The sequence below is a fragment of the Panicum hallii genome, chromosome 3, assembly GCF_002211085.1.
Source record: "Panicum hallii strain FIL2 chromosome 3, PHallii_v3.1, whole genome shotgun sequence".
In the NCBI taxonomy this organism is placed as follows: Eukaryota; Viridiplantae; Streptophyta; class Magnoliopsida; order Poales; family Poaceae; genus Panicum; species Panicum hallii.
Genome location: NC_038044.1, coordinates 41,942,709 through 42,014,797, shown reverse-complemented (window position 1 = coordinate 42,014,797; position 72,089 = coordinate 41,942,709). Strand labels below are relative to the sequence as shown.

Genomic DNA, 72,089 nt, shown 5'->3' with positions numbered 1-72,089 from the left:
GTGTAAAAAGTGTATGCTTGCTATGGTGTATGTGTGTAGTACAAAGGAATAGGGGTATAATTGTAATTCTATAAAATATAGGTCCTTTAGTGATAATTGGGTAAGAATGGGAGATAGCATCAACACCTATGAAAAATATAACACTAGGTGTCAAATTTATATCACCATAGGAAAGAAAATGCAATAGATAGGTTAAATCCTAAGAAAAATAGGTCTTTATGTGAAAGTAGGGACCTAGATGTGATTAATGTAAAAATATGAGTCCTTTTATGCAAAATTATTGAAGTATAAGAGTAAATTTCAAAGTTTACTTAAGGGCCAAAATGTACGCATACAAATCATCATGACATCCCATGGAAACTTACAAATGTGTCCAAAATTACATGAAATCTACCCTAGTAAGGACAAAAGTAATTCAAATACAACCTTTGTTCAAAATTTAACATGTAAAGATATAAGCTTTGGGTTTTTGAACTTGAGCCCTAAAACAATATTGTAGAGTTTGAAAAACTCTCCAACTTTCATTTTGGGTATTTTCTCATTAAACCTCTGGATCAGTGGGAAATCTTGCTTTATCGAGAGGTCCCTGAGATTCTTGAAATTTCCAAACAGCCCCCCCGGACCTCTCCCCTCTCTTCTTCTTCCTCGGGCACGTGCTGCTCTATTCTGCTCCTCCTACCGCCGGCGCAGTGCCCCGCTCCTGGCTGCCGCTCTGCCGCCGTCGCCGCTCCACCTCCTGCTGGGATGACCCCACGCGTCGTCCTCTCCCTACCCCGGTCCTGTTCCCCTCCCCTGCTGCCCTCCTCCGCCCGCGCCACGACTTCCCGAGCCACCGCCGGCCGCCACACACCTCGTCGCCATTAACAGCTCCTGCTTGCACCCGTAGCACCGCTTGTGGTCTTAAAATACGCCCGACGACTACTCCGTGATCTTGTTTACTCGTTGCCGCACTTCTTTTCCACCGCATTCCCTCTTCCCCGAGCTCACTCCCTCACCGGACCTCCGCCGCCACCAGTGCCCACCGTCGTCAGCCACCCTCGCTGCCTCTGAACCCCAATCCAGCGCTGCTAGAGCACCGCATTGACTCACTGGTGCTCCCAAGCCCCTTCAATTTCATTTCCCCGCGCCCGACCATCATCCCCCACAGCGCCGGCAAGCCTTTGTTCCGCCGCCGCGCGGCCTCACCGTCGACACACCGCCACAGAGCCCCTCAGCCCCCACCAGGGGTACCAGCAGCACCACCTTGTCCAGCAGAAGCTGCACAGCAGTCCCTTCACCGCCCTCCGGCATCCCAACCACCGGAACGACCTCGCCGCCGTCACTCCCTTCGCCGGTGAGCCTCTGTCTTCGTCGGACTCCTTCCTCCGACCCTTCTCGACCCCAATTGATCTCACCCCTAGCTTCGCCACATCACCCTGAAGCTCCTTGACTTCTTCCTCACCACCTCCGACCACCGGAGCACCGTTCCCGCCGTTCACCTCCACCGCCGGCCGCACTGCCTTCGTCGCGCCGCCGCTACAAGCTATCCCCACTCGATCCCGAACAGCCACAGATGCGCAGAGACCTCGTGATGCCTCCCCGCCCCTCCACCCTCGCCGCCGGCTGTAACACCCTAATGTAGTTTTCCTAAATTTTAATGAATTTATTTTGGCTCAAATAAAATTTTTAAGGTTTTTCTTTATTTATCTTGCATTTAAATTAATTTTATTCCACAAAGAATTAAAGTTTATTTTAGGTTCAACATGTTTGTGCATTCATGCTGGTGCATCTCTTTTGTTTGTTTGAATGGTTAAGTTTGAATTCAAATCTCACTTGAATTCAAATAGAATTGGGTTAGCTTGAAAAAGAAAAGAGAAGGAGATTAAGGAAAAGAAGCCAGAAGCCCATTCCCCCTCTCTTTTCCCTCCGCACGGCCCTCCTCTCCCTCCTTCCCCCGCGGCCCAACAGCTCATCGGCCATCCACATCGGCCGTCCCCCTACTTCCATCGGCCGGCTCCGCTCTACATCGGCCCAGCCCGCCCCATCGGCCACTCCCCGCCTTCCATCGGCCAGCCCGAGCCGTGCCCCCTCCCCTCTCTTTCTGGCTCTCTGGCCCCACCCATCATCGCCTCCCTCTCCCCTCCTTCTTTCCTCCTCCCCGCGCACCGGCCGCCCGAAATCTCCGGCGAGCCCTAGCGCCGGGCCCGCACGCCGAGATCCCTGGCCCGGCCTTTATCTGGCTTCCGTGGACCCCCCTGCACCTCATCTTCTACCTCGCAGCCGCCCCAAACCCTAGCGCCGCTCACCCCGACGCACAGAGCCCTCGGCCCCGCCGTGGACCGGCCGCTCCGCCGCACCCCAGCTCTGGCCAAGACCCGCAGCAACTCCACCTCGCCGTCAGGAAGCTTCCCGAGCCTTCCACCCTCGACCCCAAGTCCGGCCGTGGCCGGAATTTGATCAAGAGTCGCCGCCGGTGAGATGCTCCGCTCGTGCGATTCCTTGCCGCCGGTGATCCCCGGACCCCCCTGACCCCCGTTTCACCTCCGCAGGTACACCCCGAGCCGATCCGTGGAGATCAGAAGCCCAGAAGACCCTTGCAGCAGCTCTCCCCGCGAGCGCCGCCCGTTTCCGCCACTCGGCCCTCGTCGCCGACCAGCTTGCACCGCTCCTCTGATCCGTTCAGGCCCTCAGTGAGCCTCAGCATATCACCTTGGTCCTTTTGCGCTAGATGTCATAGACCTTTAGCCCCCTCTTAGACCGGAACGCGCGCGCCGGCGATGCGCCGTCGTGTAGATCCACCCCCGCCGTCGATTCTTTCTCCCCGAGCCTTCCCGAGCCACGCCTTTGCCCTAGGTGGTTTAACCATGTCGCGCTGAACCTCCTAGACCCAGGCTTGAGTTGTTTTGATCCCCGGAGCACCGAGATCGGCCAACGCCGGCGAGGCGCCGCCGCGGAGACCGGACTCCGGCGACCACGCCGCCGCTCCGAGCGCCTGCTTGCCCGAGCCGTAGACCAGAGCCGCCAGATCGCGATCCAACGATCCTGATTAGATCATACCGGTTCATCCGGGCTATTTTGTTAAAGAGCCCCCGGGTTTTCCTGGAATCAACCTGCAGTCCGGCGCCGTTCAAAAATATTTGCGGATCAGCCCAGTTTTTAGTGTTTAGACCCCAGATCTAGCCTTTAATTACGTTTAGGTCTCTGGTTTTAGCCCAGAACCCCTTAGAACCTCCTGTTTTCTTGTAGAAAAGTCCCTGGACCTTGTTTTAGCCCTAGATTTCGCGTCTTAGCTCAGTTTTAGTTGGTTTTTGCGCTCTCGCGATCGTTATAATGCGTAGAACAGTTCTATCATAGTTTGATGTGCTGTTTTCATGTAATGTTGTACTGTTTCTCATCTTTTGTCATTGCTTGCATGTATGTGTATGTGCTGGACCATGTTTTGGCGTTGCGATCGTGAGTAGACGCTGAGCCTTTGGACGAGTACCAGGAGCCCCTTTCTGCAGAGCAATTTGAGCAGCAGCAGGAGAACCTTGAGGAAGGCAAGTATAACATGAACATCCTATCACTTTTAAATACAATTTCATACTGCATTTTAATACTGTATACCTATAAGGATTTCCTAGCCACTTTTATCCTTTATATAAATACCTTGGGTGGCATTGTGGTTAGTTGTGCTAGGTGCTGCGCTCTCACATATAAGGGTTCTTTTAATTAAATTTGATTAATGGTATATGTAACTTGATTCTGAGAGTGGCCCTCTGTGCTATGTGCTTGAGCGGCTCACGTCTCGTTAAAATATAATTTGTTAGAAACATGGTTTAGGGGGCCAGCACGGTGCTTAGTGCTTGGTTGGCCACTCTCCATAAGCACCGGTTCATAGAGCGACAACCTGGGACAACCGCGCAACCACAAGACTGGAATGGGACGGTCTTGACTTATTAATTAGGTCATTTTGGTTCGGGAGTAACTTACCTACGTGGGCAAGAGGGGTGGTAAGCTTCAATGGTCCCTGCTCCTCCGGCTTGGTCTGTGATGTGTGTCTTGTACCCCCGGAGGTGGGCCCCATCGTTGCTGATCCAGAAACCTTAGCGGTTACACCTTACTAACGTGATCCTTTGTAACGGTCTCGTAGTGCGCTTGCTAGTCATCTCACCTAAGGAAGTGTGATGAACAACTAGCGTAGCTCATGACTTGTGGGTAAAGTTGTGCAACCTCTCGAGAGTGTAAAACTGGAATACTAGCTGTGCTCACGGTCATGAGCGGCCCAGATCCTCCATCTAATTAGTGGGTTTGTTTTTGGTGGTTTGGCTTGGTTTATCAGTAGTCTCATGGTTAATTTTGATTAATTATTATGTAACTTGGGTTATGGTAATTCATCCACTTGTAGTAAATAGCTTTAATAAAATTTGCCAAGATTAAAAGCTAATGCTGTTGAGTCAGCTAACCTTAGAGCCTCATAATTCGTGTTATACTTGTTGAGTACAAGTTGTGTACTCACACTTGCCTTCTCTACTCTTCTGTTCTCTTTGGGATATCTTCGACTGCTGCTCAGTACCAGGCAACGTGGAGGACTACATCAGCGGACTTGACGATTTCTAGGCGTTGTCTCCCAGCCGACGTCCCTGTGGCGCCCTAGTCTTCATGTATTTATTTTACGCTTCAGAAATTCCTTGAACCGATTCTTGATTCAGTTGTAATAAAGATATTCATTTATACGCTTTTATTTCAAGATACGTGTTGTGATATCTTGATGATTCTGTTGTATATATGCGTGACCTGATCCTGGCGCATATATGATTGCTCGATTTATGTCCTTATAAATTGGGTGTGACAGAATTGGTATCAGAGCCGTGTCGACTGTAGGACGAAGCCTAGATAGAAATGGACAAGTTTAGGGACTTCCTTTATCTTGCCTTGCATCTTGCCTTGCGTCCGCAAAACTCAAACACTCATTTCTGCTTCTATTCCTTGAGCTCTAAACCTCGAATTGCTAACCCTCTCTGTATTTTCCGAGAATTAGTCTGATAATTTCCGTAGACGTGGCCTGCAATTTTTTTGTTGTCCTCATAAGTTTAGGATGCCTTGGCAAAAATACGCTAGAGCGCCTGTTTGTTTTAGTCGGGTGGTGTGATAAACTCGGCTAAGATGTGAATATTGAATGTTTGTGATTGTGCACAATGTTTGATTTGGATCTTTGGTTGATTGCATAGTCTAGTGGTTAAACTTGTTCATGCAAATCGACTTTAATACAAACCTGAATTAAGTAATCAAAATTGAGTTAGAACGTTGGGGTTAAAACCGTACACTCCTTATTCTCTACTTTATCCTATCAGATCTTCTTTCCAAAATCATACAATATCTGTCTCTCATAAGTTTCGCTCTGCTGCAAACAGATGGTGAACACTAGGAGCACCGGCACCGATTCTGGCCAGCAAGGGCAGAACAACCAGAGTACTGACCAGCCGCTGCCGATGCCTCCACCCCTGACTCCGGAGCAGTTCTTCCAGCTCCAGATGTAGATGATGGCCACCCTGAACAACACTGTTCAGACACTGCAGCAGATCCACGCTCAGCCGCCACCTCCTCCACCGCAGCAGCCCCACGACAGGCGCGCGGACTTTCTGAGGGGTCACCCACCGACGTTCTCCCATGCGACTGATCCACTCCAGGCTGACGACTGGCTTCGTTCAGTAGAGCGCTAGTTGGATGTCGCTCAGTGCGACGACAGGGAGCGAGTCCTGTACGCAGCAGGGCAGCTGCGAGGCTCAGCTCTTGATTGGTGGGAGTCCTACCCAGCTCGGGACCGCGACGCCCTCACTTGGGTCCAGTTCCGGGAGTGTTTTAGGAACCACCACATCCCTGCTGGAGTGATGAAGATGAAGCACAAGGAGTTCCTTACGCTTAAGCAGGTAAATTAGAGTAAAATCTTTCCGCAAATTCCTATTTGAGCTCAAGCCCACCCTTGTTTATCCTCGTGAAATCGGAAATGCTGAGTAATTTCCATTCTCCTTTTTCCAGTGATTATCATTTCAGGGAGCTATGACGGTGACCGAGTATCGTGATCGTTTCCTCCAGCTCGCTCGCTATGCCCCGCTGAGGTCGCCAATGATGGCGATAAGCAGGAGCGCTTCAGGGAGGGACTGGATGATCACCTGGAGTACGCGCTCATGAACCACCGCTTCGACAACTTCAACTAGCTGGTTGACGCTGCCCTCAACACCGAGCGCAAGCGCCGGGAAATTGAGGACAAGAAGAGGAAGATGGTTCCTGGTGCGTCTGGCAGCAACACTTGGCCTCGGTACTAGTACCCGCAGCAGCAGAGGCAAGTCCAGCCGTACCAGCAGTGATAGCAGCAGCATCTGCCTCGTCCCCACCAGCAGCAGCAGCAGGTGGGACAGGGCCAGAGGCTTCCAGCACCTTCGGCATGCTCTGCTCCACTGGCTCCACCAGCTCCGCGGCAGGGAGTGCCTACTCCTCCTGCCGGGCAGCAGGCTCCAGCACTCCCACGGGTGTGCTTTCACTGTGGCGAACTGGGACACTACGTTAACGTTTGTCCCCGGAAGGTGCAGTTCGGACAGCAGGGGCGCCCAGCTCAGCCCAAGGCGCCATCCCAGGGTAGGGTGAACCACATCACGGCCGAGTCAGCGGCCGAGGCTCCCAACGTGGTTATTGGTACGTTCATGGTCAATACTCACCCTGCTATAGTGCTTTTTGATACTGGTGCTACTCATTCCTTCATTACTCGGTCTTTTGTCGAGCATCATGGCATTCATACTAGCACATTAAAGAGGGGCATGTTAGTATCTTCACCGGGAGGGCAGTTGAGGTCTCATATCTTCTGTCCCAGAGTCAGTGTCATCATAAGGGGGGTAGAGTTTAGTACTAATCTGATGGTGCTAGACACCAAGAGTATCGATGTGATTTTGGGAATGGAGACCCTTGTTAGATGGGGTGTCAAGATTGATTGTGCTCAGAGGACTGTCCATTTGTCGGCACCAGATGGACAGGAGGTCACAGTCAGTGCTTCGGAGCCCTCCGGAATTCTTTGTCAGATGGAGGCTAGATCCACGGATGGTATTCGCGTGGTGTCTGAATTCCTGGATGTATTTCCGGATGATTTGCCAGGTATGCCGCCTGACCGCGACATTGAGTTTTCCATTGATCTCTTGCCTGGCACAGCTCCTATTGCTAAGCGGCCCTATCGTATGGCAACCGTTGAGCATGAGGAGGTTAAGAAGACTGTCGACGAGTTGCTAGCCAAGGGCTATATTCGTCGTAGTTTCTCTCCTTGGGCTTTTTCGGTATTGCTTGTAGAGAAGAAGGATGGCGTGAAGAGAATGTGCGTCGATTATCAGGATCTGAATGCGGTCACCATCAAGAACAAGCATCCATTACCTCGCATCGAGGATCTCTTTGATCAGCTTCAGGGTGCTTGTGTATTCTCGAAGATTGATCTGCGTTCGGGTTATCACCAGCTGAAGATTCGTCCCGAGGATATTCCGAGTACGGCATTCACCTGCAAGTATGGGTTATACGAGTATACGGTCATGTCCTTCGGCTTGACCAATGCTCCAGCTTTCTTCATGCATCTGATGAACAAGGTTTTCATGGATTATCTGGACACCTTCATGCATCAGAAGCAGAGCATGAGAAACATCTGAGGCTTGTGTTGCAGAGGCTCAGAGAGCACAAGCTGTATGCCAAGCTTAGCAAGTGTGAATTCTGGATTGACGAGGTTCCATTTCTCGGTCATGTCATCTCCAAGGGAGGTATTGCGGTGGACCCCGGAAAGGTGAAGGATGTGCTTGACTGGGTGGTACCGCAGACGGTGAAGGAAGTTCACTCTTTTCTAGGTTTAGCAGGATATTATCGGAGGTTCGTTGAGAATTTCTCCAAGATTGCGAAACCTTTGACTTCCTTGCTAAAGAAGGGTGTGGATTTCTCTTGGACTGATGAGCGTCAGAAGGCCTTCGAGGAGCTGAAGAAGAGGTTGACTACGGCGCCAGTCCTTACTCTGCCAGACCAGAGCAAGAGGTTCACAGTGTATTGTGATGCTTTGAGGGATGGTCTTGGTTGCGTACTGATGCAGGAAGGCAGAGTGATAGCTTATGCCTCGCGGCAGTTACGCCGGCACGAGCTGAATTATCCCACTCATGATCTGGAGCTAGCCGCAGTTGTGCATGCTCTAAAGATATGGAGGCATTACTTGTTTGGGCAGAGGTGTGACATTTACACCAATCACAAGAGCCTCAAGTACATCTTCACTCAGAGTGAGCTAAACATGCGGCAGAGAAGATGGCTAGAGTTGGTCAAGGATTATGACCTGGAGATCCACTATCATCCGGGCAAGGCCAATGTTGTAGCAGATGCTCTGAGCAGGAAGAGCTATGTTAACATGTCCGTGGCTTTTCAGATGCCTCAGGAGTTATGTGAGGAGTTTGAGCAGTTAAGTCTGGGTTTCTTGCATCACACCTCGGGTACATCATTCGAGGTAGAACTCACTCTGGAAGCAAAGATTAGGCAGCATTAGAAAGAAGATAAGAAGCTGCAGGAGATCCGTGAATTGCTCAAGATTGGCAAGGCACCTCATTTCAGAGAGGATGATCAGGGTACCTTGTGGTACAAGGGTCGGATATGCGTGCCGTATGTAGAGGATCTCAGGAAGCTGATCTTGAGTGAGGCTCATGATACAGCATATTCCATTCATCCAGGCAGCACGAAGATGTATTATGACCTCAAGGAACGATTCTGGTGGTATGGGATGAAGCGTTCTGTTGCGGAGTACGTGGCTATCTGTGACACTTGTCAGCGTGTCAAGGCAGAGCATCAGAGACCAGCAGGTCTATTGCAGCCATTAAAGATTCCAGAGTGGAATTGGGAGGAGATCACTATGGACTTCATTGTTGGATTGCCTCGTACTCAGAAAGGGTACAACTCTATACGGGTAGTAGTGGATCGGTTGACGAAGGTTGCCCACTTCATCTCGATGAACACTACTTACTCCGGTGCTAGACTCGCAGAGTTGTACATCTCCAGGATCGTCTGTCTGCATGGTGTTCCAAAGAAGATCATATCCGATCGAGGATCTCAGTTCACTTCACGGTTCTGAGAGCAGTTGCATGATTTGTTGGATACAAAGCTGCGTTTCAGCACCGCTTATCATCCTCAGACAGATGGGCAGACAGAGAGAACCAACCAAGTGTTGGAGGATATGCTTCGCGCCTGTGCTATTCAGTATGGTACCAGCGGGGATAAATGCCCGCTGTTTGTAGAGTTTTCGTACAATAACAGCTATCAGGCCAGCTTGAGGAAATCTCCGTTTGAGGCCCTGTACGGTCGAAAGTGCAGAACTCCGCTATATTGGGATTAGATTGGTGAGAGGCAGGTGTTCGGTCTGGATATTGTTGAGGAGGCAGAACAGTTGGTGCAGCAGGTGCGAGAGAACCTGAGGGTCGCACAGACTCGTCAGAAGAGCTACGCGGATGTTCGCCATCGAGATCTGACCTTTGCAGTGGGTGATCATGTGTACCTGAAGGTCTCGCCGATTAGAGGAATCCGCAGGTTTAATGTGAGAGGGAAGCTAGCCCCTCGATACATCGGTCCGTTCAGGCTTTTGGAACGGAAAGGAGAGGTGGCATATCGTTTGGAGTTACCTCCTACTCTCTCAGGAGTGCATGATGTCTTTCATGTATCTCAGCTGAAGAAGTGTTTGAGAGTCCCGGAAGAGCAAGCACCATTGGAAGGGTTGGAAGTGCAGGAGGATCTGACCTACACCGAACATCCGGTGAAGATTCTGGAGACATCTGAGAGAGTTACCAGAAACAAGAATATCAAGATGTGCCATGTTCAGTGGAGTCATCACACGGAGGATGAGGCTACCTGGGAGCGAGAAGATGAACTGAGGAAGACATATCCCGATCTCTTTGCTAGCTAGCCTATTCGAATCTCGGGACAAGATTCCTGTAAGGGGGGTAGGTTTGTAACACCCTAATTTAGTTTTCCTAAATTTTAATGAATTTATTTTGGCTCAAATAAAATTTTTAAGGTTTTTCTTTATTTATCTTGCATTTAAATTAATTTTATTCCACAAAGAATTAAAATCTATTTTAGGTTCAACATGTTTGTGCATTCATGCTGGTGCATCTCTTTTGTTTGTTTGAATGGTTAAGTTTGAATTCAAATCTCACTTGAATTCAAATAGAATTGGGTTAGCTTGAAAAAGAAAAGAGAAGGAGATTAGGGAAAAGAAGCCAGAAGCCCATTCCCCCTCTCTTTTCCCTCCGCACGGCCCTCCTCTCCCTCTTTCCCCCGCAGCCCAACAGCCCATCGGCCATCCACATCGGCCGCCCCACCTTCTTCCATCGGCCGCCTCCACTCTACATCGGCCCAGCCCGCCCCATCGGCCACTCCCCGCCTTCCATCGGCTAGCCCGAGCCGTGCCCCCTCCCCTCTCTTTCTGGCTCTCTGGCCCCACCCGTTGGCGCCTCCCTCTCCCCTCCTTCTTTCATCCTCCCCGTGCACCGGCCGCCCGAAATCTCCGGCGAGCCCTAGCACCGGGCCCGCACGCCGAGATCCCCGGCTCGGCCTTTATCTAGCTTCTGTGGACCCCCCCTGCACCTCATCTTCTACCCCGCAGCCGCCCCAAACCCTAGCACCGCTCACCCCGACGCGCAGAGCCCTCGGCCCCGCCGTGGACCGGCCGCTCCGCCGCACCCCAGCTCCGGCCAAGACCCGCAGCAGCTCCACCTCGCCGTCAGGAAGCTTCCCGAGCCTTCCACCCTTGACCCCGAGTCCGGCCGTGGCCGGAATTTGATCAAGAGTCGCCGCCGGTGAGATGCTCCGCTCGTGCGATTCCTTGCCGCCGGTGATCCCCGGACCCCCGGACCCCCTGACCCCCGTGGCACCTCCGCAGGTACACCCCGAGCCGATCCGTGGAGATCAGAAGCCCGGAAGACCCCTGCAGCAGCTCTCCGCGTGAGCGCTGCCCGTTTCCGCCGCTCGGCCCTCATCGCCGACCAGCTTGCAGCGCTCCTCCGATCCGTTCAGGCCCTCGGTGAGCCTCAGCATGTCACCTTGGTCCTTTTGCGCTAGATGTCGTAGACCTTTAGCCCCCTCTTAGATCGGAACACGCGCGCCGGCGATGCGCCATCGTGCAGATCTGCTCCTGCCATTGATTCTTTCTCCCCGAGCCTTCCCGAGCCACGCCTTAGCCCTAGGTGGTTTAACCATGTCGCGCTGAACCTCCTAGACCCAGGCTTGAGTTGTTTTGATCCCCGGAGCACCGAGATCGGCCAACGCCGGCGAGGCGCCACCGCGGAGATCGGACTCCGGCGACCACGCCGCCGCTCCGAGCACCTGCTTGCCCGAGCCGTAGACCAGAGCCGCCAGATCGCGATCCAACGATCCTGATTAGATCATACCGGTTCATCCGGGCTATTTTGTTAAAGAGCCCCCGGGTTTTCCTGGAATCAACCCGCAGTCCGGCGCCGTTCAAAAATATTTGCGGATCAGCCCAGTTTTTAGTGTTTAGACCCCAGATCTAGCCTTTAATTACGTTTAGGTCTCTGGTTTTAGCCCAGAACCCCTTAGAACCTCCTGTTTTCTTGTAGAAAAGTCCCTGGACCTTGTTTTAGCCCTAGATTTCGCGTCTTAGCTCAGTTTTAGTTGGTTTTTGCGCTCTCGCGATCGTTATAATGCGTAGAACAGTTCTATCATAGTTTGATGTGCTGTTTTCATGTAATGTTGTACTGTTTCTCATCTTTTGTCATTGCTTGCATGTATGTGTATGTGCTGGACCATGTTTTGGCGTTGCGATCGTGAGTAGACGCTGAGCCTTTGGATGAGTACCAGGAGCCCCTTTCTGCAGAGCAATTTGAGCAGCAGCAGGAGAACCTTGAGGAAGGCAAGTATAACATGAACATCCTATCACTTTTAAATACAATTTCATACTGCATTTTAATACTGTATACCTATAAGGATTTCCTAGCCACTTTTATCCTTTATATAAATACCTTGGATGGCATTGTGGTTAGTTGTGCTAGGTGCTGCGCTCTCACATATAAGGGTCCTTTTAATTAAATTTGATTAATGGTATATGTAACTTGATTTTGAGAGTGGCCCTCTGTGCTGTGTGCTTGAGCGGCTCACATCTCGTTAAAATATGATTTGTTAGAAACATGGTTTAGGGGGCCAGCACGGTGCTTAGTGCTTGGTTGGCCACTCTCCATAAGAACTGGTTCATAGAGTGACAACCTGGGACAACCGCGCAACCACAAGACTGGAATGGGACGGTCTTGACTTATTAATTAGGTCATTTTGGTTCGGGAGTAACTTACCTGCGTGGGCAAGAGGGGTGGTAAGCTTCAATGGTCCCTGCTCCTCCGGCTTGGTCTGTGCTATGTGTCTTGGACCCGCAGAGGTGGGCCCCATCGTTGCTGATCCAGAAATCTTAGCGGTTACACTTTACTAACGTGATCCTTTGTAACGGTCTCGTAGTGCGCTTGCTAGTCATCTCACCTAAGCTAGTCATCTCACCTAAGGAAGTGTGATGAACAACTACCGTAGCTCACGGCTTGTGGGTAAAGTTGTGCAACCTCTCGAGAGTGTAAAACTAGTATACTAGCCGTGCTCACGGTCATGAGCGGCCCAGATCCTCCGTCTGATTAGTGGGTTTGTTTTTGGTGGTTTGGCTTGGTTTATCAGTGGTTTGGCTTGGTTTATCAGTAGTCTCATGGTTAATTTTGATTAATTATTATGTAATTTGGGTTATGGTAATTCATCCACTTGTAGTAAATAGCTTTAATAAAATTTGCCAAGATTAAAATCTAATGCAATTGAGTCAGCTAACCTTAGAGCCTCATAATTCGTGTTATACTTGTTGAGTACAAGTTGTGTACTCACACTTGCCTTCTCTACTCTTCTGTTCTCTTTGGGATATCTTTGACTGCTGCTCAGTACCAGGCAACATGGAGGACTACATCAGCGGACTTGACGATTTCTAGGTGTTGTCTCCCAGCCGACGTCCCTATGGCGCCCTAGTCTTCATGTATTTATTTTACGCTTCCGCAATTCTTTGAACTGATTCTTGATTCAGTTGTAATAAAGATATTCATTTATACACTTTTATTTCGAGATACGTGTTGTGATATCTTGATGATTCTGTTGTATATATGCGTGACCTGATCCTGGTGCATATATGATTGCTCGATTTATGTCCTTATAAATCGGGTTTGACACCGGCAATCATCGTCGCCGGAATGGGCCGGTCAAATCCCTGCCTTCCTCTCTGACCACAGCCAGGCACTTGGGATGGGAAGAATCAAAAGCCCAGGGGGCTTTTTGCAAAGCCAAGACACATAGGAATAGTGCCAGAAGGACCCCCTTGTGTTATTTCTACTGCAGATTTTGAAATTTGTTGGATTCCTTATTCTAAGATCTACAACTTTCCTTATAGGTTGACTTTCTGTTTTTAAGTGGTTTGGGCTCTAATTTAAATGCCAAGTTTAAGTAGTTGTAAGCTAAGAAAATGTATAGTAAATAGCAGAAAAATAGTAAAAATGTGAAACCAATTGTGTTAGTTTTGCTTTGACATGTAGTATTTAGCAAAAATAATTAACCTACTGTTTGAATAATATTTTCATACTGTGTGAGAATAATACCTATTTAACCTTGTATATTTAATATTTGTGGATTTAAATGTTTAAAAATCATGAAAATATTTTGAGGTATTGTTCTTGAGTAGTGTAACCTGTCCCTAAAATTCTCAAACTAGGATCAGGTGTAAAACAACCAGAACAAATAGAACATGCTATGACAATGTTATACTCTTATCTAAATAAAATAAGTCCATAGTTAAATATTAACCTAGGGTTAGTATAAATAATTAGCAAAACAAATAGATAAAGTTATTAAATATAATTAGTTTAAATATTTAAAACTAACTCAACATGTTACCCCATGCCATTAGTTAAATATTTAGGGTAACCAACCCTGTTGCTCAATGTAACTAGATAAAATGGTGAATACCCGATAAATGACTGCCCAGTAGAAAAGTAAATGATATGGGTGATGAGTAAATTGTATTTCCATTGGATTGCAACTTTATCGTGAAATAAAATGAAAGTACATGCAATTATTAACCTACATCTTTGCATATCATATAGACTCGATGACTCTCGCCGACGGGGACTACGAACTAATCCCGGAACAAGGAGTGGAATCAGCTGAAGACCCCGGGAACACCGTCGGAAATCTAACTGAAGCTCCGAACCAAAGTTCGGAAAACTTTGACACTACTGCCCCCAAGCCCACTCAAGAAGGCAAGCCCCGGACATAACCCCTACTTATTTACACTGCAATCTATATTATTTATACCTATCTATGCATTACGTTCTTAGGAATTGTATGGGAAACCCTAGTTACATTTTCCTAGGAACCAATGTATTGAATACTAGCACTTGAGTTCGAATAGCCGCTCTACTAATAGGACCAGTAGAAGTCGGGTGATTTCCTATCACTCGCGCGATATAGGAGTTGCAATGCTTACATTCCTGCAATCACTATAAGGATAACGGACGGGATTTATGTGAAGTATCATGGTTGAGATGATACCCCATCTGTGTTGGTGATTTGATAAGGTCGCAGTTTGTGGTAGTGGTGGTTAAGCGTTTGAAAGTACTAGCCACATACCACGAAATATGGTAAGCGGTAAGCCTAGTAACCAATCGGCCCGAGGAGTGGACATACCTCCCACCACTCGTATTTGGTTTTTCCTGTTACTCGCTTCGACGTGTGGGAATACGTGTTGCAGGGCAACCAGGAGTACGGTCGTGTAGTCGCTCTACAGACGTATGTCCTGCACATTGGATGTGCGTATGGTCCTGCAGTCGCTTGTGGTGGATCTGATCCACGAGTCAGAATGAAAGGCAAACGGTTGCTTCGGATCAATCTCTGGATGTTCCAAGCGTGTGAGTTAGGTTTATCCTTGCGAGGCTGAAATTCGATTTAGGAATCATCCGTTTCTCGCGGAGATTGAGACTGCTTGATCCCTTTGCCACATAGAGTAACAAGAGCAAGGTATGGTTATCAAAGATGATGTTTGGCTAAAGATTCTACCATGCTTGAATAGTTATAGGTGCTTATCTAGAATGATTAATCACCTAGAACTTGAAAGCTAAAATTTGAAATTAAGGATCTACTCTTTGTTGCTTTTCAGCTGCAAATTTTGCCCACAACCATTAAAGCTATCATAAGTCTAGTTACATGGCTAAGTATACCATGAACGGGTAAGCTTTGCTGAGTATTAGCATACTCAGTCTTGCATTGTGCCCTTTTTGTTCAGGTAATCCCCCTAACGACTCTATTCTGCCTATGCCGTGGCCTTACCCTCTGCCCGATGGTTGGTCCGTGGAGTGGGACCATCCCCGGACAACACAAATCCTACCGAGTGATATCATGCCAGGGCTAGCATGATATCCGTACCGGGGACGTGTACAGTGTCCGTGTTTTAAACTCCGCTGCCATGACTTGGAACTTTAAACTGTTTGTAACAATTCCCATCAGTTGGGAACTGATGTTACCTTTAGACACTCATGTAATATACTTGCCTGTGATGTAAAAGGTGATGGCAATTGTATCTCTGGACTCGCCTTCGTGTGAGGTACCTTGTTTGATCCTGCAATCGGTGGTTTATCGGGACGATACCCAACAGACCAAGGGATTATACCGTTTGAAGTACGTTGGAGCCCTAAAGAGTGGACCCGCGTACTTGAGCCGGTGTAATTCAGGTTGGTTCTGCCACATTTATCCTTATAGCAATTATGCTATAAAATAAACAAAATCAGCATTCTGATATTAAGATCTATTTATATCAGAAATTCTACACTAGATCTTGTGCTGAAATTTTGTGAACATACTATACTACTCAAAAGTAACATTGTAATTTAATTTCATAAATTTTCATAAACCAGAACTATTATTCATGAATTATCTTTGAATCTAAGCCTAAATTTATAACTCAAGCTACTCCAGGCTACTGATATTCAAAATTTTATCATGGATTACACATACTGCACAAAAGTTGGAGTAAAACTTTCAGCTACAAACACTAAAAGATTCACCCTTGAATAAATCCTAAAGCTTTCATCAATATAAAACAAAGACACTTAAACATCATAGCTAGGAGATAGTTCTAAGTCTACAAATTTTACATGAAGCTTTACATGAGACACAGATCCTATGTTTGAAATTTAAACAACAGCATAGCTATGGATCAAGAGATCTAATTAGCACACTCATTTCCTAGTATTTATTCTAATTCAAAATATTCACTTATTCAGCTCAAGGCTATAACACAAAAGTTGTAGAGTTTACTTCAGGGATTCAAACAAAACTAGTTTGACATTTTTCTAAATTTCCTACAAATTCTTACCAATTTCTAAAGATCACTAATTTGAATTGAAGGGAGGGACTGAAATCTTGCAGTAAGACCCTCAGAAAGATTTAAATCAATGCAATCAAGTCCCTGGCTCGTCAGGGAAAAGAGCCGAGACTCGCCGGCTGAATTCCGGCGACGGTGGTCGCCGGCGGCGAGGGGGAACCGGCCAGGTAGAATCAGGGGGCTAGGGGGAACCTTGTTGGGGGTGATGTGATGGTCGGGGTTGACCGGAGGGGTGGAACGACGGTGACCCGAGGCGGCGGCGATGGAGCTCGACTACGGCGGCGGCGTTCCGGCGTGGTGGCTCACCGGCAGTGGATCGGAGGTAGGGGAATAGCTGCAAGGGATCAAGGCGGTTCACCTTAGCTACTTGGCGGGAGCTAGGACGGCAGGAAGAGTAGGTCCCCACAGCGACCCGGGACGACGGCGAAGGGGGAGCTCGTCGGCGAGGTGGATGCGGTGCTCAAGGGCAGCGATGGAGGGGCTGGTGACCTTCACAGGATCACGGCGAAGCTATGGGAGGGGCTGTTGTGGATCGGGAGGGGTTGGGGTGGTCTGCCCACGGTGGACAGGGGGGTTCACCGGAGAAGAACACGGGCGGCGATGGTGGATCCGTGGCTCGGGGTGAAATGCGACTGCAAGAGAGAGCAAAATGGAGGGAGGGGAAGCTACTGAGGGTCTTGGACTAGAAAAGAAGGGTGGGGGAGGCACGCACGGCACTAGCCACGACAGCGGTGAGGTGGCGGCCGGGCAGAGCTCGGGCAGAGGCGGGGCGGCGTGGCGCGCGCGGGAGAAGGCTAGAGGAGAGGGGCTATGGCGGCGGTCGGCCTGAGGACAACACGTGGGAGCTACCAGAGGCAGGAGGTGGCGCCGGCAAAGCTGCAGTGGCGGTGAGCGGCGGTGGCCTGCGACGGCAAGCAGCTCCTGGCGGCTCGAGCAACGGCGGAGCGGCGTGGCACGCTCGGGGAAGGCCAGCAGGAAGGGGTTGAGGCGGTGGGCGAGCTCGCGGGTGACGCGTGGAGGCCAGGAGAGGCAGGGGGGCCTCGGGCGGTGCGACACGGCGGCCAGCGGCGGCGCTGCTGCGCGGCAGAGGGGGAACAGAGGAAGAAGAAGGGGGGCGCCAGGGGCTGAGATGTAAACCCCAAAAACTCGAGGGACCTCACTGTAGCACAAAATTTCCCACTATTCTAAAGCTCAAATGAGAAAATAGTCAAAATAAAAGTTGTAGAACTTTTCAAACCCTACAAATTTTATTTAGGGTTCAAATTCACAAACCCAAAGGATAGAGCTTTATTTTGAAATGTTGGACTTAATTCAAACTTTATAAGGTTTTTGTCCTTATTAGGGTAAATTTCATGTATTTTTGGACTTAATTGCAAGTTTTATGTAATGCAATGATGACTAACACTTTTACACTTTGACCCCTAGTAAGAATTGGAAGTTACATTTGTAATTCAAATATTTTGCATAAAAGGACTCATATTTTTTTGAAAAAATACACATAGGTTCTTATTTCCACACATTCACTCAATTTCACTCAATTCAATACATACATTACACATTCTTTCCTAATGTTTTACAATTTTGACACCTAGGGTGTCACAACCTTCCCCCCAAAAAGAAATCTCGTCCCGAGATTATAGGAATGATATATTGGAAGATAGCTACCTAAGGATTCTTAAGGAACTTGGGAAAGTTTTTCTGAAGATAGTCTTCAGTCTCCCAGGTGGCTTCTTCTACAGTATGGTGGTCCCACAAGATCTTATGCATCTTAATCTTCTTTCTTCTAGTGACTCTCTCCTTGGTATCTAGAATTTGAAGGGGTTGTTCGGCATAAGATAGATCAGGCTCGATTTCGATGGCTTGTTGTTCAATGATCTCAGTAGGCACTTTGATGCATTTCTTGAGTTGAGATATATGAAAGACATCATGAATGGCAGCCAATTGAGAAGGAAGATGAATTCTGTAAGCCACTGGGCCACAGGCTTCGGTGATTTCAAAAGGTCCGATATATCGAGGTGCTAACTTTCCCTTTATGCCGAAACGTTGAATACCCTTAGTAGGAGATACTCGAAGATAGACATAATCTCCTATTTGGAATTGTAATGGTTTTCTCTTTTTGTCTGCATAACTTTTCTATCTAGACTGGGCGGCCTTAAGGTTGGCTTGGATAAGCTTGACTTTATTTTCAGCTTCGGTAACTAAGTCTGGTCCGAAGATTTTGCGTTCACCGATCTCAGACCAACTCAAAGGAGTTCGACATCTTCGACCATACAACGCCTCAAATGGAGCCATTTGAAGACTGGACTGATAACTGTTGTTATAACAAAATTCGGCCAAGGCTAGACATTTGTCCCAGTTTGTACCATAGTGAATGATACAAGCTCGGAGCATGTCTTCAAGGATCTGATTAACTCGCTCAGTTTGTCCATCAGTTTGTAGATGGTATGCAGAGCTTCGAATTAGCTTGGTTCCGAGAGAAAATTGAAATTGCTCCCAGAAGCGTGCAACAAACTGTGCCCCTCGATCAGAAATGATTGTCTTAGGAACACCATGTAGACGAATAATTTGATCAAGATAGACTTCGGCATACTTCTTAGTAGTATAAGTTGTATGCATAGGAAGAAAGTGTGCTACTTTGGTGAGTCTATCAATGATTACCCAAATGGAATCATGCTTCTGAGATGTTTGGGGAAGGCCAACAATGAAATCCATGCTGATGTCTTCCCACTTCCAGGATGGAATAGGCAGTGGTTGGAGTGTACCGGATACGTTCAGATGACTGGCTTTGACTCTCTGACAGGTATCACATTCAAACACGTATTTAGCAATTTCCCTTTTCATCCTGGTCCACCAAAAGCTTCGCCTAAGGTCTTGGTACATTTTAGTACTACCAGGATGAATAGAAAACTTGGACAGATGTGCTTCATCAAGGATTTGTTTACGTAGCTGATGATTCTTAGGTACAACAATACGATTATTGAACCATAGAACCCTTTGATTATCAGTGTGGAAACACCTATATTTTGCATCTCCCTGAGATAGTTTCTGTTTGATAATTTTGATACCTTCATCATGCAACTGCGACATGATGATATTATCTTGAAGAGTAGATTCTATAGATATGAGATTCAGGCTACCTTGAGGAATAACCTCCAGATTGAATTTCCTTATCTGATAGCAGAGGGTTTCACTGAAGACTTCTATGGATAAGCAATGACAATGTGCCTTGCAGCTTAGTGCATCCGCAACCACATTAGCCTTGCCGGGATGGTAGTGTACTTCAGGATCATAGTCCTTGATCAGTTCTAACCAACGCCTTTGCCTCATATTTAGGTCAGCTTGGGTAAAGATGTATTTGAGGCTCTTATGGTCAGTGTAAATGTTACACTTGACGCTCATAAGATGATGTCTCCAAATCTTGAGAGCATGAATAACAGCTGCTAACTTAAGATCATGGGTTGGATAGTTTTGTTCATGATTCCAGAGTACTCTAGAAGCATAAGCAATGACCCGGTTGTTTTTCATAATCACACAACCAAGTCCGGTTCCGGAAGCATCGCAATAGACATCGAAAGGCTTGGTATTATCTGGCTGAGCTAATACTAGAGCAGTGGTTAGAAGTTTTCTTAGTGTATGAAATGCTTCTTCGCACTTATTATCCCAATGGAATTTAATCTCCTTCTTGAGTAGCTCAGTCATAGGCTTGGCTATCTTGGAGAAGTCTGGAATGAATCGTTGATAATATCCTGCTAATCCAAGGAAGCTACGGATTTGATGAACTGAAGTTGGAGGCTTCCAATCCATAACTTCTTCAACTTTAGTTGGATCAACCGATATGCCTTTACTGGAGATAGTATGTCCCAGAAATTTCACACTATCAAGCCAGAACTCGCATTTAGAGAATTTAGCATAAAGGTGGTGATCACGTAGTCATTGAAGAACGACACGTAAATGATCAGCATGATCTTCTTCAGTCTTAGAATATATCAGAATATCATCGATGAAAACCACGATGAATTTATCAAGCTCCAGCATGAAGACTGAATTCCTAAGATACATGAAGTATGCCGGTGCATTAGTGAGTCCAAAAGACATAACCAGATATTCATAAAGTCCATATCTGGTCGAGAAAGCCGTTTTTGAAATATCACTAGGCTTGATTTTTATCTGATGATAACCAGAGCGTAGATCAATCTTAGAGAAGACTTTGGCTCCAGTTAGTTGGTCAAACAAGATGTCAATGCGGGGAAGAGAGTACTTATTTTTTATAGTGACCGCATTGAGTGGACGATAGTCGACACATAGCCTTAAACTATTGTCTTTTTTCTTTACAAATAGGGCGGGGCATCCCCAAGGTGAAGCACTTGTGCGTATGAAACTCTTATCAAGAAGATCTTGAAGTTGCATCTTTAGCTTGGCCAATTCATTAGGCGGCATACGATACGGCCTCTTGGAAATAGGAGCTGTGCAAGGTTGGAGCTCAATAACTCGATATCCCGATCTGGTGGCATTCCAGGCAAATCATCTGGAAAGACATCGGGATACTCACAGACTATAGAAATGTCTTCTACTTTGATGTCTGTGGTTGCATAAACACAAGAGTAGAAGTACTCTTGTTGGGGTAGATAGAGGGTAGTGGCTCCATTATATGGTGAGTCAATCTCAATAACTCGGGAAGAGATATCTAACAACACCTTATGTTTTGTCATCCAATCCATCCCAAGTATGATATCTATACCCTCTAAAGGGAGTAGAACCAAATTAGTTTTCATTACCTTACTACCCAACTATATTGGCACATATCTAATCAGTTGATTGGAACCAATCTTCCCCCCAGGAGTAGAGATCATGTACAACCCCTTGGCTTGACAAGAATCAAGTCCCACTCGGGCACCACACTTGTCGCTAATAAAGCCATGGGTTGCACCGGAATCAAATAGGATAATAACAGGTTTATAGTCGATAGAAAATGTACCCGTCATTATGGGGGCTCCTTCTAGAAGTTCTGCAAGGGTGGTGAAGTTGACTCGCCCTTGCCGGACTTGCATTACTCGCTTCTTGCCCTTGCCCTGATTGTTCTGATTAGAACTCTACCCTTGAAGAGGCTTCCTGGGCCGAGGACAATCTTTGATAAAGTGATCCGCACTCCCGCAGTTGAAACAGCGATTAGTGCTGCTCCTCTGCTGAAATTGTTGAACATTTGGCCTTGTGCCAAACTGTTGCGGCTGTTGCGGAGGCACTGAAGGTCTATATCCTCCTTGCTATTGAGGCGGGCGGAAAACCAATCTGCCAGGTGGGGCATTCTGCTATGGCGCTCTGAACTGCGCATTGGGTACAACACGATACCTTGGTGACTGAGCACTCGAGGGTCCAATGGGGGTCTTCTGTTTCTTCTCGGCACGATTTGCCGTGATGCAGTCCTCCTAGGTTAGGGCCATATTAACCAGCTCACTAAAAGTATTAGCCTTAACAAGGTTCAGGCGTTCCTTGAGCTTGGTACTGAGGCCATGACAGAAACGATCCTGTTTCTTGGCATCATTGTCAACATGATAGCCTGCATATTGGCACAGATGATTGAAAGCCTGTGCATACTGCAGTACCGTACGGGTGCCTTGGGTGAGTGCCAGGAATTCATTCAACTTCCGCTCCATCAGTCCTTCAGGAATATAATGTGCCCTGAAGGCAATCCGAAATTCCTCCCAGGAGATAACATGTTCAGCGGGCTGCATGGTGCAAAAATTATCCCACCAAATGTGGGCAGCACCACGAAGTTGTTGGGCGGCAAAGTGAGCTTTACTCGAGTCCATACAAGGGATAGTAAGGAGGGCGAACTTCGATTCAATAATATGAAGCCAGGCGTCGGCATCAAGAGGTTCTTCAGCTTTACTGAAAAATGGAGGCTGGGTGCTGAAGAAATCTTGATAGCTTGCCACTTGGGGGTTGAGGTCATCATGACCTCCTCGGGGTTGTTGGCGATGCTGGTTCTGTTGGGCCTGCACTAGCGGATTGAGAAGCTCAGTCTGTCGTGCCATAACCTCTGCTAGATTTGGGGGTGGCGGTGGCGGTTGTTGGGCACCGCTAGCCTGGTCTGGCCTGAAACCTTCAAGAGTTCCACGCATAGCGCCAACCATCTGAAAAACATGGAAGATGTCCATTACATTAGGTTATCCTTGCTTCCATTTTCAGAATCTATCGCACAAAAAGGAAAACATATAAAGATAGTGCAACAGAGTGACAGCTCAATAGATAACTGAACAGGAACGCGAGTTATAGATCATAACTGGTGGTCTGTATATTACATCTTGGTAATCTACCAATTACCATTCAACCATACCTACTCCTGCCACATATAATACAACAAGTGGCCCTTAAGTCAAACTAGATTACACACTCCCTATGTCACACCATACTACATAAACACATCTAGGATACCGACAACAAGGATGGATTAGAAATCATCGAGATTGTCCACAGAAGACTGGCTACCGGAAGAAGAATGATTGGGCTAAGGATTAGGTTCTAGATCTCTATGTTCCAAAACTATCTCAGACACGCCTTCAATTTCCTCAGGTTCTTCTTCTGAATCTTCCTCTTCTTCTTCTAGCTCATTCGGCACAAGAGGAGGCATTTGCTGTTCTTGGAGCATCTCAATATGTCCAAGGGCGTCACCTAATTCTTGGTTCAAGTCATGGACTTGTTCCTGCAAAAAGTCAATTACGGTGTTGCACTGGAGAATTTGAGCATCACCTTCCAAGATCTGCACCTCCAAATGTCCAATGGTAGTATCCCTCCTGGCAATTCCTTGACCAAGCGAATGAATCTGGTCATCTTTTAGGGTAAGATTTCTATGAAAATCCTGGGCCAGATTCACCATATCGTCCATACACCTTTGCTTAAGTGACTGGAAGCGATACTGAGCGTTCATATACCTAATCACTGCCCTGAGGGTCTCCTCAGCTATATCTCCAACTAAACGTCCGAGATAAGTTGTTCTGAAGGTCCACTCAGCATCGTGTGCAAATACTGCTGGAAAGAGTCCGATGGGGTAAGCTGCTACCGCATTCGGATGCTGTTCACAAAAAGTGGTGATAGCCTTGAGGGTTGCTGCTTCAAAAGCATCCACGAGACGATATCCAACAACCTCTATCTCAATGGATTGCCACTCAAGGGTAGGATACGGGAGAATAGTGATAGTGGCACGCCATCGAGGGACTCCGACCTCAGTAAACTCATGACCCTTATACTGGGGTGGATCCGGATAGTGATAGATACGAAGTGTATCCCACAGAATACTCGGAAGCCCTTCCCAGTACAGGCAGTCAGTGTGAGCATATCCCTCAACATCCCAATAGATCCTCTGAACATCTGCCATCTGAATCAAAAGGATTCAAATGTTAGATAGGATATAAATTTTCCTAAAGTTTGATAATGGTTGTGGAAAGATGTGAGTCAAGCTGATGAAAATGTTGGAATGCATCATAGTATCCATCCTACTAGGAACGCACAAGATAAAGGGATCGAGACATCTGATTTTGATAATAGCAACGAGTGAACATCAGATGGATACTATAGATCTTGAGAATGAATTGAAAGATGCTAAGATACTAACCCCATGGCTGTCCGTATGATCATTTCAAGATTGTACAAGATTGCACTTGTGAATAACCACACTCTAGGTATCCTTATGACAACATAAGCACCAATTCTAACTTACAAACAGTAGTTCAAAGATGCATGCACGTACTACGTCCTCACAAACAAAAATAACTGCCCAGTAATCTGGATCTTACGTGGTTAATTACGGTAGCATAATATAGATACGTCTCTCCCTATAATATCTAGTCGATAAATCCTAACCGTTCAGAACCTATCGATTCGTGGTTAGCGTACTTGCAGAAAAACCACAATTGTATATCATGAACCTTTCATGCCAGCATGTCATGAAAGCGTCACCAAATATTACTGTTTACTATAGAAAGCATTTTTAAGGCAATTCATATCTCTGGTGTACACTTGTTAGCTCTGATACCAGCTGTGGCAGAACCAACCTGAATTACACCGACTCAAGTGCGCTGATCCTTTCTCAGAAGGTAGTAAGGACTCAACCGCACTTCAAACGGTGCAACCCCGTGGTCTGTCGGGTAAAGTCCCGATAAAACCACCTAACTCAGGGTCAAAATAAGGTACCTCGCACGAAGGCGAGTCCAGAGATACAATCACCGAAAATTTTACATCACAGGCATAATATTACATTAGTATTCAAACATATATGGTAGCAAGACCTAACTAGTACGAATTTATACAAAACTGTTCAAAGTTCGAGTATTTGCAGCAGAAAATAAAACGCGACACTACCGGACGTCGCGGAACGAATATTGAGCTAAGCCCAAGCTCAACATCACTCGGACGGACCTATGTTGGCCGGGGACAAATCCCATTCCACGGACCAACCATCGGGAAGAGCATAGGGCCAGGGTACAGGCAGAGCAGAGTCTTCAGGGGGATTACCTAGAACAAAAGTCACATTGCAAGGCTGAGTATTCTAATACTCAGCAAGGCTTACCTATTCCATGGTATACTTAGCCATGTAGCAAGACTATGAAGGTTTGTAATGGTTCTAGGTATAGCTTCAGCTGAAAAGCAACAAAGAGTAGATCCTTAATTTTAACTTTTAGCTTTCAGGTTCTAGTTGGTTATCCATTCTAAGTAAGCAACTACAGCTACTCAAGCATGGTATAACCTTTTAAACAAACATCATCTTTGATCATTGTTAGATTGCTCTTATTACTCTATGTGGCAAAGGGATCAAGCAGTCTCAATCTCCGCGAGAAACAGACGATTCTGAATCGAATTTCAAAACCTTGCAAGGGTAAACCTAACTCACACGCTTGGAGCATCCAATGATCGTTTCGAAGCAACCGTTTGCCTTTCATTCCGACTCGTGGATCAGTGCCACCACAAGCGACTGTAGGACCATACGCACATCCAATGTGCAGGACGTACGTCTGTAGCGCGACTACATGACCGTACTCTTATCCGCTGTGCAGAACGTACTCCCGCACGTCAGTGTGTATGCAAAAAACCAAATTACGAGTGGTGGGGGGGTTTGTCCACTCCTCGGGCTGATCGGTTACTAGGCTTACCGCTTACCATATTTCGCGGCATGTGGCTAGTACTTTCAAACACTTAACCACCGCTACCACACACCGCGACCTTATCAAATTTTCATCAACACAGACGGGGTTTTTGCCAAGGTCATGAATCAGAATCACAACCCCGTCCGTCATCCTTATAGTGGTTGCAGGAATGTAAACATTGTAACTCCTATAAAGCTCGCGAGTGACAGGGAATCACTTGACTTCTATCGGTCCTATTAGCATAGCAGCTAGTCGGACTCAGGTTCTAGTATTCAATACACAGGTTCCTATGAATATGCAACTAAGGTTTCAATACAATTCCTGGAAACTTAAATGCACAAGTAGATATACATGAACATATAAATTGCAGTGTAGTAAAAATAGAAGTTTATGTGTGGGGCTTGCCTTCGCTTGTGGGGTTGGGTCAGATACGTTAATAAAATCCTCCGAATTGGGGTTCGGGGCTTCAGTTAAGTCTCCGATGACGTTCCCAGGGTTTTCAGAAATATCCCCTTCTGGTTCCGGGATCAGTTGACAATCTCCGTCAGCGAGAGTTGTCGAGTCTATATCATATGCAAACATCACAGTTGAGGAAATGCATACACTTCTCTTTTGTTTCACGATAAAGTTGCAATCCAACAAGTTAATTAAACTTCTTCTACAGGCAGTCATTTATCGAGTATTAAATTACATTACCAATTTGCACTAAATGACATGTGGAGTTACTCTAAGCAACTAAGCTAATTACAGTAAGTAGTATTGGAAAAGATCCCAATTTATCTAACCAATTCCCTTAAACATTATTAGTTTACTTTATCAATTAGACTAATGGTCTTTTTAAGGAAAAAGGGTTATTGTTATTAAAAACCTTTGTTTTTAATCCAATATTCAAACCCTAAGTTAGGAGTGATTATTGATACTAATTTGGTCTAATTGAAATAAGCTTATCATAAAATTTTTAGAACATTTCATGTAGCATAGCAATTAGAATGATTAATTCAATCAAACAATATTTAGATCATGAACTATTTTTTTTCTAGTTTGATCTACTACAAACCTAAGGATAAAACTTTTACTGGAAAAAGGTTGATCTGAATCTAAGCTATTGTGATTTTATTAAGATTTTTATCCTTATAGCAATTATTCTATAAAATAAACAAAATCAGCATTGTGATATTAAGATCTATTTATATAAGAAATTCTAAACCAGATATTGTGCTGAAATTTTGTGAACATACGACACTACTCAAAAAAAACACTCTAATTTAATTTCATAAATTTTCATAAACCAGAACTACTATTCATGAATTATCTTTGAATCTAAGCCTAAATTTATAACTCAAGATACTCTAGGCTATTGATATTCAAAATTTTATCATGGATTACACATACTGCAGAAAGTTGGAGTAAAATTTTCAGCTACAAACACTAATAGATTCACCCTTGAATAAATCCTAAAGCTTTCATCAATATAAAACAAAGACACTTAAACATCATAGCTAGGAAACAGTTCTGAGTCTACAAATTTTACATGAAGCTATACATGAGACACAGATCCTTTTTTTCAAATTTCAACAACAGCATAGCTATGGATCAAGAGATCTAATTAGCACACTTGTTTCCTAGTATTTATTCTAATTCAAAATATTCATTTATTCAGCTAAAGGCTATAACACAAAAGTTGTAGAGTTTACTTCAAGGATTCAAACAAAACTAGTTTGACATTTTTCTGAATTTCCTACAAATTCTTACAAATTTCTAAAGATCACTAATTTGAATTGAAGGAAGGGACTGAAATCTTGCAGTCAGACCCTGAGAAAGATTTAAATCAATGCAATCAAGTCCCTGGCTCGTTGGGGAAAAAGAGCCGAGACTCGCTGCCTGAATTTTGGCAACGGTGGTCGCCGGCGGTGAGGGGGAACCGGCCAGGGAGGATCAGGGGGCTAGGGGGAACCTTGCTGGGGGTGATGTGATGGTCGGGGTTGACCGGAGAGGGTGGAACGACGGTGACCCGAGGCGGCGGCGATGGAGTTCGACTACGGCGGCGGTGTTCCGGCGTGGTGGCTCACCGGCAGTGGATCAGAGGTAGGGGAATAGCTCCAGGGGATCAAGGCGGTTCACCCGAGCTACTTGGCGGGAGCTAGGACGGCAGGACGAGCAGGTCCCCATGGCGACCCGGGACGGCGACGAAGGGGGAGCTCGTCGGCGAGGTGGTTGCGGTGCTCAAGGGCGGCGATGGTGGGGCTGGTGAGCTTCACGGGATCACGCGAAGCTATGGGAGGGGCTCTCGTGGATCGGGAGGGGCTGGGGTGGTCTGTCCACGGTGGATAGGGGGTTCGCCGGAGTAGAACACGGGCAACGACGGTGGATCCGGGGCTCGGGGTGAAATGCGACTGCAAGAGAGAGCAAAACAGAGGGAGGGGAAGCTACTAAGGGTCTTGGACCAGAAAAGAAGGGTGAGGGAGGCACGCACGGCACTAGCCATGACGGCGGCGAGGTTGGGGCCGGGTAGAGCGCGGGCAGAGGCGGGCGGCGTGGCGCACGTGGGAGAAGGCCAGAGGAGAGGGGCTAGGGCGGCGGGCGGCCTGAGGGCGACGCGTGGGAGCTGACAGAGGCAGGAGGTGGCGCCGGCAGAGCTGCAGCGCCGGTGAGCGGCGGCGGCCTGCGACGGCAAGCAGCTGCTGGCGGCTCGGGCAGCGGCGGAGCGGCGTGCCGCGCTCGGGGAAGGCCAGCAGGAAGGGGTTGAGGCGGTGGGCGAGCTCGGGGGCGACGCGTGGAGGCCAGGAGAGGCAGGGGGGCCTCGGGCAGCGCGGCACGGCAGCCAGCGGCGGCGCTGCTGCGCGGCAGATGGGGAACAGAGGAAGAAGAAAGGGGGGGCAGGGGCTGAGATGTAAACTCCAAAAACTCCAGGGACCTCACTGTAACACAAAATTTCCCACTATTCTAAAGCTCGAATGAGAAAATAGTCAAAATAAAAGTTGTAGAACTTTTCAAACCCTACAACTTTTATTTAGGGTTCAAATTCACAAACCCAAAGGATAGAGCTTTATTTTGAAATGTTGGACTTAATTCAAACTTTATAGGGTTTTTGTCCTTATTAGGGTAAATTTCATGTATTTGTGGACTTAATTGCAAGTTTTTATGTAATGCAATGATGACTAACACTTTTACACTTTGACCCCTAGTAAGAATTGGAAGTTACATTTGTAATTCAAATATTTTGCATAAAAGGACTCATATTTTTTTGAAAAAAATACACATAGGTTCTTATTTCCATACATTCACTCAATTTCACTCAATTCAATACATACATTACACATTCTTTCCTAATGTTTTACAATTTTGACACCTAGGGTGTCACAAATCATATGTGCAATTTTTCAAGAGCTTTCCGAAAAAAAATTCACCTCAATCGGAGTTCCGAGCAAAAAATTATACCCATTTTAAGGAGAATCCTCCGAATTAGGTTTTGCTGGTGGTGGAATCGGAATCGGATGCGAATCGGGTGGGGGAAACAAATGTGGAAACGATGACAGCGGAAAAGGGAAACACAACCAAACTAAAACATGAACTAAACTAGAAACAAAGACACGAACAAGGACACAAACTCAATACTACGGACTCTGAAACAGAATTATGCAAATGGCTAAACACTGTCTAGGAAGGAGATAAAAATTATTTGGCTTTTCTGTGGACTCTAAGACAAAGGCAAAATAAATCTAACAAGGGTAAGATGAACCTGATGGTAAACCTGTCTCTGGATACCACTTGATGTAGACTAGGGTTCCCAATCTTCCGAAAGGTTCTGATAGCTCTTGATTTGGTGGAGTCGCTACACAATTTGATCCGGCTTCTGAACAACACGTTCCGAATCCCGCAATCGCAGCACAACGTCTCCTCTGGTTATCGACCGGCGGTGCTCGGTCGACCTCACCAAGAAGGCTAATCCTTGCTTGCGAATCGTATAACACAAGCAAGAACAAGGAAGAATGCAACCAATTTGCAGATGAATGATTAAACTCACAAGTTGGGGTCTCACAAACCGATGAACGGCGATACTGTTTGATGACAGATTGAATCTAAGCAAAAACCAAATCCTAAAGTGGCAATGGCTACTGAATAAAAAAGAGTTAGGGGCGTGCAAGTCCCCTGGACGCAACCCTAACGGGCTCCAACACGATACACGGGCCAGCGGCCCAAAAGATGGTGACGCAGCACCCTGGCAGATTCTGGATGTCCACTTGTTTCGATGATTCCCGTCGACTCAGAAGGAATTTTGAGGTGGGACTGTGCCATTGGAAGCCTTATGAAATTCTGGTTCCAACCATATATAGAACGTCCAAATCCGACTCCGTATGTGGCCAGGGCGTCTAATTTAAGGCAGATTGCTCCTGGACTCCGAGGTTGGCTTGCACTCCCTTGCTGTACCTCCACGCCTCCAAGCTCTTCTCCATGCATCTCCTAGTCCTCTCCTTGGTTCCTAATTATAATATAATCATTAGGTAGCAATCTATTCTTAAAATCATAAGTTGAAGTGCTTAGGAACGAGCTCACCACTAAATGCAATTGTCGTGCACGAGCTCTAGTGATTGGACCTTGAATGTCCAGCGGAGAAGTGTTGTGTGCATTCAAATAAGTGATGTCCTCATCAGTTGCGGTAGCATGCCTATGGCTACGTGAATTTGAAAGTTCTTGGTTGGGGTAGGAAGCCTATGACCACGTGGATTTGAAAGTTCGAAAAATGGTTCCATGATGAAAGTTTTTTCATCACAGATAAAATTCATTCCGTGACGTTTTTGGGAATTTCGTCATGGTAGAACTAACTTGACGCGACTTCTTTGATGAAGGAAAATTCGTTACAAATTCATCACATAACTTCCTTTGTGACGTATTTGATCTTTACAGCGACGAAAACCGTTCGTCACTTAAGCATTTATTTCCACTAGTATCGGACGGCTGGAGGGAATTGCGCCTTCCATAGAAGATAGTTGTCTCGGGTTAACTTCTCCAAGAAGCCGTTGAAGATGAAGTCGAGGATGATGACGCCATATCTAGGTTTTGGAAAGTATGTGGATGTTTATGGAAGAACAGTTCTGATTACCATGTAAGAATTTGGAAACGTGATTGCCTTACACGGCCAACCACGGATCCTTGTTTATATAGGGGCAACAGCCGCACAATTTTCTAATACAGGGAGAAGGATTCGTGTCCAGCTCGGTTACAAAATCTGAATCTGAGGTTAACAACAGATTGATCTCTAACCTCTACCGAGACCTACACGAGTACAACTAAGGAGCTATATATGCTTCTGGAAGCAATACATGAGATGAGATATACCGAGTGTTCTAACAAATAAAACATTTGAATTTTAACCCAGCTTATCTCGTCATATTCATTAAGATCTGCCCACATGGAACCCTCGTAGCTATTTTAATCTTTAAGCTAGCCAGCCAGGGAACAGCTGGAGGCAATTATTAAAACCCAACTTACTAGTGTCTAAAACTCCATATTTGTTGCATTAAAACACCTCCTTTCTTTCCAACACCTGAGTATTTTATTTATAAAACTGTAGTATTTCTGTAAAACTATAAATACTTTGTATCAAAACAAAGCCTAACTTTTCTAATTGCTTGTAAATTGACACCACCACCCACCAAGTGTGTCCTCAAGATATGTCATCTTCCTCTGGAGTGCTTTCGATGCGCTTCTGTGACAAGACACGCACAATAACAGGCATACAAGAGGCAGCAAAGATTGCTGGAGCGGTACAACAGTCTTACAGAAAGAAAATGTATATCTGCATAAATCAGATAAGATAGTTCCGCATAGGCTTTAAGAGACCATCTCAGCAAAATGTCCACACAGCAGTCCCAGGAGTGACTTTTTTACAGCGATAACAGTTGTGACAAACCAACTGGGCGAAGCAAAGCCTCAACAGGAAAACACAGCGCAATCTCATACTGCCTAGACCTCACCAAGAAGACTTTTGTCACCTCCCCATCCTTATGTCAAAGACATGTCCATACAGAAGCAGCTAAAATAGCTCTTGATCCCAAAATTCAAAAATCAAACTCTCCCGTCGCCTGCAACATGCATCAGTAGCATGTGAGAAATGCAACAGGTAGGGCACGCTGACGCTTTGCAAGAACCACAAAACTATCTAGGAAAGAGAAACATCATTGTGCAATTAGTCAGTAAATTTAATTAACCAGAAAGTTATGGTGCATCACCATTTGGTAGGAGTTTTTTGGGGACAAATTATGGTGCAGAAACAAAAATGTGATTTTGCTAACTTAAGAATAACAAGTCATCAGAATCTTGCAATTGACTACCTGACAGAACAAATCTGTGTCCACATCATCTAAAAACTATAGCTGGTGTATTTCTGTCCATATCTGATTAAGTTCTCATCTCACCAGATGCAAAAACTTGAGGCTCAAAGATAAGATTCACAAATTTTATGGAAAGATTATGCACACACCTTGTTAAATAGAACATCTCTCCCATTCAAATGCATGATTCCATCCTTCAAAGTGCACTTCCAACGATTCTTGGTTCTTGTCACCTATATGACACGGTGGACTCAAATTAGGGGGAAACCTGAACCTGGATAATAAATATTATCTTAAAGAAAGTGCACTACTTTGTCAAATTGTGCAAGTACAAGATGTTGTGTGTTTGGTTCATCCTCCCCTTGCTCAAGGTCATCTAACTCGTCATCGTCGTCGTCATCTTCATTAAGAGGAGGTTCATCATCATCATCATCATCCCCTGCATCATTTCTTGGTTTCGGAGTTGCAACAGCAGGTGTGGGAGCTCGATACTCCGCTGATAAACATAAAAACATGCTCAAGTAATGTGTATAAAATGTCAGCAACAGATGTAATTTGCACAGTTTGATGACAACTTACCAGATTCTCCAGGGGTATTATAATCTTCAGTTGGAACTCCTGGGAAGAAAAATTGCTGGAGAAAGAAATATCACAGTAAGTAAAGAGAACTCGAATATCTAAGATCAACCAATTAGTTTTAGAACAATACATCATTATAGTCATCTTGAATCCCATCAAGCTGTGGAATAACTGAAGTGACTGTCTTGGTTGTTGTTTCTTGCTTGTTGATGATGGAACTCCAAAGTTGGTGCGCGATCTCCTAAAGACAAATTAAGAAAAAAAAAGGACTGAGGACTTCTCGCACAAGATATTGAATGTTCGAAAGAGTTCTTATAAGCAGGTAAGATGTGACCAGAGGAATATAATGCATAAATCAGTTAGATGGGAAAAAAAGTTAGTCAATGTTGATTACGCATATGCAATATATTCCATTAGGGTAACATATTCTCACTGACAAAATGAATATTTTAGTTACTTCAACAGAAGATTCAATCTATGAAGTATGAACCAAAATGACATTCTGAAATTTCAGTTTTCCTCCAATAACATCAAAATAGTTTTGAATTGGACTTGTTTCATATTAGTTCATGAATTCATACATCACCGTGCAATGTAAAGAAGGTGCACACTGCACCAGAAGTACAAAACATAAGTAGCTTCAAAATTGTGTTAGTGTTTAAACTTCAAATTGGACATGCAACATGACGGCAATAGATTCAAGTGAGTAGTCAGCCAGTCAACAAAAGCATGCATCTTGAGGTCTAAGCAGAAGTCTAACAAACTCCATTAGATCATATCAGTAATCTAATAGCACGTAGTTATGTATCGTTGTAATCATTCTACATCACAAGTACCGTGTCAAAGTATGCTTGCCACAGTTTCAGTAAAAGTTGGGTCAGGTGCTAAAGTGTGGCACACCAAAGTTACTTGCACGAAACAAACAATAGACACATTCCATTGAATCTCCTAAAAAAGGCATGGCTGTGAACTGAACACTCTTTTCATTGTAAACTAAGGGATGAGGAACAAACCCTCCCAACTGTGCAACTGCAGTCCAAACATACCACTAAACTCCAAGTACAAATATGTTTTAAGTAGAAGATATATCAATATCAAGAAAAAGTAAAAAGTAATGTTGAAAACAATGAATTGAACCTATCACTGATAAGTACCTTTGACACAACAAATTCTACTATCTGATCCCCACTTCCATCTTGTTGTGGTACAAAGGAACCAGAAGGGAGCTGACCAGGATACTCATCCCTCTTACGCTTTCCAGAAGACATCATCAGAAAATCCTGCAAAATTGAATGAACCAGATATGAAACTGTAAAAATAAGGACTGATATAATAATGCAAATGGATAAGTTCCCTTGGACTGCATGTAATACAAGTAAAATGAGTTGGAACCAATTCAAACGCTGCTAATGACTAATGGTTTTTAACAGCACAAAGTTAAAAAAGTAACTGAATGATCACACTGCCTGAAGACATACTAACCCTCGTAACTGAATGATGCATCAATTACATTCAACTAGAAATTATGCCCGTGCATTGCTATGGACAAAGGCAATATAGATATATTTTGTTTTTTATCCATCATCAATTAAGTACCACTTTATTGAGAGGATTCACCATTTGTTAAAATACGACTTAGGGCTGTTAACACTACGCCAATCTCTAGGGCTTGATATAGCATAGAGGCCAATCCTTTTTGGTATTTGACTTTGATCTGAACTAAAGCAAGTGAATTTCTACTATAAAATTTGCTAGATTTTAAAATTAACACAAATCTAATGGGCTAAGTAAATCTCCCAAGCCATGATGCATCCGATTTGGAACGTTCTCTCCCACTCACGACACGCACAGGGGACTTAGCCCAGTAATTTGGGCCTGGACCGTCAAACCGCATCAAACAATGACTCTCGTAGGTCCAGTTAGTATTGGCACGTTCTCAATTGCTTGACTATATATGATGGTTGTTCATCGCACCTCGACCCAAACCCTGCATCCACAGTGGAACAATGAAATCCCTGTTCATTTCTTCCTTCTATGCAGTGAGTGAATGAGAGTTCCGGCGCTGGAGTGTGGACGCAGCAAAGAAGATGGCACTGTCGTCGGGCCATTTAGCAGAGGGCACGTGTAACCAAAGCCGCACAGACTCTGTAGATCTCGTTTTCTCCATGCCTTCCATAGGTGGACTGGCATCGAGCGCAGGCCTTCAGCCATGAAGAAACAATCCTCTCTTTTATTTATATTAAAAAGTAGGTGTGGGCGCATTGCTCAGCCCAAGTAGCAGCAACGCATGACCGGCCCATCTAAAGAAACATTATTTATTTTCATAACAGTAGAGATAAGAAATTTGCTTACATGATGGTCATTGACGTCATGATTGTGTGGATCGTGCTTGCTAGCCAACTACGGCTGCAGCTGATTGCTAGCCAAGTGCTAGCTTCTATTGCACAGGGCCTGGTTGATTGCCAGCCGCTATGGGCCACGCGCAGGCTGGCCTGCTCAACCTCTCTGCATATTAGGCATTGGCCCAGCGATCAGTTGCGCAGGCCGAAGCAGCATGCAAGCCGTGTGCTCAATGCGCGGGAAACAACATAAGTGGGTCCAGCGGTCTGTGTAGCTGAAGAGACAGCGGCAACTTTTTCATGAGATCGGCCACAGGCCCCCTTTGCCAGCAACGCAAACAGGAGGCTGGAGGCGGCAGGATTTGTCTCATGCAGGAATCCAACACGGATTAGCGAATCCAAAACGGATTAGCAAGCACAACGATGGACGAAACAGACATTAATATTAGGAGAGATAACCTCTTCATCTTCTAGTGAGGGAGGGAACATAGATATGAGAACATTCAAAACCAAGACATAAGCATATAGAAACTCCAAAGTTTAGCTTTAAATATCAAATGTTATGAAATATCCCTACCAAGAGACACCAGACAGCATTACAAAAACCTACATGCCTTGAAGTCTAACTATAGACTATGACTACCACAAGCATAGATAGCGCTACAAGAAGTAACTGAGCTAATTAATCCTACTGGCATCAGCTCAGATTACAAAATCCACTTTATTTAACAGTTTCCATAAACACAAAACACACTTAATCAATTCAACCAAACATTTCTCAACTTCTTTTTGAAAGAAAATGTACTTTCCTATAGTTTGCTAATAGTTTATGCACTCAACCCAAATTCAGATATACATGGCATCATGGAAAGATGAACATCAATTGTCATATACATGTATCTTAAATAATGTAACTATTTCAACAGAATATGAGAACAACATTCTGAGTCTATTTTCAATCACAACATTATAAAAGTGCCATCAATTGTAAAAGTGTAACAAACATCTGATGATCCTAAAAGGTCATCTAGAGATGTAACGTACACATTCAATATAATAATTAATGGACAGGCTAATGTTTTTAGAGAAGGTTCAGTAACAGACTTCTAACTAAGGAAATGTATTCTGTTAATCTAGGGGCAATCTGAGCAATGTTGTAGAGAAATAAATTGATAGGCCAAAACAAATAGTGGATGAAAACCCCAATACAACATTACCCATGTTCTGTAAATGAGTTGTATCATATTTTACCTGAGTCAGTGGCTGAGGCTGCACACCCCTGTCAGGATCCTCACGGCCCTCCACATAAGCTGTTAGTTACGGGAATCATACAAATCATTATTGCTTTATCAAATAATATTTTCTCCAAACAGACTAAACTGCATAACTCGCATGTGAACAACAAATGAAGGACATTAGCAAGCACATACCGACATTCACATCAACACCCAGCGGCCTCTGGTTCATCCAAGGGGAAGGTGGTGGCTGCAAAAAGCTTACAAACATGACAAACAGCTAACACGAAGGGTGAAACTCCACACATGAAACAGCACAGTCCAAATTCACACTACCATGTAGGGGCTTGGGCGGCCAGTTTTTGGATCCGCCCCATTTATCGACATCCCGTTCCTGACATCACTGATTGGTGATGGGGCGTAATCAGAAGGGCCGGTGGGTATATTGTACATCCCTGCGTCCGTCCCTGGCAGAGGAGTCTGGATCGGGGTCTGCAGCGGCGTCTGCAAACAAACACAACAAACCACTTCAAAATCTCGCATCCCAAATTCCCAATTGCATAGATCAGGCAATTTTTAAGGGGCAATCGAGGGATTCGGCCTCACCGGTGGGAACAGCATGTCTGCCGTCGGGGTGGCGTACTCCTCGGATGTGGCCTCGTAGGGCACGTTGAGGTCGTGCACGGGCGGTGTCGTTCCGGTGGTGCCTCCGGCAGACGCGGCGGACGCCTTGGTGCGGTCGATGTTCCCCGAGATTGCGCCGCAGTGCAGCATCTTCATCTCCCAGAGCTAGGGTTTCCCGGGCCGGATCGGAAAGGTAACCATCAAATCAAGCACAAATTCGGGGCGATAATAGTCGGGGGGTCGAGAAATCAGCGGTACTTACAGCCTGGAGCTCGTTGAGGACGGCGTCGCCGACTCCGTAGGTGATGAAATCCTCCCTGACCTTGGAGATGACATCATCGATGACGGAGATGTAGACGGTGGAGACATTGCTGCTCGCCATGGCGGTGGCGCAGATGACGGCTAGGGTTAGGGTTCCGGCGGCCGGACGAGAGGGGGAGCCGTCGGAGAACAGGAGGGGATGCGGAGGACGAAGCGGAGGCGGACCAGAGAGATGGGGAATTAAGGAGAGAATATAAATAGGTTTGCATCCGGTGGCGTCACGTGGCCCGGGTATTTGTAGCCCACCTCCGACCACTGACTACTACCACGGCCTAGAGAGTTTCCGAAAAGGACCCTGTCCTCTCGGTCGGTTTGCTGTATGACCTCCGGGGTTTAGGGGTATTATATATGTTTCCGAGAGCAGGATAGCAAAGATGGTAATGTTAGGAGTTTATGGCCACGCGTCCGTTTTCTGCCGTTCAATCAAATCTAAGGGCTAACTTTTTGACCGTGCGTAGAGTCGCACAATATCGACTTTGTGTGGCGATTCTAGCATGCTCGTGACTGCGCCATTTGGGTCGTTTAGACCAGTATTTTAATTTACTCTAAATTGTAAACATTTAAAAATATTTTTCTCAAAACTTAAATGCTGACATATAGACATGAATACTCATCGCAATGAACACTATGAAAAAACATCTAAACCTCTAATTCAATTTTGATGATAAATAACATCATAGTCGTTGCAACTAATGTATTTTTGCAACATCACTTATTAATTAGATCATAATAAAGTGATTTTCTGGTATTATTGATCACTATGATGGGATATCTACGAAACATAAATATAACAACCATATCTATATCTATACTATTATGATTCAAAATTTATAAAAATACTTCTCACCCAAAATTTTCTCACCTACCCCTCACAACGGTCGTCCTACTTGACAACCTGGTGAAGGCAAAAGTTTTGGATGTTGAACAGATCTTAGTACTTCTGCTTTTTAGCGCTATTTTTTCGCCGAGCGAATTAGTCTACCCGCCGAGGTAAATAGAAATTTGTAGATTACATATGTCCCCTCGAAATTATTTTTATTATTTGACATTGAACAAATCAATTTGCTCATAATAACAAGATGAATAAATAATTTATTGTTTTCTCTTCCACCAAGATACATGTACCAGCTCAAAAGCTTTGACCGCGTGCTGCATTTCAAGATTGATTTTCTTTCTTTCTCCAACATCGAGCCTAAAAAATACAATAGAAATATCAATTCTAATCAATTGCAACTCCAAGTCTATCTATCTATACTATAAAGAATGTGTTGCCGCAAAAATCGGACGGTGAATCTTGCGGAACACAACACGCTAAATTCTAGGAGTTCAGCTTATCTCTAATGTGGGTCCTGCAAATCAGATTCGGGGTATGCCAGTCAATTTGAGCTCATAAGAGAATAGAAATTTTATCAGAACGTATCGGCTAGGATTCCGAATAGCTCCAAAAGACACATTGGCCAGGATGTCCCAAGCACAAAACGGAGCATCGGATATAAAGCCTATTCCACGATGAGCTAAGATTAAGAATAAAAACTTCATGAATAAATACATGCATTTAATTAAGCTAAACTCATTATCACCATTAGTCGTATCGGATATAACCGAGACAGCGCTAATAGCAGGGCAACAAATCGAGCATAATTAACTGATGCATCTAGTTATATCAGAATTTATGCTTATTGTTAAATATAGAATCGGCCAAGAGAGCCGATTGATACTACGAAACCATCACCATCATGCTATTATTGGCCAATAGACAAATCCAGCCGATAAGACCTGACCCAGCATCATTACTCAAGGATCGGACTCTACCGAGACAGTCTGAGATAACAAAAATGAGGCAAATGAACTGATTGATCAGACCATATGCTTGAGATTGTAGATAGCTTGGCAGTAGAAGCGATAGTCAAAGAGTGAATTGAAAGTATCTAGATGTTGACTAGAGGGGGGTGAATAGTCAAAACTAAAAATTTACAACACTTAAAACAAATTTATCGGTAACCTTCGGAGTTTTCAGATATTTGTCTGAAATCTCTGCAACTTCCTAAGATTCCGAAGAAATATCCTAACACTCCGGAGAAATGAGCTGAAATGAAACTTGACCAATCAAATCTCAACCAAAAGTAGATCAAAGGAATTTTCAAGGTTTGTAGGCTTGTTTCTACCCTTTTACCTCCACTACCTGTAATCAAAACCTTTGTAACAAGTAGATCGAGAGCAAGCCCTAGAATTCTAGTGAGAAACAAGAACTTCAACAAATTACAAATTATGAACACCAAGATAAGAGGATTTGTTTCCCGAAATTCAGTTCCGCACAGGGAACCTACATCTCTGTTGAGGCACCCAAGAAGAACACTTACTTCTTGAGCTATGAAGCCTCCCCTTAGCAGCCCCAAGGTTGCTAAGGTCACTTAGAGGTTGTACAAACTTCCTGGGGCACACCACAATCTTGGGTGCTCGACGGGCAACGTCTAGCCAGCTAGGAGCTTGAAGCTCCAAGAGTAACAAACACGAAATCCAATGACTTGATTAAGAACGAAGTGCTCAAGAGATGGGAAATCAGCTCACTAGCACTTTCACTTACGCTAACCTCAATTTGCCTTCAATCCCCTCACCAAATCTCACTTGGAATCAAAGGGGGGAGTAAAGAGGGCCTCTTGAATGCTCAGTGGGAGAGTGTAGGCGAGTTAGGTCGGAGAGAGGTAAATGAAGGGGATGAGGTGTATTTATACCCCTTCCCCAAAACTAGCGGTTACAGGGTTAAGTTCCGGAGACTCCGAAGATTTCTTCGGAGACTCCGGACAACTCTCCTCCGGAGACTCCACAAAACTCCAGAGACTCCGCACATGTTCGGAGACATGTAAACATTCCGTAGAAACTAAAATATCCGGAGACTCCGGAAAAATTTTTGGACATTCCGAAAATACTGTAGTTAGCACTCCTAAGATATCCCAAGTGATGTGTGAGTGCAAAGGTGTCTCTCATGGGTTTGTTAGATCATCTTGAGCACCTTATTCTACGCAAAGCGAGTACATTTCATATCCCTCTTGATAGCACGACATTCCTATACTCAATTTCAAAATATAAATAAATTAAATCCTCATGATTCTTTGCTTTGCTACTTTCATTTTGTTTTTGGTAGTCACCTCCTTATATTAATTCATCTATCACCTGTAATACCTGCTCATCATGCTCATAGACAACATTAGTTCCACAAGCGTATGTCATTAATCAACCAAAACCCACTAAGCGGGCCTAGATTCTTTCAATCTCTCCCTTTTTGGTGATTGATGACAACACACTTGTGGATTACAAGAGAAAGATCATTTATAAATTAACCAAATGAGATGAAGCCTCCCCCTTAATATGTGCATCTTGCTTTGTATACAATCTCATGACTTAGACAAAAGCCAAATATTACACACATATGAAAGAATCCATTTCAATCCAGTAGTGGGGTGCCTATGTGTGTGCAACAAAGCAAGTGTGATGCAATATGACAGGTTATGCACTCAAAATATCAAACAAGAGTGGAGTGGTACATTCTCGGGAGTTTCCAAGGAAATCTTCGGAGTCTCCGCAACCTGCGGAGTTGCCGGACATTTCTCTGGATTCTCCGAAGAATCTCGCATTTCATAGAAAAACAAGTCATCAAACAACAAAATCATCACACTAGCAAAGGTCCTTGATAACTTAAGGTTCAAACGAGATCCTACACACACAATCCATGGATTAAAAGTTTTCAAGCCACATAGTCTTACACAAATGAGTCTAGGAAACTGAAATGAAGTTTTAAGATACAAGATGGCGATACAGAAATGATCTCTTTCACTCCCCCTTTGGCAACAAGCACCAAAAAGGGAATGAAAGGCAGCAACCGAAGCATTTACTCGTCATCATCCTCCTCTTCCTCATCATCATCATTGTCATCGTCGTTGTGCTCAAAGTACTGCTGGGGAACATGTCGGTGTTTCACCGCCACGCCCACTGAGGGATACCCTCGAGGTGGTGAGTTTGTAGGTAGGGTTTTGTTGAGATCAGAAACTCGAAGGTACAAGGAACAAAAGGTTTAGATAGGTTCGGACCACCAAGAGCGTAATACCCTACGTCCTGTGTGGTTTGTATTGCCTTATGTGGTGATCGGGTGATCTCTTAGGTAATCTGTTGCATGAGGCACGAGTTGTCCCTCATGCTCCTCCTTGACGAGGGTCCCTATCCACCCTTATATAGTTTGGGGGATAGGATTACATGAAAATTCTAGTCAGATACGAGCCCCAGAGTCCTACCCGAGTACTTTTCGGGTAATTTTCTACTGTATCCGACTAGTTTTACTATTGTCGATGTTTTACCGCCACGCCCACCGAGGGATACCCCTGAGATGGTGAGTTTGTAGGTAGGGTGTCGCCGAGATAAGGAACTCGAAGGTGCAAAGAACACAAGGTTTAGATAGGTTCGGGCCACCGAGAGCGTAATACCCTACATCCTGTGTGGATTGTATTGCCTTAGATGGTGATCTAATGATCTACTGGGTGATTCCCCCTTTGGAGGGGGTCCTGTTCGCCCTTATATAGTCTGGGGGGATTGGTTTACATGGAAATCCTAGTCGGGTACAAGCCTAAGAGTCCTACCTAAGTACTTTTCTGGTAGTTCTCTATTGTATCCGACTAGTTTTACTACTGTAAGAGTAATTCTACTAGGCTATGAGTAGTTACAACAGATGTAGGGCGTGGGCCATGTCCCATCCGTTATCCTAGGAAAATCACGCCACGTGCACAGTCCCGTGTGTCCGGGTGTGACAACTACTGTATGAGTAGTTCTACTAGGCTACGAGTAGTTACAACCAGTGTAGGATGTGGGCTATGTCCCACCCCTTATCTTGTGAGATGTAGACCTTGTGCGTAGTCCTATATGCCAAGGTCTGACAAGCCCCCGAACTCTTCGTAGTCGAGTACCGCGGGCGTCCGTGTACTTTTAAAATCTTTCGAACTTCATCTTAAAGGTGTCTTCTGAATACTTCCGCGGCTGCGTCGAGGCTGTGAGCTGCTCATGCCCCGAGTAGTTGTCAGGTCTTCTTTTATATGGGGTACGATTAAACTCGCACTCCATATGGAGTAGCCCCCGAGCCTTAGGAGCCTTAGGTTGACTCGTAGAATCAGGCTGAGGGTCAATTTTAACCTTGAGTTTTCTATCTTTATCTTTCAACAGATTTGAAAAATAAGTCGCTGATGATACGTGTCCCGCAACTCCCGAGCCTTGAATTCAAATCCCCAAGTTTTGGAATAAAGGATCCAAAGAATCGTGGCATGCAATCTTCAGTGCTGAGAGCCGTGTCGTATCCAGCCCCCGAGCCTGGGAGCTAGATGAGTCGCATAGATATGCCTAGTAGTCGGTGTCGCCAGTCCCCAAGCCTAGGTATTGGCCAAGTTGCTGCTGAATCTTGAACTGTAGATGAAGCAGGCTAGTCGGAGTCGATTCCAACTAGTTTTGTAGGCGAGACGAGAAGTCGAAGCAATCGCCAGCGTATCACCGAGCAGAGTCGATTCCGACTAGCTTGTAGGCGAAATGAGTAGTCAAAGTAGTCGCCGACGGTTGTTGGTGAACCCAACTAGTCAGAGTCGAATCCGATGAGTAGTCGTTGTAGTCAACGACGTGTAGTCGAGCGTTGTCGCGAAATCGGAGTAGTTGTTGGCGATTGTTGATGAACACAACTGATCGGAGTTGAATCCGACTTGCCCTGCAGCACGGTCCAGATCAAGTCTCCTGCAAGGTAAACATAAAAGTATGTTGTAACTAATAGACATGAAACCGTGTTGGGAGCATTGCCCTTGCAATAAACTCCATGTATAACTAGTCGAAAACTAGTAAACGGAGAAATACTGAAAATATGGGAGCAAGACCCCTTCAGTAACATAAAGTACTAGTCGGTAACTAGTAATCAGAGCGTTACTGGAAGTATGGGAGCGAGGCCCCTTCAATAAACTACGTGTAGTACTAGTCGAGAACTAGTAAGCGGAGTGTTACTGGAAGTATGGGAGCGAGGCCCCTTCAGTAAACTACACGTAGTACTAGTCGAGAACTAGTAAAATGGAGTATTACTGAAAGTCTGGGAGCGAGGCCCCTTCAGTAAACTATGTGCAATACTAGTCGAGAACTAGTAAAATGGAGTGTTATTGGAAGTATGGGAGTAAGGCCCCTTCAGTAAACTACGTGTAGTACTAGTTGAGAACTAGTAAAATGGAGTATTACCAAAATTTTGGGAGCAAGGCCCCTTTAGTAAACTACACGCAATACTAGTTGAGAACTAGTAAAACGGAGTGTTACTGGAAGTATGGGAGTGAGGCCCCTTCAGTAAACTACGCGTAGTACTAGTCAAGAACTAGTAAAACAGAGTATTACGGGAAGTCTGGGAGTGAGGCCCCTTCAATAAACTACGCGCAATACTAGTGAAGAACTAGTAAAATGGAGTGTTACTGGAAGTATGGGAGCGAGGTCCCTTCAGTAAACTACATGTAGTACTAGTTGGGAACTAGAAAAAGGAGTATTACTGGAAGTATGGAAGCGAGACCCCTTTAGTAAACTACACGTAGTACTAGTTAAGAACTAGTAAAACGGAGTATTACTGGAAATCTAGGAGCGAGGCCCCTTTAGTAAACTACACGCAATACTAGTTGAGAACTAGTAAAATGCAGTGTTACTGGAAGTATGGGAGCGAGGCCCCTCCAGTAAACTACCTATAGTACTAGTCGGGAACTAGTAAACGGAGTATTACTGGAAGTATGGGAGCGAGACCCCTTCAGTAAACTACGTGTAATATTAGTCGGGAACCAGTAAAGAGAGTACTACTAGAAGTATGGGAGCGAAGCCCTTTCAGTAGACTACGCATAATACTAGTCGATAACTAGTAAAAGGGAGTGTTACTGCAAGTATGGGAGCGAGCCCCCTTCAGTAAGCTATGCGTAGTACTAGTCGAGAACTAGTAAACAGAGTTATGCTGGAAATATGGGAGCGATGCCCCTTCAGTAACATAGCGTACTAGTCGGAAACTAGTAGTCTGTTACTGAAAGTATGGGAGCGAGGCCCCATCAGTAAACTTGCACGTAATACTGGTCGTAAATCAGTAAATGGAGTTAATACTGGAATTATAGGAGCGATGCCCCTTTAGTAATATAGCATACTAGTCGGAAACCAGTAGTCTGGTACTGGAAGTATGGGAGCGATACCCCTTCAGTAAACTTGCACGTAATACTGGTCGTAAACCCGTAGAACAGAGTTGTACTGGAAGTTAGGGAGCAAAGCCCCTTCAGTAGCGAAGAATACTAGTTGGAAACTAGTAATCTGTTACAGAAAGTATGGGAGCAAAGCCCCTTTAGTAAACTTGCACGTATACCCATCATGAACGAGTAAATGGAGTTGTACTGAAAGTATGTGAAAGTGACTAGAAGTCAATTAGCGAGGGAGAAATAAATCTTGCTGGTAGTTTCAGTCATATTCTTGGGCGGACCATGAGAATTCACATATTGACTTGTGAAAACATCACGGTTGGCCCAAAATAGAACACACCCCTATCGGCCACATGCCTTTTGGCTGTGCGTCTGTAAGACACCCATCGGCTATATGCCTACCCACCACATGCCCTCTTTAGCTACACATCTATCGGCACAAGCCCATCAGCCACATCCTTTTTAGTCTAGTTCCCGCTTGTGGTCTCATCAGACTAGTCCGATATTAGTGTTCTATTCCACCTGGTTCTTGTAGCGAGTTCGGTTTAGATGACCCCATCGGCTGTACGTCAATCGATTGTTGTACTGACGTAATCAAGCCGATGCAACCACACCTAGTTACCTAGGAGAACACTTAAGCACATCTTAGTTAGGCACAATCAGTGCAAAGTAGGACAATCAGCTACACGGCTGATATGCCCCAGTAGATATAGGAGAACATTAAGGATGAAAACCGGCTACACAGCTGTGGCAAAACCAACCTGAATTATACCGGCTCAAGTACGCGAGTCCACTCCAGAGGGCTCCAACGTGCTTCAAACGGTATAATCCCTTGGCCTGTCGGGTAACGTCCCGATAAACCACCGATACACAGGATCAAATAAGGTTACCTCACACGAAGGTGAGTCCAGAGATACAATCACCATCACATTTTACATCACAGAGGAAATTACGTTACTAGGGTTTTCAAAAGAGGTACGAAGATTAAATTCAGAGAGAAGATTACAAACTGTTAAAACTATGGTTTTTAGCAGCGGAAAACATACGCGATGATTAGAACTCGTCGATCAGACGGATGTCATGCTAAGCCTGAGCACGACATCACTCGATATCACCAGTGCTGGCCGGGGACGGATCCCATTCCACGGACCAACCTTCTGAAAGAGCACAGGGCCAAGGCATGGGAAGAGTAGGGTCTTCAAGACATTACCTGCAAACATATAACTAGCAAGGCTGAGTATACTAATACTCAGCAAGGCTTACCCGGGATTGGGTATACTTAGCCCATAACTAGACTTATGAAAGCTTATAATGGTTCTGGGTTTAGTTTCAGCTGAAAAGCAACAAAGAGTAGATCCTTAACTTCAAGTTTTAGCTTTCAGATTCTAGTTCATTATCCATTCTAGGTAAGCACCTATAACTACTCAAGCATGGTAGGATCTTTACCTCCACCCTCAGTATTACTCATTATATAGTCGCTCTTGTTACTCTGTGTGATAAAGGGATTAAGCAGTCTCAATCTTCGTGAGAAGCGGACGATTCGAATCGAATTTAACCTTGCAAGGTAAACCTAACTCACACGCTTGGAACATCCAACATTTGCTCCGAAGCAACCGTTTGCCTTTCATTCCGACTCGTGGACAGGTCCACCACAAGCGACTGTAGGAACATACGCACATCACTCGTGCAGGACATACGTCTGTAGCGCGACTACAAAACCCGTATTCCTGGTTGCCCTTGCAACACGTATTTCCTCAGTCGAACATAAGTAACCAGAAGAAGCAATCGAGTGGTGGGAGGTATGTCCACTCCTCGGGCTGATTGGTTACTAGGCTTACCGCTTACCATATTTCGCGGCATGTGGTTAGTACTTTCAAATGCTTAACCACCGCTAACACACCCCGCGGCCTTATCCAATTCAACAACACAGACGGGGTATCACCTCAACCATGATACCTCACAAAACTCCCGTCCGGCATCCTTATAGTGATAACAGGAATGTAATCATTACAACTCCTATATCGCGCGAGTGACAGGAAATCACCCAACTTCTACCGGTCCTATTAGCATAGCAGCTAGTCGGACTCAAGTGCTAGTATTCATCACATTGGTTCCTAGGGAAGATGCAACTAGGGTTTTCAAGCAATTCCTAAGAACTTAGTGCATAGAATACGTAAATAGATATAGATTGCAGTATAATTAAAATAGTGGGTTATGTCCGGGGCTTGCCTTTACTGGTGGGGCTGGGGTTAGTCAAGTTAATAACGTCCGAACTTTGGTTCGGGCCTTCAGAAAATTCCCTGACGAAGTTCTCGGGATCTTCAGAACAACCTCCTTCTGGTTCCGGGATTAGCTGATAATTTCCATCGGCGGGAGAGATGAGTCTACATGATATGCAAGATGAAGTTCAATGGATGCACACACTTTCATTTCAATTCATGGTAAAGTTGCAATTCAAAAGCTAATATTTAAGAACTCATGGTATAAAAAGGAATCTAAGCCTTGAATCATAGGCATTAACTCATGACTAAGCATTAATTTAATTGGAAACAAGAATTAAAGTATTTAAATTTAAATTTAAAATTGAATGTAAACTCTAGATAATTAGGGTTATAAAGTTTGAAAACTTAAACACAATTTTATTGCATACTTAAAAGATTTTGACTAAAAGATCTAATTAGATAGGTTTTACTAAATAGACTTAACTAATTTTCATATAAAACGAATTGAATTAACAACTCACACAAATTAAATTATAAATCAAGATTAAGTTTGAAATTTCCATATCACTTTATATTTAAACAGTGGAGGTTGCATAGCAAAAATCATGATCACATAGTTAACTTATAGGTTTAAAATTGGAATTACGGATAGGATATTACATTCCCATATTTTAGATTCAATTTAGATTCAAAAATATTTTGTTTCATATCAAAGTTACTTAATAGAAGTTGTAGAGTTCAAAACCTAGTTTCAAACAAAACTAGTTTTGTAATTTTTGGAATTTTCTACAACTCTCTATTGAATTTACATGTCAAAAATACCACTCACATGAAATAACAAACATCCCTTCACTTCTATTTTAAACACAGCACAAACCATCTACTTTCATAACATGGTCACAAAACAAAAGTGATAGGGTTTAAAATGAGGATTCAAATCCAACTGGTTTCATATTTTTTTGAATTTTCTACGATTTTCTAGGGATTTTACAAGTCAGCAGCATCACTTCACATGAAATAACAAGCACCTTTACACACAGGTCCTCGAACTGTACTGTTCCTATGGGTCTACACTTCGCAGAAAACCCCCTGAGTTTGCCTTAATTGCTGCACGAGGTCCCTTATCTGCAAACAAAACAGAGGAGACGCTGGGGTCGATTCCATGGGGAAAAGAAGATCCCGTACAGGGGAAAAACGCAGGGAGGGGCGCCTCACCAGATGGTCGCCGGGGGGGGGGGGTCGAGCAGCACATCAGGAGCCCATTTTGGGGGTCGCAAGGTGAGCAGGAGGGCCACAAGAGAGTGCTCGGCGGTGGGGAGGTGGAGCTCCGTGGAACAGACTGCTCCGGCCGGGGAGGGCAAGGGGGCGGTTCGGTTCTGTCCTGGGGAAGGCCAGGGGCGGTGCAGGGACCCGGAGGCGGGGTTGGGGCGGCCTGGAATAGAGGGGTGGCGCACAGCAGGGAGGAGGAAGGGGATGGCAGTCTGGTGCAAGGGGAGCAGCAGCGAACAGAACGAGGGAAGGAAAAATTGAAGGCGTCAGGGGGTGGGGAAATGCTAGTGGAGGCAGTCCTCTGTGGCGAAGCAGCTCAGGAAGGAGAGGGCTGCGGCAGGGATGGGCAGGAGGCGCGCTGGAGGGAGGTGACGTGGGGAGACCGGCCACGCAACAGCTCGGGCGACAACGGCAGACACGTAGGGGCGCGAGGAACGGCCACGGGGGCGGGCTAGGGCAAGGAGCAGGCCTAGGGCGGCGCCTAGGAGAGAGGGGGGAAAAGGGGGCTGCACTGCCGGCTTCAATTTCAAGAAATTGCGGCGCCGGAACAGTGAAAACAGGGGAGCAGAGAGATTAACCAGAGGAAGAAGAAAGGTTGGGGACGACTGGACCAAAATGTAATTTTCCCAAAATTCCAGGGACCTGTCTGTAAACCAGCGATAACTTTTAAACTAGGGCTCAAAAGGAAAAGTGTTCAAAATGAAAGTTGTAAAACTTTTCAAGCTCTACAACTTTGTTTTAGGGTTTGAATTCAAAAACTCGAAGTATGCAACTTTATTTTGAAACTTGGAACAAACTTTAAACTTTACAAAGATTTGTCCTTATTACATATTTTACACACAACTTGGGCCTAGGTGCAAGTTTTCAGAGCTGTCATGATTACTTGCATTCTTATAATTTGGCCCCTAGTAACTTTTGAAAATTACTTTTGTAACTCATGCATTTTACACAAAAGGACTCATATTTTTATAAAATTACACATAGGGTCTTATTGCTACAATTACATCCAATCTTTTACAAATCAACACATGCATTACATTTCATACATATTATGGTACAATTTGACACCTAGGGTGTCACAGCAGCTGACCCACCAATCGGCTGAATACGCCGAGACATAGACCGTACGGATACATAGTTTGACTAGTCTACCAATGCACCATCGGCTAGTTACTCGCACTAATCAACTAGCTATGCCGATACATCACTCGACTAGTTCTACCCGATGTGTAAATCGGCTAATGTGCCAATGCACTAAATCGGCTAGTATGCCGATTCACAGATCGACTAGTACACGTACACAAATCGGCTCAGCCGATGTTCACTAATTAGCTAATTTTGCTAAAGCATGGATCGGCTATGCCGATACGCATGCGATCGGCTAGATACACCGATACTCACATAGATTAGTTAAGACACAGCTGCTTTAGGAAACACCCCTCTGCTAAAATAATCAATACCTTCGTCGATCAATTAGGAAGTCGATACACCTATCAATCGGCTACAAGGGCCAAAGTACACAACCCTAGATCAGTAAGATAGCACAGTCGACACGCCTCTGTTAGGCACAACCAAGGTACATCAATCGGCTAAACCTGATGCACCCTCATCGACTAAGGCAAGCCAATGCACCAACCAATCAGCTAAACAAAAACATGCTGATAACTAGATCCAATCAACAAGATCCTTGCTTGTTCTATCCTTGAAGCACTGTACATTTGACATTCCTATCCATATCATCCAATTTGACCCCAGGTGAACTCAAATCGACTAATCTCTTCTGCTCATATACAGAGACCGCTCCTGCCGATTTCTCTTCCAAACAGAAATCAGCAGATTTCCTAAAACTGTGTAGATAGCTCCCTTCTTTACCAATTCTATCAGCTGAACCCCTGTTGTTTCCAATCGGCTCTGTTTTAATCTTCAACAAATAGCCGATTTTAGTTAGTTGTCCACCTCAAGCTCTATCCAAGTTTAGTTTCAGGTCTTTTTGGTTGTTATATAAGTAATATGTTAAATGAGTGTTGGATTGCAACTTTATCGTGAATTAAGATAGTTTTATGTGCACACTTTGAATATAATGTTGCATTGCATGTAGATATGACTACTTCCGCAAACGGTACCTACAAGATCTCCCAGGAGTCTGCAGAGCATGTTTCTGAAGACCAAATGAACGTCACCAAGGGATTATCTGAAGCTGAAAGGACCTCAAGGTGCCTAGAGGGGGGTGAATAGGCTAATCTGAAACTTAAAAACACTTCGAACACAGTTAGTAACACAGATGTCCGGATAATCCGGATATATGTCCGGATACTCCGGATATCTAGTCCGAAGTTTCCGGAGACAATGTCCGGACTATCCGGGTATGAAACAAGCTACACAAAACAAAGATAATGATGCTGTAAATTAGATCCAGTAAATTTAGAGGGACTAGTGGTACCTTTGGAGTATTTCTCACCAGTTGTCTTACTCCAGAGACTTGTGTAATAGTAGATCGTCCTCAGACCCTAGAAAGTTAGTCTCACAAGCAAATAACCACTAAGACAAGCTAAAATTGCAAGAGTGAGACACAATTTGTTTCCCGAAGTTCACTCCCGAAGGAGCTACGTCTCCGTTGAGGAAGGATTCAAGAGACGGCGCTCAAGAACCCCTATGCTCCTCTCCCAAGGGTGAGACCAACACTCAAACCCAAGGTCACTTACTATGAATTCCTCGGAGAGGAATGATGATTACAAACTTGCTGTGATGCTCACAACTCAATTTAGCATTCACAAGCGACGCCTAGCCGTCTAGGAGCTTGAAGCTCCAAGAGTAACAAACTAGAATCCACCGGCTAGACTTGGATGATGTGCTCAAGAGATGGAATCGAGGCTTACTTGCACAAATATTAGCTCTTGCAACAATCTCACTTGAATCCCCTAAGAAAATTACTCAAGAATGAAGTAAATGGGAAGTGAGAGGGCTCTCTTTTGCTTGTAGGCAGTTCTGGTCGAAATGAGCAAGAGGGAGAGTGAGAGAGGGGGGGTATGGGGTATTTATACCTCTCTCATAAAAAAACTAGCCGTTGGCAAAGGGTACCCGGATACTCTAGGTATATGTCCGGATACTCCGGACACCAGGGTCTGGACACTCCGGACCAGAGAGTTTTGCGGACAGGTAACAGTAACTCGGAGACTTCGGGTATACGTCCGGATACTCCGGACACTTTGTCCGGACATTCCGGACTGGAGTCCGGACACTCCGAGTTGGACAGTGAATTTCACAGGAAGCCCCTTTTTACTGGTAGGATTGTTTGTCATGGTTTTTGTATGTTCTCTTGAGCACAACTACCATGTCCACGCTTGTGGATCAAAGTTCATCTTGATAGTACGGCGTTCCTATACTCAATTTCAAAAATAAAATCTAGTCTTTTAGTACACTTGAGAACACCGCTTTTCATATCCTTTTTGAGGGTTCATGCTTCGTTATATGCTTTGCTCAGTCACCCTTAGCACCTGCACACATGCTTAATAACACGATTAAATATACATGTGCTTTGTCATCTATCACCAAAACCCACTAAGGGGCCTAGATATCTTTCAATCTCCCCCTTTTTGGTGATTGATGACAACCCACATGTATCTCATTTGATAACCATAAAGATGTAAACTTAAGCATGTAAAGAGCTCCCCCTTAATGTATGCCATGAATTTGAATTTCAAATTGACTTCTCTAAAGTCAAGGTTGGCACGTTAGGTGAAGATATGAAAGCTCTTTATACACTCTACAGTGGGGTGAGCAAGTGTGTGCTGAGATAGTGTGTAATGCAAATGTCATGTTATTCAATCAAGAAAAACTTGTGTTGTCAACAGAACTCGGAGACTCCGGGTATATGTCCGGAGACTCCGGATGACATGTCTAGAGTATCCGGAAATATATTTCCGGAGTATCTGGACCATCAGCACAGAACCCAAAATAACACTGCATCACAATTTAAATAAGAGTCACACTATCACTTTAGCCTTAAAAACAAACTTCAAACTGACAATCAACACAGAGTAGCACACATTACAAGTTTTCTCACACCACATAGTCCTTACACAAAGATTGTTCAAGCGAAATGATAAGACAACATTAAGTTTGATATAAAGCCCAAATGAGTACATAAATGATCATTTTCACTCACCCTTTGTCATCAAGTGCCAAAAAGGGAATGAAAAAGAGCAAGGAAGTCTTCTACTCATCATCATCTTGGGCATCCTCATCAGAGGTATCCTCATCCTCATCCGAGTCGGGGATCTCGCGGTAGTTGTGGGGTTCTTCTTCCTCGGTCTCTTCCTCTTCATCAAAGATCCTGGCCACGAGGAGGAGAGCGACGAGAGCAAGTAGGAGCATGGGTACGTCGACGTGGGCGAGGAAGTGGAGCATGAGCAGCAGCAATGGCGGCCTCATCCGCAGCATCCCACTCGGCAAATGGGTCATCAAACTTAGGCAACTCATGGTAGGGATCCGCCGGAAGTCCTAAGTGACCCTTGATCTCAATAATGTCACGGGGGTTTTCATTTATTTCATGAGTAGTGGTCTTGCACATGCTAAAGATGCTCTTGAGTGCCCGCTTGTTGAACGAATCATGATGACGGTGGCGAGAGGAAGAAGATACACTGGAATGAGATGGAGCGGGATCAAATCTCGGATTCCTTGTAGCACCGGCATGAAGAGGAGGTGCGTGCGGTGCATCACCGGACCGAGGACGAAGATGAAGTGCTGCATGCTTGCAGTCCTTAGGAAAAGTGACCTTGGTAACCCTCTCGATCATGTACATGATGTAAGGAGCAGATGGTAGAAATTTCTGGGGGTCATTCATCGTCCTCCTTAACTCATTCCAAATAAAATCCATAATGGAGAAGGGTCTCCCACTAGGCATGACACGGGCAAGAAGGTTGCAAGCAAAATATCTTAGTGCCGTAGCATCTCCATCCTTGGCATCAATGGTGGCACGAAAGAACTGATTCATTGTATAGTAGAAAGGTTGAAGGGTGCTTGCATTACCGGCTTCCGCTAGAATCAGATTGTAGAAGAGGTCCGGTAGCTGATTTGGCTTCAACTGATTTTCCACATGAATTGGATCTCTCTTCTCATCCTCTGAGCCAAGTCCAAGGAGCCTAGAGAAGGTCATGTAATCTACCCCATACTTCACTCCCTCGGTTGTCCAAAAGAAAGCAACTTGCCTTGCATCATAAAATAGAGAGGAGTGAAATTGAGCAAGTATCTCCTCATTCCAATCGTACCTAAACCCCATGATGTCATAGAGACCGAATTCCTTGCACTTTGCAATGGCTTGATTGAAGAATGGATCATTGAGCTTCTCAAAATATGCCCAATCAACATACTTGCAAGGGACAATAGGGGCCTTGCCCTTGCGCATGACAACAGAGGAGTAGAAATCTTGATGCAACTGACACCAAAATCTCCTTTCCAAGTTTTCCGCCTTCTCATACTTGTACACGTCCTCCTTGCGTGCATTGGTGAGTGCCACTGTTTGCTTGAAATAGTTTCTTCCCTTGGAAACAGTAAACTCGGGCAGAATTTGAGGACAGGTAAGCTTCGGGCACCTAGGATATTGACGTTGATCTTCTTGATATTTGATTTGAAGACGTGGAGGTATGCGAGGGCAGATTTCCCAAGCAATTCCTCGTCTTGATGGATTTGCCCGAGAAGGAGGAGGCACCGCCATGCTTGGCATCATGTAGGGAGCCTGACGAGCAGCACGAGATGAGGCTTGGCTGCTGCCGGCCGGTTCCTTGCCGGGGCGACGGTTAGGGCGAAGTTCCCTTGGAGGAGGACTCGGAGGGGAGTCCTCTTCCACTTGATGTTGAGGATCATGGCGACGTTTTTGCCGTCTCTGCCCAGTAGAAGCATGAGCACGATCTCTTCCCATAGCCTAGACATAGGATTGAGTGATTAGGATCAATCTAGAAACAATAGAGAAGAAACGTGCAGGCTGGAATTCTGAGAATCCGGAGAGTCCGGGTATATGTCCGGATACTCCGGTCACACCGTCCGGAGTATTCGGACAGACTATCCGGAGTCTCCAGGCATCGAATTATAAACCCTACTTTCAAGAAATCGAAAGATTCGACCATGGGATTTGAGTGAAATTTGGGGTACAAGCTGCTAGACATGAGTGAAGATAATGCCCTAAACGATATCCAATTTCATCAACTACATTGAGAGATCGAGCGATTTGAAGTTTGAATACCTTAATGGAGTTGAAAACGCGGGAAACTTCAAATCCAATGCGTCCTCCGGAGATTCCGGACGGGAAAGTGCTCTTCCTTCAATGATTTGCAAGTTTTATGTGATTGGATGATGGAAATCGCCTCTTGGGCATGAGGGAGGTAGAGGAGAGGAAGAAGGAGGCGGTGGCGGTGAAAAAGAAGAATGAAGCGTTTTATCCGACCCCCTCCATGGTATATATCGGATGGTTTTACCATCCGAAGTATCCGGACAAATGATCGGAGTATCCGGCTCATCCCGAGCAAAAATTTTAGTGAAGGATAGGATTGAATTTTGACAGTGATATCTCATGATGTGAGAGGCTCACCTAGCTTGAGACTAGCCAACAATCAACAATGGGAACAATAGTCTCAAGTAAGCAAGAAAAGATTCAAATTTTCTTTGAAAATTACTCTATAGCAAGCAAACATGTGCATGATCTCAAACTAAGTTACGAGAATCAAAAATATTTAGCTCACTCCTCAAGGTACAAAACCTTTGCTCATCAAGTGGTTTAGTGAAGATATCGGCTAGTTGTTTATCGGTGCTTACATGACTCAAAACGATATCTCCTTTGGTCTCATGATCTCTCAAGAAATGGTGTCTTATATCAATGTGTTTGGTTCTTGAGTGGTTTACTGGGTTGTTAGCTAGCTTGATTGCACTCTCGTTGTCACACAAGAGTGGAATCTTACTAAACTTGCAACCAAAATCACTCAAGGTGGATTTCATCCAAAGTAGTTGCGCACATCAAGCACCTACAGCAACATACTCGGCTTCGGCAGTGGATAAGGCAATGGAATTTTGTTTCTTAGAACTCCAAGACACAAGAGACTGGCCAATGAATTGACAAGTCCCCGATGTACTCTTCCTATCTACTTTGCAACCGGCATAATCCGAATCGGAGTAACCAAGTAAATTGAAAGTGGAGTCCTTAGGATACCACAAGCCAAGGTACAGAGTGTAAACCAAATATCTTAGAATTCTCTTAACAGCCATAAGATGACATTTCTTAGGATTAGCTTGAAACCTTGCACACATGCACACACTAAGCATGATATCCGGCCTAGATGCACAAAGGTAAAGAGGGGATCCAATCATGGAGCGATATACCTTTTGATCTATGGCCTTGTCATCTTCATTTAGATTGAGATGTCCATTAGTCGGCATGGGTGTCTTGATAGGCTTGGCATTCTCCATGTCAAACTTCTTCAACATATCTTTAGTATACTTGGTTTGACAAATGAAAGTTTCTTCTTTGAGTTGCTTGATTTGAAATCCAAGAAAGAAAGTCAACTCGCCCATCATGGACATCTCAAATCTCTTCGTCATGATCCTACTAAAATCTTTGCACCAAGATTGATTAGTAGAACCAAATATAATGTCATCGACATATATTTGGCATACAAAAATATCTTTATCAATTTTACGAGTGAAGAGAGTAGGATCGTCTTTGCCTATCTCAAAACCTTTCCTTAAGAGAAAATCCTTAAGGCATTCATACCATGCTCTAGGAGCTTGCTTAAGCCCATAGAGCACCTTATGGAGCTTGTAGACGTGATTAGGAAACTTAGAATCTTCAAAACCTGGTGGTTGCTCAATATATACCAATTTGGAAATTGGTCCATCAAGAAAAGCACTCTTCACATCCATTTGGTATAGCTTGAAATCATGGTGAGTTGCAAAGGCAAGCAAGATACGAATTGACTCAAGCCTAGCTACAGGGGCATAAGTCTCACCAAAATCCAAACCTTCGATTTGTGTGAAGCCTTGAGCAACCAGCCTTGCTTTGTTCCTTGTCACCACGCCATGTTCATCTTGTTTGTTTCGAAAAACCCACTTTGTTCCAATAACATTTTGCTTGAGTCTTTCTACTAAGGACCAGACTTCATTCCGTGTGAAGTTGTTCAATTCTTCTTGCATAGCCATCACCCAATCCGGATCATCCAGAGCTTCTTCTACCTTAAGTGGTTCCAAGGAAGAAACAAATGAGTAATGTTCACAAAAAGTTGCCAAATGAGAACGAGTAGTTACCCCTTTGCTTATGCTTCCAAGGATGTTATCTACGGGATGATTCTTTTGGATAATTTGATGGATTCTTGGATGTGGAACTTGAGCTTCATGTTGTATTGGCTCAACTTCTTCTTTAGCCTGAGATTGATCTTGATGGGGAGTTGAGGGTTCAACTTCTGTAACCCGGATAGTCCGGTCCACAGTCCGGATACGCCGGATAGGGGATCCGGAGTCTCCGGACGTATTACCGGAGTTTCCGGGTTGCGCTGCGGAGGTGGATTTAGATGTCCTTCTCAACATCAACATATCATCATCATCATCATCATCATCATCATCATCATCATCTTGATCTGCTCGTTCTTGAGGCTTTATTTCACCAGTGGCTAGCTTCTTAATCGCCTTGCTTGGTGATTCCTCCAATCCTACAACACCATCAACTTGCTCCCCTTGAGAGCTAATAGATTCATCAAATGTCACGTCACACGCAACTTCAACACAACTGGAGGTTTTGTTGAAGACATGATAGCCATGAGCATTTGAGGCATAACCAAGAAGAAAACCTTCATCAACTTTAGGTGCAAATTTAGAGTTCTTGGGCTTCTTGTTAAGAATGAAGCACTTACTTCCAAAAACTCTAAGACACGTTAGGCTTTTTACCAAGTAGAAGCTCGTAGGCTGTCTTGTTCAAGATCTTGTGTAGATAAAGACTATTAATGGTGTGGCGTGCCGTGTTGATTGCTTCCGCCCAAAATTGATCCGAGACCTTGTATTCATCAAGCATTGTCCTTGTGGCTTCTATAAGAGTTCTATTTTTCCTTTCAACAATTCCATTTTGTTGTGGAGTATATGGAACGGAGAACTCATGACCAATGCCTTCTTCATCAAGGAATTTTTCAATGTTGGTGTTCTTGAATTCGGTACCATTGTTACTTCTCACTTTCTTGATCTTGGTGTCGAATTCATTTTGAGCTCTCTTTGCAAATTTCTTGAGTGTATCTTGCACTACACTTTTGTCATGCAAAAAGAATACCCAAGTGAAACAAGAATAATTATCAACAATGACAAGGCCATATTTATTACCACCAATACTCATATAAGCCACCGGGCCGAATAAGTCCATGTGTAGTAGCTCCAATGGCTTGACGGTGGTGACAATGTTCTTTGATGGATGAGGAACTCCAACTTGTTTTCCGGCTTGACAAGCACTACAAATATGATCTTTCTCAAAAGAGACATTGGTTAGTCCTAGAATGTGACCCCTTTTAGGAGTTTGTTGAGGTTTCTCATCCCAATATGGGCTAGTCGGCGATGCCATAACCAACCCAAGCTAGACTTTGCCACCAAGCATGTATCAAGTTGAGCCTTCTCTTGTGAAAAATTCACTAGATATAGCTTTCCCTTGAGTACACCCTTGAAGGCAAAGGAGCCATTGCTTCTCCTAATGATGGTCACACCTTCGTTAGTAAATAAACAATTGAAACCTGATGCACAAAGTTGTGATATGGACAACAAGTTATACCCAAGTGATTCAACTAAGAGAACCCTTGAAAGAGAAAATTTTGAGTTTAGATCAATGTTACCGGTGCCAAGCACTTTTCCCTTTTGATTTCCGGCAAGTAATGTAATGATCACCACCGGATTCCTTCAAGGTTTCAAACATACTTCCTTCACAGGTCATATGATTTGTACATCCGCTATCAATCACCCATGTTGATCCACCAGAGAAGTATTCCTTTGAGTTCTTTGCCATCAAGCACATGATTGGACCTTGACCCTCATCATCGGTGAGATCTTCAAACAAATTTGATTGATGTGAAGAGGAGGTCTTGAATGCCATAGTTGCAACATCTTCATTATCGGAGTTGCTCTCTTCATTTGAGTCCCATTCTTGACAAAGATGAGCTTCACCGGCACTGTTTTGTATCTTGGCTTGTCCCTCTTGGATGAGCTCTCCTTGGTGTCCTTGTTCTTCTTCTTTTCTTCCGGACAATCTGCAATGAAATGCCTAATTTTCTTGCAACCAAAACACGGCTTGCTTGATCTTCTTCTTGATTCATGCTTGTTCTTGCTAAAGTTTTGGAAGTTGCTCTTCCTTAGAACTCTTCTAAAGTTCTTGATGAAAAAGGCCATTTGCTCATCATCAAGCTCATTATTTTTATTATCACTAGAGTCATCATCTTTTAAGGATTGAGTAGCCCTTCCCTTGCCCTTCAACTTAGCTTGAAGAGCTAACCCATTGTTCTTTGCAGCTTGCTCTTGTAGGTCGGCCAAATCTTGATTTATCTTGACCCTCTTTAATTGATCATGATGAGCTTCAATTCTCCCAAGAACATTCTCGGCAATGAAGTGTTTGAAACCTCTTTTAGCTCTTATCAAGCTAGGTAATGTGACATCTCTAGCCATGTAGACGGTTAGGAGCTTGTCCACTATCTTACCGTCACCCCATTTATCTCCACCAAGTGACTTGATTTGATTTGTGATCTTCTTCATTCGATTGTACATTTCTTTGACGGTTTCATCTTTCTTCATGGAGAAAAGACTTAGTTCATCTTCTAATGTTTTGATTCTTGACTCATGAACTTTTCTTGATCCTTAATAATTCACTTAGAGTGTATCCCAAGCATTCTTGGCGGTGAGAGCATCTTCAATCTTGTCAAACTCTTCAGCACTTACGGAGGAGTGAAGGATGTTCAAGGCTTGTAGTTGCGTTGTAGAATATAAGCTTGAAGTGGTGTGGGAGTTTCATCATCATCCGGAATGTCACAACCAACTTCCACAATCTTCCAAAGATCCTTATGAATGTCACTCAAGTATCCAAACATTTTTGTCTTCCATTGATTATAACCTGTGCTATCAAAGTGAGGTGACTTTCCCATATGTATTGATATTGAGGTATTGTGTTCACTTGGCATTTGAAAGGTATAGTCATGACCCACTCGGTGATAGTTGACTCTTTTCTTCACTTTTGAAGAGCTTGAGGATCTTCTCTTGTAATCGGTGGCCGAGTCATCACTTGACTTGATTATAATTTTGGTGCTGGATTTTTCTTTCTTTCTTTGCAATTTCTTCTTCTTCTTCCATGCCTTCCATTCTTGGAATGATATCTCATCATCGGTTGTTTCCAAATCTTCTTCTTCTTGTTGCCTATTCTTTTTCTTGTCCTCAGCTTTTTCAAATGACTTCTCCTTCTCAACTTCAACGATCGGATCGACTGGAGCCTTGGATGAAGTGTCACTTGATATCTTGATTCTCCAAGCGGTTAAGCTTCAAAGATGGAGAACCTCGTTCTGATACCAATTGAAAGGACCTCAAGATGCCTAGAGGGGGTGAATAGGCTAATCTGAAACTTAAAAACACTTCGAACACGGTTAGTAACATAGATGTCTGGATAATCCGGATATATGTCCGGATACTCCGGATATCTAGTCCGGAGTTTCCGGAGATAATGTCCGGACTATCCGGGTATGAAATAAGCTACACAAAATAAAGATAATGATGCTGTAAATTAGATACAGTAAATTTAGAGAGACTAGTGGTACCTTTGGAGTGTTTCTCACCAGTTTTCTTACTCCAGAGACTTGTGTAATAGTAGATCATCCTCAAACCCTAGAAAGTTAGTCTCACAAGCAAAGAACCAATAAGACAAGCTAAAATTGCAAGAGTGAGACACAATTTGTTTTCCGAAGTTCACTCCCGAAGGAGCTACGTCTCCGTTGAGGAAGGATTCAAGAGACGGCGCTCAAGAACCCCTATGCTCCTCTCCCAAGAGTGAGACCAATACTCTACACCATCACCCTGCTATTATACTTTTTGATTCTGGTGCAACCCATAGTTTTATCAGTACAAGTTTTGGGACCAAAATAGGTTTGGATTTCTACCCCACTAATGGAACTTATATGATAACAACCCTTGGAGGTAGAATTGCATCAAATCAAATTTGTAGAGATGTACCAATCCAGATGGATAGCACTTTAGTAAGAACAGCCTTAATTTCATTAAACCAAGAAGGAATGGATATTCTCTTAGGTATGGATTGGATGACCAGACATCGGGTATCTCTAGATATCTTTTCTTGACTAGTTGAGATAAACTCCCCGGAATATGGACATACCATTCTTCATCTTCCACAACAGGAGTATATCAGCTCTTGTGTTTATGTTATAGAAGGGATCAAGTTAGAGGATATTCCTGTTGTGTGTGAATACCCAGATGTTTTCCGGACGAGTTACCTGGAATGCACCCAGATAGAGATGTTGAGTTTGTATAGAGTAACAACCTGGTACCGCCCCCATTTCTAAGAGACCCTATTGTATGCCACCCAATGAGCTGGCAAAGTTGAAACTTCAACTTCAGGAACTCCTGGATAAGGGTTATATCCGCCCAAGTGCTTCACCTTGGGGATGCCCTGCTTTGTTCGTTAAGAAAAAGGATAATAGTCTTAGACTATGTGTTGACTATCGCCCCCTCAATGTGGTTACTATTAAGAATAAGTACCCTTTTCCCCGCATTGATATCCTATTTGATCAGTTAGCCGGAGCCAAGATATTCTCCAAAATTGACCTTCGCTCTGGATATCATCAAATAAAGATTAGGCCAAGTGATATTCCAAAATTAGCTTTCTCCACCAGATATGGACTCTATGAATATCTAGTTATGTCTATTGTGATGCATCAGGCATCGGACTTGGGTGTGTACTTATGCAGGATAACCGCGTGATCGCATATGCCTCTAGAGCACTTCGGACACATGAGCAGAACTATCCTACTCATGACCTTGTGCTTGCAGCCGTTATACATGCACTTAAAATTTGGAGACACCATCTTATGGGTACCAAGTGCAATATTTACACAGATCATAAGAGTTTAAAGTACATCTTTACGCAAGCGGACTTGAATATGAGGCAAAGACGTTGGCTAGAGCTTATAAAGGATTATGATCTTGAAGTCCACTACCATCCAGGCAAAGCCAATGTGGTTGCGGATGCGCTTAGCCGCAAGTCACATTGTCATTGCTTATCAGTAGAAGTTTTCAACAATACTCTCTGTTGGGAATGAGAAAGTTTAATCTAGAGATCGTTCCTCAAGGCAGTCTGAATCATATAGCAGTTGAGCATATACTCCATGATAGTATCATTATGGCACAACTACAGGATAAGGGAGTCAAAATTATCAAGCAACAATTAGCCGAAGGAGAAGAAAAGTATAAATGTTTCCAAGAAGATCCTAAGGGAATTCTGCGGTTCAATTGATGTATGGTTGTGCCCAAAAACCATCAGCTTCGCAAGCAGATAATGGATGAAGCACATTTATCTAAGTTTCCTATGCACCCTAGCAGATGTACCAGGATTTGAAACAGAATTTCTGGTGGACTCGTATTGTCAGACCCGGAGCCACGGGGCTGTGTACATAACGTAGTTTAAAGAGGTTTAAGAGATTAAGTTCGTCTTATCTCTTATTTATCTCGTTTAAATAAGAGATAGAGCTAACCGATACAGAGGGAATCTACTCGAGATATGTTCTGGTACGATTCTTTGGCTAGTGTTGGTTAGTATCCTTGTGACCCTGGCCTCTCGGATATATAAGGGAGGATAGGGACCCTGTCGGTGTTTAACCGGCTGCCCACCGAGGGATAGACCCAAGGTGGTAAGTTTTGGGTGAGGGAACGCCGAGATCAGGAACTCGAAGGTGCAAGGAACACAAGACTTAGACAGGTTCGGGCCGCACGGAGCGTAACACCCTACGTCCTGTATGATGGTTCGTATTCCTTTTGGTGTAGAATGACCTAATGATCTCTCGTTTTGAAGGGGTCCCTGACCTCCCTTATATACCCGAGAGGTCAGAGTTACAAAGATGCTAACCAACCCCCACCGAGGGATCACACCAGAACTAATCTCGAGTAGATCCTCTCCGTGTTGGTTAGCCCTATCTCCTATTTAAACGGGATAAACAAGAGATAAACAAAATGAATAAGAGATAAGACGGACTTAATCCCTTAAACCTCCGTAGACTACGCTACATGCCCAGCCCGGTAGCCCCGGGTCTGACAAGCCCCCGAGCTCTTCGTAGCTGAGTACTGCAGGCTTATCGAGTACTTTCGAAGCAGTCTTCGACTTCTTCTGAAGCTTCGTCTTGAAGTCCTTCTTCGAGTACTTGCTTGGCTGCATCGAAGCTATGAGGTGCTCATGCCCCGAATTTTATTTTTGATATGGTGTGCGATTTGAAAAATCGCACTCCATATGGAGTAGCCCCCGAGCCTTAGGATGAATCGGAGAATCAGGCTGAGGGTCCCATTAGTCTGTAATCCTCCTTATCCTTCAAAGAAATTTGAAAAATAAGCAGTCGATGCCACGTACCCCGCAGCCCCCGAGCCTTAAATCCAAATCCCACAAATATGGAGATAAGGATCTAAAAACCGTGGCATTGGTGTTACTCTGGAATTCTGAGAAAAACTCTTCGCCTCTGCATAGTGAAATTAAGCCTCCCGCTGGTTTATTTAACCGTGCGGTGGCTTAGAGTTTCTTCTGCACTCTCAGTCTTCATATGAGTCGTCTTCGAGTAGTTTTACGGCGTCCAGCCCCCGAGCTTACAAGCCAGGAGAGCCGAATGAGTCATGTCGAGTAGTGCGCATCGCCCGGCCCCCGAGCCTGGGAACTAGCGAAACTGCGATGGCACGCCGCGCTGCCTGGAGGGTTGTTGCTGAATCTTGACCTGAAAAAAAAATGCACACATTATGTAGCATAATGCGAAAATACCGAGTAGTACTCAGTAATAATATAAATATACCAAAATTTATTCGGTGTAAAAATTTCACATCTTGCTCTTGCTAGGCCATGTAATTTCCCCGGTCAGTTAGCCTGTTACGTTTAAGCACCTGATCCCTGATGGCCGTAGACCATAGCGTAGGGAGCTTAGCCGTATGCACGCGTAGGAGCATAGGCTTACAGAAGAGTCGAGGTTTCACGGATTAAGGCGTGTGCTACCCGAGTACTTTAGCAACCGTTAAGAGAAGACAAAGAAGTCGTCATGCGACAAAGAGGATGCGCAGTGCGCAAAGATAGTCGGCGAAGTGTAGCTCTGGAGGGTTTCATGCCCATCGAGAGTCGTACACGGACAAGTAATCGATCATGGTGTAGCCCCCGAGGGTTTCATGCCCGTTGAGAGGCGTACCAAAAAAGGTAGCCGATCTTGTGAATAACAAGTCGGAAAAGGTATAAATCACTTAGCTTGATTCGTGGACGAATGTCAACGAAGCCGTAGAGCTCGTTGATGAAGCTGCGACGATTTGTTGATGAAGCTCGACTAGTTGGAACCGATTCCGACTAGTTTTCAAGTCGAGACGAGTAGTTGATGTAGTCGTCGGCGAGCTGCCGATCGTCCTCGCGAAGTCGAAGTAGTCGAACATGTTGCTGCCGTGCGCGAACATTGCGGCACAAGCCGAAGTTGAGCCGGGTCGTCGAGGTCGACGGCCGCGGTGCATCGACACTGCAGCGCATGGTGAAGTCGAGCCGAGTAGTCGAGATCGACGTAGCCGTTCGCTGAAGGATCCGATCTTGAACTCGATGAATCGATTCGTCGATGCACATGCGTGAAGGTAGCAATCCACCACCTGGTGAACTAGAAAGATGCCATCGAGTTCGCCGGCGGATCTTCGACGCGCTCCCCTACCTGGCGCGCCAGCTGTCGGTGTTTAACCGGCTGCCCACCGAGGGATAGACCCAAGGTGGTAAGTTTTGGGTGAGGGAGCGCCGAGATCAGGAACTCGAAGGTGCAAGGAACACAAGACTTAGACAGGTTCGGGCCGCACGGAGCGTAACACCCTACGTCCTGTATGATGGTTCGTATTCCTTTTGGTGTAGAATGACCTAATGATCTCTCGTTTTGAAGGGGTCCCTGACCTCCCTTATATACCCGAGAGGTCAGAGTTACAAAGATGCTAACCAACCCCCACCGAGGGATCACACCAGAACTAATCTCGAGTAGATCCTCTCCGTGTTGGTTAGCCCTATCTCCTATTTAAACGGGATAAACAAGAGATAAACAAAATGAATAAGAGATAAGACGGACTTAATCCCTTAAACCTCCGTAGACTACGCTACATGCCCAGCCCGGTAGCCCCGGGTCTGACAGACCCCTCTCAAAAAAAGATCTCCAGATCATATTACACCAAAGGCAATGCAAACCACCACACAGGACGTAGGGTATTACGCGCTTTGCGGCCCGAACCTGTTAAAGCTTTGTGTTCCTTGCACCTTCGAGTTCCTGACCTCGGAGTCTCCTCACCCAAAACCTACCACCTTGGGTATATCCCTCAGTGGGCAGCCGGTAAAACACCGACAGCTGGCGCGCCAGGTAGGGGTGTGCGTCGAAGATCCACCGGCGAGCTCGATGGCATCTTTCTGATTCCCCAGGTCAGTTCCCTCTCAGGGCATGACATTTGTTTTTGGCTCGTGGGTCAGCATCACAGATGGTGTGGGTGATTTTCGGTGATTCCTCGTCGACATGAAGCCAAAGACTCCCATGGCGGATCCTCGCAGCGACCTCGACAAGTTCGTTGATGATCCCGACGACTAGTCGATCCATGCATCCGCTGCAAAGATCAAGATGGAGTCAGCTCCTGGCTCGACTTCATCAAGCGCTGTGGCAACTTCCCTTGGGTTGGAACCATTCCAATCTAAGGACTCGGGTAACCGATCTCAACTCGGTTTATGTAACCTAGCCACTGATCTTTAGGAGGCCAGCGTCTCTGGGTCCCTTTCCATGCTAGAGAAGGATCTGGACTCTCTGCTCCAGGTCGGAGGGCCTGAAGCCACCGCACACCGGGGGGCTTCGGGTTGTTTTGGCGCTAGTGATATGATGATCACCTCCATGCCGGAGGGGCGCATTGTACATTGGAGGGGCATGGAGCTCTCCAATCTACTCGAGGCTGAGGGTCGACTTGTGGCTCACCTCGAGCATTTGCCCTTTCAGGAGGGTAGGCCGCTGGCCACCGTGGTGGAGAAGTCGACTGAACTAGTCGATGCGAGCTCTGATGAGCTCACCTCCCGCCAGGTGTTAATGGTGGAAGAAGGCGAGGACGATGGTGGCTTTCCCATCATCGACTTTGAAGCGGTCTCTGAAGATGAGGCCACAGCCAACGCCGGCGACGAAAACGACGCCGATCGTGAGGCATGGAGGGCCAGGAATAGAACCCGCACAATCCGGCGGAGGAGGATCAACGAGCGCAGGTGATCTATGCATCGCAAGCTTGACCCTGAATTCCTCGCCGTAAGTAAACGGGGTTTCAGGACCCCGGTGGCCAACATTGCCAGGGTTACGGCCATTCTCGAGCGCAGCGATGATCCGAACGTGCGTCAAGCACTTCTTTACGCGCAGAGGGCCTGGATCTAGTTGGATCAGCAAAACCCGGCGTCTACCATCAGGGAGGAGCGCGTGGGCGAGAGTCGGAGCCAAGCTCACAGCCGAACGGCTGGCGGACGCCTTCGACCTCAGCCCAGCCACAACAACGACAACGCTCGCGGGAGCCAGACCCCTGGCGGGAGGCAGCAGCCACCTCTAGGGGGCAACCCGCGACAGGCCAATCATCGGCCTCCTCCAGAAGACCTGCGTCAGCACATCAACGAAGGCCGCGATGCGCGGTCCATGATCGACTCCAGGCGTAAGGTACGTGAAGAAGTCGAGACTGAAGGAACTAATTGCAGTGATCGCTTCCCAGCTTTCTCTGCACGATTCAGCAGCTATAAGTATCCTGAGGGCTTCAAGCCGATCGGCATCACCAAGTATGATGGCAAACAGGCTCCTCAGCCTTGGCTACGTTGCTACTCCACGGCCATTGAGGTCGCAGGGGGCTCCAACATCACCAAGGTCGTCTACTTCCCGATGGCTCTGGACCCTGCACCACTCATGTGGCTGGAGAGCCTTAGCAGTAACTCCATCGACTCCTAGGAACGACTCAAGAGGGTTTTCATCGACAACTCCCAGGGAGCGATCGCTCGTGCAGGTACTCGTCACGATCTTGCTCAGTGTAAACAGGAACGTAACAAGCTCCTGCGGTCCTACACATGTCGCTTCTTCGACGTCCGCGCCACCATCGCAAACATCTCGGAGGACGACATCATCGACTGCTTCTACAACGGTATCACTGACCCAGGCATCTACAGGGATTTTGGGCGGAACAGGCTGAAGACTGTTGCGGGCCTTCGTGATATGATGCACGATTGGTCCGAATAGGAGGAGAAGATACGGGAGCAGTTCTCGCGGCGCCAAGATAGCAATCTGAGGCGCCCAAACAACAACCGCAACGACAAAGGCCAGAGGGACTATTCGGGTCCACCCCGAAAGCGCAAGCTAGATGATCTCATCGCGGCTGTGGATCATCCCCCACGGGGCAAGAAGTCCATGATGCAGGAGGAGTTCGAGAAGCTCCTGCAGAAGAAGTGCCCATGGCATCCAGGTGCCAATCACGCGGCTATCGATTGCTACCACCTCCGGAGGACGTTCAGCAACTCCGGTGGTGGTAGGAAGAACAAGAAGCCTACGGACAAAGAACCCGAGGATGACGACCAAGAGGACCAAGTGTGCAAGCCGAAGTTCCAGGACGCTTCGAAGACCGTCAACGTCATCTTCGGGGGAGATGGGGATTTGGGCTCCAGGAGGGACCAGAAGCTGCTTCTTCGGGAGATCATGTCCATCGAGCCGGCGGTACCACGACCACTCCGTTGGTCGGAGGTCCCCATCTTGTTCTCCCACGACGATCAATGGACGAGTTTCTCAGAGCCCGGCAAGTTTCCTCTGGTTCTGGATCCTGTAGTGGCTGAGGTCAGGCTCACCAAGGTGCTCATCGATGGTGGGAGCGGTCTCAACCTCATCTTTGCCAGCACTCTAAGGAAGATGGGCTTGGACTTCAAGAACATGCTGGTTCCGAGCAAGTCCCCCTTCTACGGCATCATCCCAGGTAACGCGGCGCACCCGCTTGGTACGGTAGTTCTCCCAGTCACCTTCGGCATGAGGGAGAACTACCGCACTGAGTTCATCAAATTCGAAGTGGCCAGCTTCGAATCTTCTTACCACGCAATATTGGGTCGTCTGGCACTCGCCAAGTTTATAGCAGTGCCACATTACATTTATCTACTTCTCAAGATGCCAGGACTAAGTGGAGTACTTACTCTCCGAGGCGACTTGAAGAAGTCGTATGACTGCAATCAAGAGGCGATCCAGTACGCTTCGACTACTCGTGTGCCAGATGCTTCAGGGGAAGTACTCGCGGCCGCGCAGCAGCTCTCCCAGTCCAGGCTGGAAATCCCCTCGAGAAAGGCCAGCAAGTCGAGCATCCAATCGGCTGATGACGTGGCCCTCAAGATGATCCAGCTCCAGGAGGGTGATTCATCTAAAACCGCTATCATCGGTGCGGGCTTAGGTGAGAAGTAGGAAATCGCACTCGTCAGCTTCCTTCGGGCTAACCGAGACATATTTGCATGGAAACCTGCTTGTGGCAGAACCAACCTGAATTACACCGGCTCAAGTACGCAAGTCCTCTCTCAAGGGCTCCAACGTGCTTCAAACGGTGTAACCCCTTGGCCTATCGGGTAGAGTCCCGATGAAACCACCTAATTTCCGGGATCGAATAAGGTTACCTCACACGAAGGTGAGTCCAGAGATACAGTCACCATCATATTTTACATCACAGGGATTTACATTACAAGAGTTTCCAAAAGTAGTACTAAGTTCCACACTTAGTAAAATTATTACAAACCGTTAAAGTTAAGGTTCTTGGCAGCGGAAAACAAACGCAACAATTTACAACACGTCGTCAAGACGGATGTCATGCTAAGCCCGGGCATGACATCACTCGGTATCATCAGTGTTGGCCGGGGACGGATCCCATTCCACGGACCAACCATCTGGAAGAGCACAGGGCCAAGACAGGGGAAGAGTAGGGTCTTCAAAGATATTACCTGAAAAAATATATAACTAGCAAGGCTGAGTATACTAATACTCAGCAAGGCTTACCCGTCTCATGGTATACTTAGCCATGTAACTAGACTTATGAAGGCTTATAATGGTTCTGGGTTTAGTGCAGCTGAAAAGCAACAAAGAGTAGATCCTTAATTTCAACTTTTAGCTTTCAGGTTCTAGTTGATTATCCATTCTAGGTAAGCAACTATAGCTATTTAAGCATGGTAGAACTTATTATAACAAATATCATCATTACTCATCATATAGTTGCTCTTGTTACTCTGTGTGACAGAGGGATCAAGCAGTCTCAATCTCCGCGAGAAACGGACGATTTTGAATCGAATTTCCAACCTTGCAAGGGTAAACCTAACTCACATGCTTGGAACATTCAACGATTGTTCCGAAGCAACCATTTGCCTTTCATTCCGACTCGTGGATCAGAGCCACCACAAGCGACTGCAGGACCATACGCACATCCAATGTGCAGGACGTACGCCTGTAGAGCGACTACACGGTCGTACTCGTGGTTGCCCTGCAACACGTATTCCCACACGTCGAAGCGAGTAACCAGAAAAACCAAATACGAGTGGTGGGAGGTATGTCCACTACTCGGACCGATTGGTTACTAGGCTTGCCGCTTACCCATAACTCACGGCATGTGGCTAGTGCTTTCAAACGCTTAACCACGATCACCACACACCGCGACCTTAACCAATTTGTCAACACAGACGGGGTATCATTCCTTTCCATGATACTGCACATAACCCCGTCCGTCATCCTTATAGTGATGGTAGAATTGTAGACAACCAATTCCTATATCGCGTGAGTGACAGGAAATCACTCGACTTCTACCGGTCCTATTAGTATAGCAACTAATCGGACTTAGGTTCTAATATTCAGTACATGGGTTCCTAGGAATATGCAACTAGGGTTTCAATTCAACTCCTAAGAACTCTAATGCAGAAAGATATATATAAATATATAAATTGCAGTGTAAGAAAAATAGTAGGTTCATGTCCGGGGCTTGCCTTTGTTGGTGGGGCTGGGGTCAGGGATGTCAATATTAGAATTTTCCGAACCGGGGTTCGGGGCTTCAGTTATATCTCCGATAATATTCCCAGTGTCTTCAGGATTATCTCCTTCTGGTTCTGAGATCAACTGGTAGTCTCCGTCAGCGAGTGTAGTCGATTCTATATGATATGCAATGATTTGATTTAGATGGTTCTTGAGTTAAGAGTTTTACTTCGCAATAAAGTTGCAATCCAACACTCATTTAACATATTACTCATATAACAACTAAAAAGATCTAAAACTAAACTTAGATAGAGCTTTAGGTGGTCAATTAATTAAAATCGGCTATTTGTTGAAGATTACAACAGAGCCGATTGGAAACAACAGGGGTTCAGCTAATAGAATTGGCAAAGGAGGGAGCTATCTACACAGCATTAGGAAATCTGCTGATTTCTGTTTGGAAGAGAAATCGGCAGGAGCGGTCTCTGTACATGAGCAGAAGAGATTAGCCGATTTGAGTTCACCTGGGGTCAAATTGGCTGATATGGATAGGAACGTTAAAGGTATAGTACTTTAAGGATAGAAAAAGGAAGGATCTTGCTGATTGGATTATCAGCATGTTTTTGGTCTATCCGATTGGTTGGTGCATTGGCCTTGGCCTGAGCTGATTCATGTGCATCAGGTCTAGCCGATTGGATGTCTATTGGTGTTAGCCGATTGGCCAAAGCTGTATCGACCGTGCTTAACAGAGACTCTTATTGTGTTAACTTGCCGATCTGTGGTGGTGTGTTTCAGCAGGTGCAGCCGATATGCCATCTAAATCGGATGTCTAGCTGATCACTATGCACATCAGCATAGCCGATTTGTGTTTTTAGCAAACTAGTCGATCTGTGAACATCGGCACGCTAGTCGATCAGTGTATGTAACTATTCAATATTGGAAGTAGCCGATTGTGCAACAACTACTCGACTCGCATAGCATGTAACTATCTGATTGCGCATTGGTAAACTAGTCGAGAGTGTGAACATCAGCCAAGCTGATATGTGCGCATGTACTAGATTTGTGAATCGGTACAAGTAATCGATCAGTGCATTTGCAAAGTAGTTGATTAGTGAACATCGGCTGAGCCGATCCGTGTATGTGTACTAGTCGATCTGTGAATCGGCATACTAGTCGATTTAGTGCATCGGCACATTAGTCGGTTTACACATTGGTTAGAACTAGTCGAGTGATGTATCGGCATAGCTAGTTGATTAGTGCGAGTAACTAGCCGATGGTGCATTGGTAGACTAGTCGAACTATGTATCCGTACGGTCTATGTCTTGGTGTATTCAGTCGATTGGTGGGTTGGCTGTGTAGCTGGTTTTCACCCTTAATGTTCTCCTACATCTATTGGGGTACATTAGCCGTGTAGTTGATTGTTTTACTCTGCACTAACTGTGCCTAACTGAGATGTGCTTAAGTGTTATCCTAGGTAACTAGGTGTGGTTGCATCGGCTTGATTACGTTAGTACAACAATCGATTGACGTACATGTGGCAGAACCGCTTGATTATTCCGGCTCAAGTGCGCTAGTCGTCGCTATACAGCCGATAATAACTCAACGCACTTCAAACGGAACAACCCATTGGTTTGTCGGGTCTCCGCCCGATATAACCATAGTTCAATAGGATCGAAGCAGGTTTACCTCGCACGAAGGCAAGTTTACAATCACAGTACAGCTCATCAACTTTTAAATTTACAGAAATGTAAATATTATTACAAATATTTTTCAAATTTAATGTAAACTTATACAAACAGTGTTTATAATGACAAGCTAAACAGCTTGTCCGAGTTTACAGCGGAAGGAAAATAAATTCGCGACTACACACGTCGCGAAGGTTGACACCGTACTTAGCCCAAAGCTTGGTGTCACTCAGGAGGGTCACTGCTGGACGGAGACGGATCCCAGTCCACGGACCAGCCAAAAGGAATAGAAGTTGGCCATGCAGGGTTATCCGTGGGGTTCTCGAAGGTTATACCTGAAAGATTCATTAGCAAGACTGAGTATACTAATACTCGGCAAGGCTTACCCGGAATTGGATATACTTAGCCCGTATTTAGACTCATGAAGGCCTGAAATGGTTCTGGGTTTCATTTCAGCTGAAAAGCAACAAAGAGTATGATCTACTTTCAAATTTTAGCTTTCAAATTCTAATTTGATTATCCATTTTAGGTAAGCACCTACACTAGGCAAGCAAGGTAGAGATTAGCATTCATCAGGACTATTCCATCAATAGTTATAGTTCTTACTCTATGTGGCAGAAGGAATAAGCAGTCTAAATTTCCACGAGAGACGGACGATTCTGAATCGAATTTCAAACCATGCAAGGCAAACCTAACTCACACGCTTGGAACACCAAAAGGTCTTTCCAAAGCAACCTTTTGCCTTTCATTCCGGGTTGTGGAACAGGGCCACCACAAGCGACTGTAGGACCGTACGCACACCAATTGTGCAGGACATATGTCTGTAGCGCGACTACATGACCGTACTCCTGTCCGCTGTGCGGAACGTACTCCCGCACGTCGGTCCGTGAGAAAAACCAAATTACGAGTGGTGGGAGGTATGTCCACTTGCCGGGCCGATCGGTTATTAGGATTGCCGCTTTACCATATTTCGCGGCATGTGGCTAGTACTTTCAAACACTTAGCCACCACTACCACACACTGCGACCTTAACAACTTTTATCAAAATAGACAGGGTAAACCTCCAGGTCATGATACTGCACATGACCCTGTCCATTATCCTTATAGTGATTGCAGAATAGTAAACATGCAACTCCTATATCGCGCGAGTGACAGGAAATCACTCGACTTTTACCGGTCCTATTTAGCAGAGCGTCTATGCGATAAGGACTCAGGTACAATACATTGGATTCCTAGAATTTATGCAACTAGGGTTTCATTTCAACTCCTAGATGTAATGCAAGATGTATAATATATAAGTAAAATGGTAATAAATTGAAATACTGGGGTATGCAACGGGGCTTGCCTTCTTGAGTGGGGTTGGGGGCAGGAGTGTCAGAGACTTCCGAACTTTGGTTCGGGGCTTCAGTTAGAGTCTCGGCGATGTTTATTGGGTCTTCAGAAAACCCTTGGTCTTGTTCCAAGACTAGCTCATAGTCT

General features: G+C 45.2%; 1 protein-coding gene across 2 annotated transcripts; it reads right to left on the bottom strand.

Annotated features, from left to right (window-relative positions):
• Positions 1-31,297: 31,297 nt before the first annotated feature.
• Positions 31,298-37,198, bottom strand: LOC112886293 (transcription initiation factor IIA subunit 1-like). Of its 2 annotated transcripts, none has more exons than XM_025952154.1 (11): positions 36,926-37,198; positions 36,646-36,828; positions 36,376-36,543; positions 36,235-36,289; positions 36,056-36,114; positions 33,620-33,745; positions 32,596-32,706; positions 32,466-32,520; positions 32,219-32,382; positions 32,036-32,119; positions 31,298-31,637 (listed from the first exon to the last, which is right to left on the bottom strand). In XM_025952154.1, exons 1-11 carry the CDS (start codon positions 37,043-37,045, stop codon positions 31,614-31,616), a joined length of 1,149 nt encoding a protein of 382 aa, XP_025807939.1. In that variant the 5' UTR covers positions 37,046-37,198; the 3' UTR covers positions 31,298-31,613. The 2 variants fall into 2 exon arrangements, with proteins under 2 accessions (XP_025807939.1, XP_025807938.1); XM_025952153.1 differs by having other exon boundaries at positions 32,198-32,382; positions 36,926-37,197.
• Between the last annotated feature and the right edge of the window lie 34,891 nt (positions 37,199-72,089).

Bases quoted from the DNA above. Each gene is read 5' to 3' on its own strand.
- LOC112886293 (XM_025952153.1), bottom strand. From the start codon at position 37,045: ATGGCGAGCAGCAATGTCTCCACCGTCTACATCTCCGTCATCGATGAT. The intron at 32,521-32,595 runs GTATTGTTCTAA...TTCTTTCTCCAG, and splicing joins TTCAAGATGACTATAATGAT to CAATTTTTCTTCCCAGGAGT. The intron at 31,638-32,035 runs GTGTGTGCATAA...TGCATGTTGCAG, and splicing joins GAGATGTTCTATTTAACAAG to GCGACGGGAGAGTTTGATTT.